The sequence below is a fragment of the Salvelinus alpinus genome, chromosome 27 (genome assembly GCF_045679555.1).
Source record: "Salvelinus alpinus chromosome 27, SLU_Salpinus.1, whole genome shotgun sequence".
Lineage (NCBI taxonomy): Eukaryota > Metazoa > Chordata > Actinopteri > Salmoniformes > Salmonidae > Salvelinus > Salvelinus alpinus.
The window spans coordinates 18,058,742-18,130,830 of record NC_092112.1 but is presented as its reverse complement, the minus strand read 5'-3'; the positions used below and the strand labels follow the sequence as shown (position 1 = coordinate 18,130,830).

The 72,089-nt window shown below is 42.3% G+C and overlaps 3 protein-coding genes across 5 annotated transcripts in view; 2 read left to right on the top strand and 1 right to left on the bottom strand.

The window, feature by feature from the left end:
• The first annotated feature begins 29,716 nt into the window (after positions 1-29,716).
• Positions 29,717-44,154, top strand: LOC139556078 (macoilin). Of its 2 annotated transcripts, XM_071369600.1 has the most exons (11): positions 29,717-29,931; positions 32,615-32,756; positions 33,106-33,232; positions 33,627-33,762; positions 34,039-34,217; positions 34,688-35,183; positions 35,527-35,685; positions 36,760-36,933; positions 39,507-39,633; positions 40,805-40,982; positions 42,413-44,154. In XM_071369600.1, the coding sequence occupies exons 1-11, from the start codon at positions 29,855-29,857 to the stop codon at positions 42,601-42,603; spliced, it is 1,986 nt and encodes a 661-aa protein (XP_071225701.1). In that variant the 5' UTR covers positions 29,717-29,854; the 3' UTR covers positions 42,604-44,154. The 2 variants fall into 2 exon arrangements, 1 of the variants encoding a protein (XP_071225701.1); XR_011671064.1 differs by lacking the exon at positions 39,507-39,633 and having other exon boundaries at positions 42,413-42,543.
• Positions 44,155-45,065: 911 nt separating this feature from the next.
• Positions 45,066-61,458, bottom strand: nrbp1 (nuclear receptor binding protein 1). Of its 2 annotated transcripts, none has more exons than XM_071369601.1 (18): positions 60,885-61,458; positions 60,289-60,531; positions 60,013-60,135; positions 56,657-56,758; positions 56,464-56,553; positions 53,153-53,193; positions 52,904-52,998; positions 52,581-52,664; positions 52,421-52,479; positions 52,114-52,212; positions 51,116-51,248; positions 50,917-51,007; positions 50,631-50,681; positions 50,409-50,544; positions 48,398-48,451; positions 48,130-48,193; positions 47,048-47,103; positions 45,066-46,894 (listed from the first exon to the last, which is right to left on the bottom strand). In XM_071369601.1, the coding sequence occupies exons 2-18, from the start codon at positions 60,508-60,510 to the stop codon at positions 46,799-46,801; spliced, it is 1,596 nt and encodes a 531-aa protein (XP_071225702.1). In that variant the 5' UTR covers positions 60,511-60,531; positions 60,885-61,458; the 3' UTR covers positions 45,066-46,798. The 2 variants fall into 2 exon arrangements, with proteins under 2 accessions (XP_071225702.1, XP_071225703.1); XM_071369602.1 differs by having other exon boundaries at positions 60,289-60,528; positions 60,885-61,449.
• Positions 61,459-64,064: 2,606 nt separating this feature from the next.
• The window catches only part of capn3b (calpain 3b), a 31,531-nt gene continuing 23,506 nt past the window's right edge, over positions 64,065-72,089 (top strand). Inside the window, exon 1 of the mRNA XM_071369596.1 lies at positions 64,065-64,621. Within this exon, the coding sequence (XP_071225697.1) occupies positions 64,328-64,621 (294 nt within the window). The 5' untranslated portion in view covers positions 64,065-64,327. The remainder of the gene's footprint in view (positions 64,622-72,089) is intronic.

Genomic DNA, 72,089 nt, shown 5'->3' with positions numbered 1-72,089 from the left:
TATTCTGTGAACACCTAAACCCCACAGTCTCCCAGGAAATGCATTGCCTTGCTGCTGGAGGGGCCCTCTCCTTTCCTAGAAAGACTATAAAAAGTCATGCATAACCTGTGGAGGATGGGAATGGACAGGGAGGTAGCCTGGCCCCGGCACGTTTTCATGGACATTTCTGTGATGGAATGGCAGAATGGTGTGCCTGGCAGGCAGTGGTTAAAGTACTACTTAAGTAGTTTTTTGGGGTATCTGAACTTTACTTCACTATTGATATTTTTTATTACTTTTACTTTTACTACATTCCTAAAGAAAATAATGAACTTTTTACTCCGTACAATTTCCCTGACACCCAAAAGTACTCTTTACATTTTGAATGCTTAGCAGGACAGGAAAATGGTCAAATTCACGCAGTTATCAAGAGAACATCCCTGGGTATCTCTACCAGTGGTTTCTGGTTTGCTTAATATAAGACATTTGAAAAGATTTGTACTTTTTTAACCCCAATTTCATGGTATCCAATTGTTAGTCTTGTCTCATCGCTACAACTCCCGCACGGACTCAGGAGAGGTAAAACACAACCCAACCAAGCCGCACTGCTTCTTAACACAGCACGCATCCAACCCGGAAGCCAGCCGCACCAATGCGTCAGGGGAAACACCTAGCGACCTGGTCAGCGTGCACTGCACCCAGCCACAGGAGTCACTAGTGCACAATGAGACAAGGATATCCCTGCCGGCCAAACCCTCCCTAACCCAGACGACGCTAGGCCAATTGTGCACCGCCCCATGGGTCTCCCGGTCATAGCTGACAGAGCCTGGCTTGAACCCAGAGTCTCTGGTGGCACAGCTAGCACTGCGATGCAGTGCCTTAGACCACTGCACCACCCGGAAGGCCATGATCTGTACTTTTACCTTTGATATTTAAGTATATTTCTGCAATTACATTTACTTTTTATACTTAAGTATATTTTAAACCAAATATTTTTTACATTTACTCAAGTAGTATTTTACTGGGTAACTTTCACTTTTACTTGAGTCATTTTCTATTAAGGTATCTTTAATTTTACTCAAGTATGACGGTTTGGTACTTTTTCCACCACTGCCGGTGGGAGCAGGTGGTCGGAATGAGGAGGACAAACTGGCGTGCCTCGGAGCATAATAATTCCGCCTGCCGTCCCTTCACTGTCTACACACACATACGACCCCACCCCCCTTAAAAGTCACCCCACCCTTAGTTTCCTGTGGCCCAGGCAGAAGAGAACAGTTGTGCACCCTGATAAGGGGGCTAAGAGGAAGGCCTATGCAGCCGGGCAATCAGCATGTTAGACGTTGGTAATCAAGAACAATCGCAAGCCAGGATCTTGTTTATATAGCGTTGGACCTACATGCTATTTAAGTGAGATACACATACAATGTGTAAGTCGCTCTGGATAAGAGCGTCTGCTAAATGACTTAAATGTAAATGTAAATGTTACTGTATAACATTCTATAGTGCACCATAGAATGTGACTCCATAGCACCTAGTCGACAAGTATACCCCAGGCACATATTAACAGCTGGAGGGAATTGGAGCCCAATCCGACCCGAGTCATTAAACTACTGTCCAAGACAATACTCGAGCAATGGCAGTTCTTATGTGGTAACACAGAACCAGTATATCTCATGTCAGTGAAGCAATTCGTCTGACCCACCATTGGAATCCAGTTGAAGTTAAATGATTGCATTAAATTCCATTATATGATTTATCTGTGTACTCTTTGTATTGATGGTGGTTCTTGCATTCCCTCATTTGTTAGTACCCACAATGCATCCCCATACTGTATCACCTACATCAGTTCCTCTCTATGCACATGTATGGTTGTGCAGATCCGACCTGGGTTATAATAGTATTTGTTCTCTTTCAAATACCTTGAGCAGTAGATTGAACCTGCCTGGAGTGCCAGATGAGCAGTAGATTGAACCTGCCTGGAGTGCCAGATGGGCAGTAGATTGAACCTGCCTGGAGTGCCAGATGAGCAGTAGATTGAACCTGCCTGGAGTGCCAGATGGGCAGTAGATTGAACCTGCCTGGAGTGCCAGATGAGCAGTAGATTGAACCTGCCTGGAGTGCCAGATGGGCAGGAGATTGAACCTGCCTGTAGTGCCAGATGAGCAGTAGATTGAACCTGCCTGGAGTGCCAGATGGGCAGTAGATTGAACCTGCCTGGAGTGCCAGATGGGCAGTAGATTGAACCTGCCTGGAGTGCCAGATGGGCAGTAGAGCAGCCGGTGGGTATGCACTTTTAGGACTATTCCAAGGGTTCCATTATACCAGGAAAGCTCAATGAAATGCAGGTAAAGTATTTGAATGAAAACGAATACTACTTGACCCCCTGGATCTGGTGTAGCTCACCCTGGAAGTCACACGGAGTGTGATATGGGCCGACTGCTTGAAGAAAGCCTGGACTACCTGCATGTTTGACAGGTGAGACTTAGTACCGTGTTTATAGCGTGACCCGCTATGTGTGCAACATACTGGTTATGATGACAGAGCAGAGCGGGGAGCTACGTATGTAACTGTCCCCGTAACACGCACACCAGCATGTGAAATGTTACAGTATGATTTCATGTAATTGGCATTATGTATTTTTTGTTACTCCTTTAAATTATTGTATTTTAACAGCCATAGGATGTTCCCATGATAGGGGAGATAAGGAATTAAGAGTTTGGTTAAGAAACAAAACGAATGCTAGGCCTATGAATACTATACTTCAGCTCTCCAATTTAGGTTTGATGAGTAATGACATGTACTATTTCTATTTTGTTTTAGGTGAATGCTCAGTAGGCAGGTTTCCATTGACCCAGGGTTATTCAACTAAAGCAATGTCGCAAAAAAAATCTTTGCGACATTTGTAATGGAAACGGCAGATATAGGCTAGGAGAAATGTTTATATAGATCGACAACATTTTTGTCCATTCGACAGGGGTGGATTTTTATTTTGTCAAACTTTCTTTATTGTGACAAATGATGATGGAATGCGTGTTTTTTAAAATAAATTATGATTACCGAATCATTTTGAAGGTACGCGGGGCAAGAGATGTCAACGCGTAGCTATAAAGCTCCTCTGCACATCTAATTCTAAATGCCTACTGATTGCAAAATAAAAAAATTCTACTAGAAAAATAAAGTTTCTTTGCTGGACAAGGATTGTCCTGACTTTCAAGAACAACACCCGTGCCAATATATGCTCCAAACACCTGCTTCTTGGGCATTATCACTTAACTATCCATGCTGGCTTTCGCAGGCTACCTGAGACATGAAGCATATATGGGAGGGCATACAGACTGTCGCCAATGTATTATCATTCGCCTAAATGAGTAATGGAAACAGTTCAACCACTTTATTTTTTATTCAACACTAGTTTTTTGCTTTTTTTGTGTGTATTTTTATTGACACAGGATAGTTACATTGAAACACAAACTAGCTGGAAATGATCACATCTATTTTCAATGCGAACTTTATTCAATGTCGAGAAAAAAAATCACTGGACAAGTTTAAGGAACCATAGCTACTGACGTCAGAGGTTTGCGAAATCTCTGAGGAACAAATCTTTGCCATTTGGAACCTAAGTGTAAAGAAAGGGGTTGTGGGAGGTTGGGATAGAAAAAGGAGAGAAAACACTCATTTGGTCATTAGCTGATGACATTTCAAGACTTTGGCTCTGTGAAGACATACTGTACCTCACTGTCATACAGAACCAGCCTCAATGGTTAGAAAGTGACAATATGTGGCCCGAAGACAGCCTGTAGGCTTACATGTAGTTTGACAGTCAGGTGGAGGAGGGGGACTTAGTTCAGTTACACTACGCAGGAGGAGGGGGACTTAGTTCAGTTACACTACGCAGGAGGAGGGGGACTTAGTTCAGTTACACTACGCAGGAGGAGGGGGACTTAGTTCAGTTACACTACGCAGGAGGAGGGGGACTTAGTTCAGTTACACTACGCAGGAGGAGGGGGACTTAGTTCAGTTACACTACGCAGGAGGAGGGGGACTTAGTTCAGTTACACTACGCAGGAGGAGGGGGACTTAGTTCAGTTACACTACGCAGGAGGAGGGGGGCTTAGTTCAGTTACACTACGCAGGAGGAGGGGGACTTAGTTCAGTTACACTATGCAGTGTCTAGGGACCCTTCTAATTGCTCACACACAGAGATAAAGCATATTTTGCTTTCTAGTTTCCTCAATTACAAAGATAACGAAAGCAAAATCTCAGAGTCTCAGTCTGTTGCATGAAATGTAAGCGATAAGCTCCAATTCTCCTTACTTTGAATTGTGGACTAGTGGTAAACTACAGTATTTGGGGGCAGCACATTGTAATACTACTGTGTGTTGAGATGAGTTAAAAGATTAATCCTTGCTTTATCCGTTTTTATTCAAATAGAAATTATCTAATTGCCTTCTTTTTATTCTAATAGTTGACTGTCAGATCCAAAATCCACTCCATCAAATAGGAAAAAATTACATATAATTCTTCGATCAAAGATCACGACTTCCTCTGTTGTGGATGCTGATGCCGAGCTGCCTTTTATATAGAGGGCCTCCCAGCAACAATGCTCTAATTGATTTATCTTACCCAGGCTGCTTTGAAAGAGGGCTAATTGATGGTCCCCCACCCTTTTCTCATGCGGCTCCATGCCGCAATCAACCTGCGACCCGGCTGCCTTATCGGCACATCTTAGTAAAAGCTCAAATGATTGGGCCGCAATCCAGCACTTCCCATAGAAATCGGAAAGCCAAGGATAAAAAAAAAAAACAAGAATGAAAAAAACATCCTGACTAGAAGAACATGGGGAGTGGGCTTTCAATGCACAGGATGTAGAGAGACTGGTTAGAGAATCATGTCGGTAGAACCAGGAGGATAAAAAGGGCAGAGTGAGTTGTCACGCGAGCAGTATGATAATCCGTATATCTAAGGGAGAAAATGCATGTGCGTATATGTTTCAATGTCGTAGTTAATGAGTCGTGTTAGCTAAGCCTCCAACCAGAGTATGTACAACAATGTCGCTTTGGAATGCAGTTTTAACCAATCAGCATTCATGATTAGAACCACCCTTTGTATAATACATCATAATACAGAGTAAGCCCTCTTCACACGGAAATTATAGTAATTCTATCAATTGATTAGTTGAATAATGTAGGTTAATTCCCTGCTGAATGTAGAAATTGCAGAAAACGTGCCTCTTTTTTAGGGGCCAGACATAAACCATTTGTGTAAATGTTTTTCCACATGTAAGGGATTACGGGGTTTGCTAATTGCTAAATGAGGCAGAACCCAGATGTACAGTATACATATGGACCCTTTGTGATTGCATGCATATGGATGGAGGACCATAATGCTCGCTGCTTTGCTTAAAATCTTCTCACCAAAATCTCACGACTGTCAAAATGGCCCTAGCCTTGCATACAAAGCTGCTGAGAAAAACCTTAGCATCAGTCTGAACCACAGGAGGCTGCTGAGGGGAGGACGGCACTTAATAAGGGCCGGAACGGAGCTAATGGAATGGCATCAAATACATGGAAACCATATTTGATACCATTCCACCTATTCCGCTCCAGCCATTACCACAAGTCCGTCCTCCCCAATTAAGGTGCACCAACCTCCTGTGGACTGAACATGGGAAATTAATGGATCATCTCAAACTCAAAGTCCCAAGATAGTTGGGAGGCATTGTTGATTGCCGTGAATTGGTAGATGGCAATTGTTTGTTATGCGGAAACATAAGATAAATTAGCTTTACAGAAAACAATGGGAAGAACTGCCACATTCAAGGTGTCAAATCTCAGCGGTTTACAGTGATGTTGTAATTACTGGATATCTGGTGACAGAACCATAAATTATATAACAATGTAACAGTATCCCACAACAACAACTTGTTTAAACCTGTTTACTGTGATGCAAGGAGCAGCGGAGTGATTTCCCCACAATGCAAGACTCTAAGTGTTATGTAGTTTCAAATCTATTCTAGAAATGACAGAGTAAACATTTGAGTACATGTTTATTGTTTACCACAGTGTGCATACATTCCAAACCTGGTCCTAGAGATCTGTTTGTGTTGTCTTGCCAACTCCAATGGTCATTGTCAGGAGTTGGCAGGACAGCACAAACAGATCTGGCACCAGGCTATCAATTTCTGCTCTAACGTTCAGAGTGATACTCCTTGAGCTAGTCTTCCAGATGGGGCCCCACCCTGCAAACATATCCCCACATCACAGGAGGCTGGTGGCACCTTCATTGGTGAGGACGGGCTCATGGTAATGGCTGGAGGGGAATTGGTGGAACGGTATCAAATACATCAAGCACATGGTTTTCATGTGTTTTGATGCCATTCCATTTGCGCCGTTCCAGCCATTATTATGAGCCGTCCTCCCCTCAGCAGCCTCCATTGCCCCACATCAAACACCACGGTTTCCAGAATGCAGTGTCTGCCGTGCTGTCGAGATACGATGGCATGAGGGATTGACCTGTGCTTGACCAAGCCATTCCTGAGTGAAGCATATGCATTTAGTTCCTAGGCCAGAACGACACAGCGTAATGGCAAACAGATGAAAACAGGAATGTTAGCCCCCTCCTCTTCCTAAAATGTTTTATACGACTGTCAGGCCTGGCGAGCGTCTGTGTCAGATTACCCAGAGAGCCTCAGATAAGCCAATGTAAAGGCAGGGACTATTTATTATTGAGGGGGGGGGCAACAGTCAGAGCTCTGTAGTGAGAGCGCCGGCGCGAGAGAAAAATAACCCCCTCTCATGCGATATTTGGATGGCATTAGGCATCTCTCAGGCCTGACATGTATATTTGTGAATTGGCCCCGTCATGCACTTTCCAGATGTTTTCCGAGCGTAGCGATTTGCACTCATTCGCAGAATCTGAATGTTGATGTAGGAGTTTGCATGAAAAAACAAACGCTGCTGAGAAATGGGCTTTTACAACTTAAGCCATCGATAGGCCTATTCCTGGCATGTAAGGGGAGAAACAGGAGGTTCCAGGCTTTCACTGTATGGTTGAGTAATGAAGCCAATGAAATGATTCTGATCACAAAGATAAAGGACACAGCTTTGAACATGATAATGCGTTGACGAGTGACTTGTTCATCAAATCGACATGCACGCTAAATTGAAAACCCGTATTAAGTCCTGACTCAATACCGGCAATGCACTGTTGAAATGCTGGCAATGCCAACAAAACAACAAATCAAAAAAAGGATAGAGTACGAATACGAATGATATCCAGTTCATCGTTAGTGACAGAAAGACTCTAATGAGAGCTTTCTCCCCCACCAACAATGCCAAGAATTGTTGCTTCACTCGGTTACGCTCAGGGATAGGGGGGAATGCATTGCAATGCATCGTGTTTAGATTCACTCCCTCTGTTTTTGAATTGGGACAAGGGTTACGCCCATCAAGGGGCGTGATAGGCAGTCTTTTTAAAGGGTCCATCTCATCGTGAAATGGAAATATTGTTTTCATGTGAGCCCCTGATGGCGTTAAGGCTTTATTGAGAAACCACTTCCCTAAACCAGAGGCCTTAACTGAAATCTTAGTGAATCTTTGTCCTATTTCTCCTATCTTGGGGCCAAAAGTAAAGCTAAAATTCATTTGTATTTATTATGGCAAAATTAAGGCAGTTATACAATCTCTCTCAACCAAATGTGGGGCCAAAGATCTACCCCCACGTCCACTCTTGGGAAGTACAGGTCAACCACGATGAAACAGGGGCCCCAGATATACTGTACAGGCCAAAGGGTTTGAGATACTCCGGATAGGACAATGTAGGGAAGCGTAGTGGTGACATAGGGCGCCATTGCCTGTGACCCCACCAGATTGGAGAAAGTGCGCCCGTGGCTGTGATGTTTTCACCTCTTCTTCCTCTATCGTTCAGAGTGATCTGCCGCTCCCTGACATAAGGCGTAGGACATTGGCAGGCGGCTGTTATTCGAGAGGCGTAGTTTACGCGAAGCCCAATGTATACCTCTATCACATTTTAGGGAAGACCCAGATGCAGACAGTGTCGAAGTAACAATTATTACTAGAACGGAGGCAGGCAAAACGACAGGTCAAGGGCAGGCAGAGGTCGGTAATCCGGATCAGAGTTCAAAAGGTACAGAACGGCAGGCAGTCTCAGGGTCAGGACAGGCAGAGGTCAATAATCCAGTGTGACGTGACAAGGTACACAACGGCAGGTAGGCTCAGGGTCAGGGCAGGCAGAATGGTCAAAACCGGGAAAACTAGGAAACAGAAACAGACAGGAACAAGGGGAAAACGCTGGTAGTCTTGACGAACAAAACAAACTGGCAACAGACAACACAGGTATAAATACACTGGGCATGATGTGCGACACCTGGAGTGGGGTGGAGACAAGCACAAAGACAGTTGAAACAGATCAGGCTGTTACAACCTCAGTGTGCAATGAGAGCCCAGAGAGGGTGTCAGTTATGATATTTTAACCTTTATTTAACTAGGAAAGTCAGTTAAGAACAAATTCTTATTTACAATGAAGGCCTACCCCGGCCAAACCTGGACAACGCTGGGCCAATTGTGCACCGCCCTATGGGACTCCCAATCACGGCCGGATGTGATACAGCCTGGATTCAAACCAGGGACGGTAGTGATACCTCTTGCGCTGAGAATTAGTGCCTTAGACCACAGTGCAACTCGGGAGCCACACCTACAATCTCAGACCAATGGATGAAAGGAAGCGAGCAGCGCTGTTGCCACTCTATGCTTTAGTTGAAAACTGACTTGGGCTCCATTAACTAATGAGAACCTATGGAATGAGTGTTTGTAAAGTGATCTACTCTGATTTTGATTTTGATTATGGGAAATGGTATATCATTTCTCCTCTGAGAGTCAAATCAAACACTGAGTACAAAATACAATGTTAACAAGTGCTGAAGTATCTAACTGAGTTTGTTTTTATTTTATTTGAAGCTAGGCTCAACCTGTTGGATCGAGTTCAAATCAATTGTCCTGCCTTTTGCATCCTGCATTCTAACTCAATTTCCACCAAGTTAGGAAAACCTGCTTTTAGTTTTTTTTGCGCCTCTCATGTTGAATGATCTCCAAAAGTCCTTAAAGTTGATGGAGTTGGTGCCTCTCGGGTAATTCAGGCAGATGTTAGAGGGCCTTTTTACTGAAGAATGTGTATGTTTCAGATGATTGCGTTTTGCTTTTCATGTTTTGTGTTTGCTTTTAATGTAATTGATGTGTACATAGATATGTATAATGTAATTGATGTGTACATAGATATGTATAATGTAATTGATGTTAATTGATGTGTTCATGCAGGGCTCATCTGCGAAAGAGACTGTGGTCTCTGCTTCCCATTCGTTTTTGCGTCTATTACTTTTGGTTTTGTAGACCAGTTTCAAACAGCTGAAAATACAATATTTTGGGTTATGGAAAAGATATTTCACAGTGGTTTGGCTTGTTTTGTCACAGAAACTGAAATTAAGAAAATAATAGAATTTTAGCAACCAGGAAATGACGGAGTGATTTTTGTATAGTGCACTTTTAAATTAAGATGATATATACAGTACCAGTCAAAAGTTTGGACACACCTACTCATTCCAGGGTTTTTCTTTATTTTTACTATTTTCTACATTGTAGAATAACAGTGAAGACATCAAAACTATGAAATAACACATATGGAACCATGTAGTAACCTAGAAAATGTTAAACAACACTACTGAGTTGTGACTACAGTAGGTAGGGGTGGTATGCAGAAGATAGCCCTGTTTGGTAAAAGACCAAGTCCATATTATGTCAAGAACAGCTCAAATAAGCAAAGCGAAAAGACAGTCCATCATTACTTTAAGACATGAAGTTCAGTCAATGCGGAACATTTCAAGAATTTTGAAAGTTTCTTCAAGTGCAGTCGCAAAAACCATCAAGCGCTATGATGAAACAGGCTCTCATGAGGACCGCCACAGGAAAGGAAGACCCAGAGTTACCTTTGCTGCAGAGGATAAGTTCATTAGAGTTAACTGCCTTGCAGCCCAAATAAATGCTTCACAGAGTTCAAGTAACAGGCACATCTCAACATCAACTGTTCAGAGGAGACTGTGTGAATCAGGCGTTCATGGTCGATTTGCTGCAAAGAAACCACCACTAAAGAACACCAATAATAAGAAAAGACTTGCTTGGGCCAAGAAACACAAGCAATGAACATTTGACTGGTGGAAATCTGTCCTTAAAACTTTTTTGGTTACTAACGTTACATAATTCCATATGTGTTATTTCATAGTTTTGATGTCTTCACTATTATTCTACAATGTAACATGAAACTCAGTGACAGCAATCTCACTCTGACAGAAATTCATGATTTGTGACACATTTCAGCCGTTAGCGGCACTACTAACGGTTTCCTGGGCAGTTTCTAACAGATAATGCCGCCAGTCTGTTTCCTTTAGCTTCCTGTCTTCCTGTCGTAGTGAGATGATGCGTTGTGATAACAACATAGACTAAATGAACTGCCTGACCTGCTAACATAGACTAAATGAACTGCCTGCCTGGACAAACACTCAGATATTTCTCCCACTGTCTAAGATGTATCTTTATCTCACACACATCACATGCCCCTACTGTCCGTCTCTCTCTCTCTCTCTCTCTCTCTCTCTCTCTCTCTCTCTCTCTCTCTCTCTCTCTCTCTCTCTCTCTCTCTCTCTCTCTCTCTCTCTCTCTCTCTCTCTCGTCCGTCTCTCTCTCTCTCTCTCTCTCTCTCTCTCTCTCTCTCTCTCTCTCTCTCTCTCTCTCTCTCTCTCTCTCTCTCTCTCTCTCTCTCTCTCTCTCTCTCTCTCTCTCTGTCCATCTCTCTCTCTCTCTCTCTCTCTGTCCGTCTCTCTCTCTCTCTCTCTCTCTCCCTCTGTCCGTCTCTCTCTCTCTCTCTCCCTCTGTCCCTCTCTCTCCCTCTCTCTCTCTCTCTCTCTCCCTCTGTCCCTCTCTCTCGCTCTCTCCCTCTCTCTCTCTCTCTCTCTCTCTCTCTCTCTCTCTCTCTCTCTCTCTCTCTCTCTCTCTCTCTCTCTCTCTCTCTCTCTCTCTCTCTCTCTCTCTCTCTCTCTCTCTCTCTTTTTCTTTCTGTCTCTCTCTTTCTGTCTGTCTATCTCTCCCTCTCTCTATTTCTTCTCACAATAGTTTTGATTTGCCGTAGGACTAACTGTCGAGGTGCACTGGTACACGTGATAAGGCCCACAGGATGGCATAGCTGGGCTTATCATGTGTGGCCGAGCCCAGTGCCCCCACTCCTATCGCTCGGGCTATTGGCACAGGAAAGACTCATCCCCCTTATCTTCCCCAGCTGAAGAAATAACACTTGACTCCTGCCCTCTCTGTAGCTTCCTGCTCGGATGGGCCATGTTTCTCTCCTACTCAGAATAATTTTTTACTTGACAGGGATTGGGTTCTGAAACATCTCACAGTCTGATATTTGAGTCTCAAAAATTAGCTGTTTGTTAATCTGTAAACATTTGTTCTAAAAGCTCAGCTGTTTTTGGTCATACATTTTAGTCTCTAACAGTCTCCAACATCACTTGGATTGATTTATGATTATTATAGTATTAGTCGGCATAGTCGGCATCTTTCACTTTGTTTTGGCTACCAGATGACTGTGTTCTATGGCTGGGACAATTCTGGGGGAAAGGCCAAAAAAACAATACAGACAATGCCTTCATCAAACAACACTGTTTCACGACGCATCAGTTACATGGCAGGAGATGTTTTGAAACAATTACTGCCTCGCGTACAAGCCAGTGAATACTATGCGTTACAGCTGGATGAGTCAACAGATGAGGCGGGCCTGGCACAGCTCCTGGTATATGTCTGTTACATTTATTGGGGGTCAAATAAGGAAGACATCCTCTTCTGCCTACCACTGGAAACCAGGACAACAGGTTTGCAGAGGATATTTTTTTAAATACTGGACAGCTTTGTGACATCAAATGGACTTTGGTGGTCAAGATGTGTTGGTATCTGTACTGATGGCGCAAAAGCCATGACAGGGAGACATAGGGGAGTGGTAACGTGCGTGCAAGCAGTTGCTCCCGATGCCACTTGGGTACACTGCAGCATCCACCGAGAGACTCTGCTGCCAAGGGAATGCCTGACAGTTTGAAAGATGTTTTGGACACTACAGTGAAAATGGTTAACTTTGTTAAAGCAAGGCCCTTGAACTCTCGTGTATTTTCTGCACTATGCAATGTGGACAGCGACCATATAAGGCTTTTACAACATAAAGAAGTACGCTGGTTATCAAGGCAAAGTATTGACACGTTTTTTGAAAATGAGAGATGAGCTTAAAGTTTTCTTTACTGACCATCATTTTCACTTGTCTGACCGCTTGCATGACGTCAAGTTTCTCACACGACTGGCTTATCTGGGTGATGTTTTTTCTCGCCTGACTGATCTGAATCTAGGATTACAGGGACTCTCTGCAACTATATTCAATGTGCGGGACAAAATTTAAACTATGATTAAGAAGTTGGAGCTCTTCTCTGTCTGCGTTAACAAGGGCACAACACAGGTCTTTCCATCATTGTATGATTTCTTTTGTGTGCAAATGAATTCAAGCTTACGGACCATGTCAAATGTGATATAGCGAAGCACCTGAGTGAGTTGGGTGCGAAATTACAAAGGTATTTTCCCAAAACAGATGACACAAACAACTGGATTCGTAATCCCTTTCATGCCCTGCCTCCAGTCGATTTACCGATATCTGAACAAGGGATCCTCATCGAAATTGCAACAAGCGGTTCTGTCAAAATTTAATTTAATCAGAAGCCACTGACAGATTTCTGGTTTGGGCTGCATTCAGAGTATCCTGCCTTAGCAAATCGCACTGTTAAGACACTGATGCCCTTTGCAACCACGTACCTATGTGAGAGTAGACTCTCGGCCCTCACTAGCATGAAAACTAAATACAGGCATTTAAGACTGAGACTCTCTCCAATATAACCCAACATTGCAGAGTTATGAGCATCCTTTTAAGCACACCCTTCTCATTAACCTGTGGCGAGTTATTCACAATTTTCGATGAACAAAAAAGGTTTTATATGTAAGATGGTTAAATAAAGAGCAAAATGATTGATTATTATATTATTATTATTTGTGCCCTGGTTCTATAAGAATTCTTTGTCACTTCCCATGAGCCAGGTTGTGACAAAAACTCACACTCATTCTTATGTTTAATAAATGTATCGTATAGTGTGTGTGTGGCAGGCTTACAATGATGGCTCAAAACAGCATTTGAGAGTGCGCTGACCCTGGTGCTAGAGGGGGTACGCAGCTGGAGGTTGAATGTTTGAAGGGGTACGGGACTATAAAACGTTTGGGAACCACTGATCTACACTGATTGAATTGGATTTAACAAGTGACATAAATAAGTGATCATAGCTTTCACCTGATCAGTCTATGTCATGGAAAGAGCAGGTGTTCCTAATGTTTTGTACAGTTAGTGTAGATCATAAAAATAATCCTCAAGCGCACAGCAAAGTTGATACTGTGAGATTTCAAATTTTTTAAAACTATGACTAGACCCAACAAATATAGCAAAGAGCTGCTGTTTTTATGAGTAAGTTCATGTTGTGCTCAGAAAAAAAAGGGCACCCCTAAAATCTGTTTCCCGTAACTATGGTTACAGACTCATTGAGTTATTATTACAAGAAGAGGGGAAAAAACACAATCTGATGAGGAATGTATTTTCCAAAAATATTTTGAACTGGAATAAATGCTGCATGAACAGATATGCATCTGTTAGTCACAGATACCTTTAAAAAAGGTAGGGGCATGAATCAGAAAACCAGTCAGTATGTGGTGTGACCACCATTTGCCTCATGCAGCGTGACACATGTCCTTCGCATAGAGTTGATCAGGCTGTTGATTGTGGCCTGTGGAATGTTGTCCCACTCCTCTTCAATGGCTGTGTGAAGTTGCTGGGTATTGGCGGGAACTGGAACACTCTGTCGAACACGTCGATCCAGAGCATATCAAGCATGCTCAATGGGTGACATGTCTGGTGAGTATGCAGGCCATGGATGAACTGGGATATTTTCAGCTTCCAGGAATTGTGTGCAGAGCCTTGCAACATGGGGCCGTGCATTATCATGCTGAAACATGAGGTGATGACGGCAGATTAATGGCACGACTATGGGCCTTAGGATCTCATCACAGTATCTCTGTGCATTAAAATTGCCATCGATAAAATGCAATTGTGTTTGTTGTCAGTAGCTTATGCCTGCCCATACCATAACCTCACCGCCACCATGGGGCACTCTGTTCACAACTTTGACATCAGCAAACTGCTTGCACACACAATGTCATACACATGGTCTACGGTTTTGAGGCCGATTGGACGTACTGCCAAATTCTCTAAAACGATGTTGGAGGCGGCTTATGGTAGAGGAGTGAACACTCTGGCAACAGCTCTGGTGGACATTCCTGCACTCAGCATGCCAATTGCACACTCCCTCAAAACTTGGGACATCTGTGGCATTGTGTTGTGTGACAAAACGGCACATTTTAGATTGACTTTTTATTGTCCCCAGCACAAGGTGAACCTGTGTAATGATCATGCTGTTTAATCAGCTTCTTGATATGCCACACCTGTCAGGTGGATGGATTATCTTGGCAAAGGATAAATGCTCACTAACAAGAATGTAAACAAATTTTTGCACAAAATTTGAGAGAAATAAGCTTTTTGTGCGTATGGAAAACTTCAGGGATCTTTTATTTCAGCTCATGAAACATGGGACCAACACTTTACATGTTGTGTTTATATATTTGTTCAGTGTATATCCAACCCAACACCATTTGTTGCCACTATCATATGTCCCAGTGGTTTTCCACAACCCCCAAAAAATGAGTGGCATAACATTTGCGACCCCCGAGCACGCATATGGACATAGACGTAAACACACGCGAGCATGTTGGAAAGTATACACAAACGCAGTTTATTGGAAAGTATTCAGACCCCTTGACTTTTTCCACATTTTGTTACATTATTCAAAAATGGATGAATTTTTTTCCCCCCTCATCAATCTACACACAATAACCAATAATGACAAAGCAAAAACAGTTTTTTAGACATTTTTGCAAATGTATAATTTTTGTTGTTGTTGAAATAACACATTTACATAAGTATTCCAACCCTTTACTCAGTCTTTGTTGAAGCACCTTTGGCAGCGATTACAGCCTTGCGTCTTCTTGGGTATGACGCTACAAACGTGGCACACCTGTATTTGGGGATTTTTCCCATTCTTCTCTGCAGATCCTCTCAAGCTCTGTCAGGTTGGATGGGGAGTGTCGCTGCACAGCTATCTTCAGATCTCTCCAGAGATATTCGATCAGGTTCAAGTCTGGGCTCTGGCTGGGCCACTCATGGACATTCAGAGACTTGTCCCGAAGCCACTTCTGTGTTGTCTTGGCTGTGTGCTTAGGGTCGTTGTCCTGAAGGAAAGGTGAATCTTCGCCCCCAGTCTGAGGTCCTGAGCACTCTGGAGCAGGTTTTCATCAAGGACCTCTCTGTACTTTGCTCTGTTCATCTTTCCCTCAATCCTGACTAGTCTCCCAGTTCCTGCCACTGAAAAACATCCCCACAGCATGATGCTGCCACAACCATGCTTCACCGTAGGGATGCTGCCAGGTTTCCTCCAGGTGTGACGCTTGGCATTCAGGCCAAAGAGTTCAATCTTGGTTTCATCAGACCAGAGAATCTTGTTTCTCATGGTCTGAGAGTCCTTAAGGTGCCTTTTGGCAAACTCCAAGTGGGCTGTCATGTGCCTTTTACTGAGGAGTGGCTTACGTCTGGCCACTCTACCAAAAAGGCCTGATTGGTGGAGTGCTGCAGAGATGGTTGTCCTTCTGGAAGGTTCTCCCATCTACATAGAGGAACTCTGGAGCTCTGTCAGAGTGACCATCGGGTTCTTGATCTTCTCCCTGACCAAGGCCCTTCTCCCCCGATTACTCAGTTTGGCTGGGCGGCCAGCTCAAGGAAGAGTTTTGGTGGTTTCAAACTTCTTCCATTTAAGAATAATGGAGGCCACTGTGTTCTTGGGGTGCTGCAGAAACTTTTTGGTACCCTTCCCCAGATCTGTGCCTCGAAACAATCCTGTCCCGGAGCTCTACGGACAATTCCTTAGACCTCATGGCTTGATTTTTGCTCTGACATGCGCTGTCAACTGTGGGACATTATATAGACAGGTGTAACAACATGAATTGGTACATGAGGCAGAAGTAATTCAGCGCGACTGGAGTTTCTCCATCAGATGGAAGACTGTGTCCCCTTTTCAAAGCACATGGAGGCAGAGCGGAGGGACGGAGAGTCGGGTGAGAGGCAGCCTTACCTCTGCTCTCTCCATCCCTGACCATCAGAGGCAGGCCATCAATCCAGTAAAATGGCATGTGGGGGGTGAACATGGAGGAGTAAGACACCCATGTAGAGCCTCATTCAAAGGGGATCAGTGAGTCCGGATTCTGTCTACAACTTCAAACATCTGCTGCCAAGCTCCTCACTTGAAGAGTTCTGACCTTGAGGAGTTACGTGAGAGCTCTGAATGCCAAGGTCTCAATTAAGTCCTCACCTCAGCAGACAGGAAGTCCTCTCTCCAGCTTCCTGTGTTACTGAGACACTTCCTATGTTACTCCTCGTATCCTGCACTTCACTGTTAGTTACTGTCATCTAGACTGCTTTGCCTTGTTTTCACTGGGGAGGGAGTCATGTAGTTTTACAAGAAGAGGGTGGAAAGTAAACATTGAAAACCAGATGACGACTAGTAAAAATATTTTTTTCTTCAAAGTGCCACTGACACATTTATACCTAACTAATATACACCTTGTTAGATTTCATCTGACTTTGAGTCAGGGCCACGGTCAGAAGGTAAACATTGTGGAACGTTCCAGATAGACATGTTTGTTCTTTCATTTAGCGGATGCAAAGTCCCTAAACCAAGCGGTTGCTTCCGGTCCTACTGTGTTAAGCACAGACTGATGGGATGACCCAAAGGGTGTGAATAGAGAGGGGTCATCATTTCTGACATTGGGCTCTGTTGGGGGGACTCCATTGTATGTGAAGTTTTACTTTTCCGTGTTGGATCCTACCAAAAGCAGACCTCTATCAGTTGGTTCATCCCTCCCCCTCATCTAACACCTCAGATGTAGTCATCAGTTTTGTCCCTGTGCGTACTGTTTTGCCAAGATCATTGGGTGCCAGGGGAGAATTTACCATAGGTTCTTTGCCCTACCTCACCTGAGAACAGTTTAGAAATTGCTTTCATTATAAGACTGGCAGAGAAGCAGCCACAAACCTGAAAGAGAAAGAGTAAGTGTTGTCCCTTAATTGCATTTTACAACTTAACCAAAGGATGATTATTTATTGTACACCTTAGTCATGACCAGGTTTATCAGGATGATTGTTGTTGTCTATCAGGATGATTGGTCAGAAAATGTCTCTGGCTGATCAGACCATCTGATGAGTCCTGCAGGAGGCAGGACACCAGGAGGTGACATGACTGTTGCTGCAGCCCCGGCTGCTTGGCCGCACAGTTGGTGTACTTATCAGCATAGTGGCAGGGGCTGGCTATGAGAGGGGAGGGACAGAGGATAAGAGAGAGAAACAAATAGATTGTGAGAAACAAAATAAATGGCTTAGATTAACTTTATTGTCTGTCATTAGCAGAAAAAGCAATGAGTTACAAAAAGAAACCAAAAGAGATAAAGTTGCAAAGGGAATTTGAATCATATAATTCTGGCAAAGGTAATTGAGTTCAATAACAAATGTGAGTTTGATTGTGTTGCTTTTAGCCACTTACTGCACAGTCTGCTATCGCAGGCACCAGGACAGTCTCCAGAGGTGCATCCTGACTTGTAGTGGTGGTTGTTGTAGTTTCTGTAATAGGTCTGAGCATAAAACATTAAAACATGGTTAACACACACACACACACACACACACACACACACACACACACACACACACACACACACACACACACACACACACACACACACACACACACACACACACACACACACACACACACACACACACACACACACACATTATCTGAGCCATAACATGCCACGGTATAGCAGGGATAGACGGTACTGGAGAGCCACGAAATGTGTAGAGACTGAGAAGGACAATGCCATGTGAATGGGTGGCTCATGTATACATGAAATATCTTATATGGTATGATCCTGTTGAGAAGAACAGTAGTGATTGACATAGAAGTACTTGTAGTAGGAGCAGGGGACCACAGTACAGCCGATCTGGATGGTCATGAGAGCAGAAACAAGACACAGGCTCATTCAAGAGCGTATCTATAGTATGATCATGACGCTCTGTGAGAAGGTTACAAATTGTTGTGATACCTTGAACAGTATGTTTTGTTTGTAATAGAGTGAAATATGTATACAGAATCAATATGATAAAGGCAAACGTTTTTTCAAATGGTGGGTGGTGGATGATAGGGGAGTTAGCCTTTCAGAATGGAAAGCGTTTTGAGACCTTGGTGAAAAGAGCTACATAAATGCTATTCATTGCTATAATATGTCTATATACAGCACGTAGATGCACCTTCACCTCGTCAGTCCAGGAGTGGATGATATTACTCCGGGAGCTATTGTAGCTGGCCTTACACAGGTTATCTCCACAACTGCTGGCTGGTTGAAAATAGAGAAACGGTAAAGGGGGGAGGATGGTGTCAGTATTAGGTGAGCCATATGGTAAAGCAATAAGATTCTTCCCTCACTTGAGGATTAGGCATCAAGGGAAACACGTCCCCCCTGTGCACAGTGACTGGATCTGTCTTTGTGAAGGCAGGAAATTGAAGAAACCCTCCTACCTTTCCCCTGGGGTCAGATGATTACTTTAACTCAGCCTAATATCTGTAAAGCATCTGAAATATGGTATATTCTCTAAGTCATCCATTTATACCTTCTCTCCGATTTACAAATTAGACCTTACAAGTCTCAGAGTCTGGTCTCCCACAAAACTAACAACCATCCATGACAAGTATTTACGGTTCTGCTCATAAGTTATTCATGTGTCTCTGATCTGATGATCATGTAGACAATGGAATCTGTCTATTCAAATACTTTAGCTACGCTTGACTCAATCAAAATATTAACATATTTGAAAGAAAACAAATACTATTTGAACCTGTCTGTCTGTCTGTCTGTGACTATTATAGGAGTAGAAGGAGCTGTTTTCAGGTGATGTTGCCAGTGCTCCAGATGTGCCATGTCTGTGCAGTATGTGGCTCTGGGAGAGGTGGTGGAGGAGGAGGGAGTGTACTGCTGATCTCTCTTTGGTTCCAGGGGCTGTGGTTCATGGAGCAGGTACTAGCTTGGGCTTCCTTGTTCCTGCTCTGAGGGAGAGAGAAAGACGCCAGAGGAACAGACAGCCAACAACAACCCCAGTAAGTCTATTATGCCATTGCTTTTGATGAAGTTTCCAGATTACCCACTGTTTATTGAAGAACTGCTTATCATGATGTAACTAAGAAAAATAGTTGGGAAAAGCATTAGAAGTGCTTTCCATTTTGTAGGTTTATCTTCGCCACCATATGAAGAAATAATAATCCGCCTGGACCAAGAGGTCAAGAGGGAGCTGGATGTAAGGTAAGGTGGCTGTCTCAAAACCTGGTCACACATGCTGACCTCTCACATTTATGGACACATCAAATCAGGTTCTAGGCCATGTAGCTAGGCCTTAGACCACTAGACAGAACGAGTCAGGTTCCAGACCATGTAGCTAGGCCTTAGACCACTAGACAGAACGAGTCAGGTTCCAGACCATGTAGCTAGGCCTTAGACCACTAGACAGAACGAGTCAGGTTCCAGACCATGTAGCTAGGCCTTAGACCCCTAGACAGAACTAGTCAGGTTCCAGACCATGTAGCTAGGCCTTAGACCCCTAGACAGAACGAGTCAGGTTCCAGACCATGTAGCTAGGCCTTAGACCCCTAGACAGAACTAGTCAGGTTCCAGACCATGTAGCTAGGCCTTAGACCCCTAGACAGAACGAGTCAGGTTCCAGACCATGTAGCTAGGCCTTAGACCAGAAGACAGAACGAGTCAGGTTCCAGACCATGTAGCTAGGCCTTAGACCCCTAGACAGAACTAATCAGGTTCCAGACCATGTAGCTAGGCCTTAGAACCCTTATACAGAACGAGTCAGGTTCCAGACCATGTAGCTAGGCCTTAGACCCTTAGACAGAACTAGTCAGGTTCCAGACCATGTAGCTAGGCCTTAGACCCTTAGACAGAACTAGTCATGTTCCAGACCATGTAGCTAGGCCTTGGAACCCTAGACAGAACGAGTCAGGTTCCAGACCATGTAGCTAGGCCTTAGACCCCTAGACAGAACTAGTCAGGTTCCAGACCATGTAGCTAGGCCTTAGACCTCTAGACAGAACTAGTCAGGTTCCAGACCATGTAGCTAGGCCTTAGAACCCTTATACAGAACGAGTCAGGTTCCAGACCATGTAGCTAGGCCTTAGACCCCTAGACAGAACTAGTCAGGTTCCAGACCATGTAGCTAGGCCTTAGACCCCTAGACAGAACTAGTCAGGTTCCAGACCATGTAGCTAGGCCTTAGACCCCTAGACAGAACGAGTCAGGTTCCAGACCATGTAGCTAGGCCTTAGACCCATAGACAGAACGAGTCAGGTTCCAGACCATGTAGCTAGGCCTTAGACCCCTAGACAGAACGAGTCAGGTTCCAGACCATGTAGCTAGGCCTTAGACCCCTAGACAGAACTAGTCAGGTTCCAGACCATGTAGCTAGGCCTTAGACCCCTAGACAGAACTAGTCAGGTTCCAGACCATGTAGCTAGGCCTTAGAACCCTAGACAGAACGAGTCAGGTTCCAGACCATGTAGCTAGGCCTTAGACCCCTAGACAGAACGAGTCAGGTTCCAGACCATGTAGCTAGGCCTTACACCAGAAGACAGAACGAGTCAGGTTCCAGACCATGTAGCTAGGCCTTAGACCCCTAGACAGAACGAGTCAGGTTCCAGACCATGTAGCTAGGCCTTAGACCCCTAGACAGAACTAGTCAGGTTCCAGACCATGTAGCTAGGCCTTAGACCCCTAGACAGAACTAGTCAGGTTCCAGACCATGTAGCTAGGCCTTAGACCCCTAGACAGAACGAGTCAGGTTCCAGACCATGTAGCTAGGCCTTAGACCCCTAGACAGAACGAGTCAGGTTCCAGACCATGTAGCTAGGCCTTAGACCCCTAGACAGAACGAGTCAGGTTCCAGACCATGTAGCTAGGCCTTAGACCCCTAGACAGAACTAGTCAGGTTCCAGACCATGTAGCTAGGCCTTAGACCCCTAGACAGAACGAGTCAGGTTCCAGACCATGTAGCTAGGCCTTAGACCCCTAGACAGAACTAGTCAGGTTCCAGACCATGTAGCTAGGCCTTAGAACCCTTATACAGAACGAGTCAGGTTCCAGACCATGTAGCTAGGCCTTAGACCCCTAGACAGAACGAGTCAGGTTCCAGACCATGTAGCTAGGCCTTAGACCCCTAGACAGAACTAGTCAGGTTCCAGACCATGTAGCTAGGCCTTAGACCCCTAGACAGAACGAGTCAGGTTCCAGACCATGTAGCTAGGCCTTAGAACCCTTATACAGAACGAGTGCAGCAAAATCAGTAGGCTAGTTACTGGTTTCATAACATTTGCAAGTAAAATCTTGAATCTTATCATTTATGTTTATTATCAAATGTATTACATGATATACAACCAGCTCAATACGATAAAAGTGGTATGAAAATGTAGTAATATTAATATTAAGGCAACTGATTTATTTTCAACATGTTGCTGGTCGTAAGTTGGACTCCTCTCCTCAGGTCGTTATGCTTATTGACTGCTCTGAGGCTCTGATGAGATATAAAATAAACATGAGACCAGTTCGTTTACTAGCTACTAAGACAAAAATAAAGGCTTCTTGGATGACAGAGAAAATTACTAGATATGGTCCTACACTCATCATCCTTCAAGTCAAGATAGACAATATAGAAAAGTCAATAGATTTCATCCAGAAATCAGCAATATAAATGTTTTATACTATTGACTGACCATATAAACTGAGTGTACAAAAAATTAAGAACACCTTCCTAATATTGAGTTGCACCCACTTTTCCCTTAAGACAGCCTCAGTTCGTCAGGGCATGGACTCGACAAGGTGTTGAAAGCATTCCATAGAGATGCTGGCCCATGTCGACTCCAATGCTTTCCACAGTTGTGTCCTGTTGGCTGGATGTCCTTTGGGTGGTGGACCATTCTTGATACACACGGGAAACTGTTGAGCGTGAAAAACCCAACAGTGTTGCAGTTCTTGACACACTCAAAACTGTGCGCCTGGCACCTACTACCATACCCCATTCAAAGGCACTCCAATCTTTTGTTTTGTCCAGTCAATCTCTGAATGGAACACCTACACAATCCATGTCTCAATTGTCTCAAGGCTTAAAAATCCTTTAATAACCGGTCTCCTCCCCTTTATCTACACTGATTGAAGTGGATTTAACAAGTCACATCAATAAGGGATCATAGCTTTCACCTGGATTCACCTGGTCAGTCTGTGTCATGGAAAAAGCAGGTGTCCTTAATGTTTTGTACACTCAGTGTATATTCAGTATATAGTGAACAATTTTTGCTCCATTACTTGATGTAGGCTAAATGTAGTGATGAGATAGATATCGATATACATGTTATACAAAAGATAAATATTGAGGTGATTCAAAAGCACTGCCTGGGCTATAGAATACCCACAGAACAACCCACTTACAATTGATGAGTCCTCTACATTATCCGCCCAGGTAGCGGCCACCTCTAGAACAGCAAGTAGACCCAAACACACAGGAAGGTGAGAGTGGACATGACAGCATTGGGAACAGGCCTCAGTGTGTTGGACATTCTGTTATATACCCCCCAGCTCCCGCTGACATGTGGATTTACCACACAACACAAGTAGATTTAACAGAAATGGAAGAACAGATTTAAGACAGTGTATTTCTAGACGTTGAGCCTGGCACAATTCCCTTCGTTGTCATCACGTCCTTGAAAGGTTTGTGGAAAAGTCCCATAACACATACAATATGTATGGTTTGTGTCTGTGCATGTGTGTGCGCATATAGTGTTGTTTTGGCATACATAGTATGTGGACACCTGCTTGTCGAAAATCTCATTCCAAAATCATGGGCATTAATACGGAGTTGGTCCCGACTTTGTTGCTATAACATCCTCCACTCTTCTGGGAAGGCTTTCCGCCAAGATGTTGGAATATTTCTGCGGGGACTTGCTTCCATTCAGCCACAAGAGCATTAGTGAGGTCGGGTACTGATGTTGGGCGATTAGGCCTGGCTTGCAGTCAGCGTTCCAATTCATCCCAAAGATGTTCAATGGGGTCAGGGGTCTATGCAGCCAGTCAAGTTGTTCCACACCGATCTCGACAAACCATTTCTGTGTGGACCTCGCATTGTGCACGGGGGCATTGTCATGCTGAAACAGTAAAGGGCCTTCCCCAAACTGTTGCCACAAAGTTGGAAGCACAGAATCATCTAGTATGTCATTGTATGCTGTAGCATTAAGATTTCCTTTCACTGAAACTAAGGGGTCTAGCCTGAACCATGAAAAACAGCCCCAGACCATTATTACTCCTCCACCAAAGTTTACAGTTAGTACTATGCATTCAGGCAGGTAGTGTTCTCCTGGCATGCGCCAAACCCAGATTCGTCCGTCATACTGCTAGATGGTGAAGTGTGATTTATCATTCCAGAGAACGCATTTCCACTGCTTCAGAGTCCAATGGCAGCATGATTTACACCACTCCAGCCGACACTTGGCATTGCACATGGTGATCTTAGGCTTCTGTGCAGCTGCTCGACCATGGAAAACTATTTCGTGAAGCTCCAGACAAACAGTTCTTGTGCTGACATTGCTTCCAGAGGCAGTTTGGAACTCAGTAGTGAGTGTTGCAACCGAGGACAGACAATTTTTACTCACTTCAGCACTCAACAGTCCCATACTGTGAGCTTGTGTGGCTTACCACTTTGCAGCTGAGCCATTGTTGCTCCTAGAGGTTTCCACTTCACAATAACAGCATTTACAGTTGACCAGGTTAATTCTAGGGGCAGAAACTTGACATTCTATGACAGTGCCACATTGAAAATCACAGAGCTCTTTTTTAACTAGGCAAGTCAGTTAAGAACAAATTCTTATTTTCAATGACGGCCTAGGAACAGGAACAGTTAACTGCCTTGTTCAGGGGCAGAATGACAGATTTTTACCTTGTCAGCTCGAGGATTCGATCAAGCAAACTTTCGGTTACTAGTCCAACGCTCTAACCACTAGGCTACCTGCTGCCCCAGGATACCTGCAGCCCATAGCTCTTCTGTAAGGCCATTATACTGCCAATGTTTGCCTATGTACATTGCATGGCTGTGTGTTCGATTTTATACTCCTGTCAGCAATGGGTGTGGCTGAAATAGCCGAATCCACTCATTTTAAGGGGTGTCCACATACTTTTGAATATATAGTGTAGCCGGATGATCTTTCAGACTGACCCTGGATAATCCATATATGTGGAATTGTTTCCATTTGGAAGGAAGCGATTGGAAATGTACATATCAAGTACATATCATGTAGTCCCAAGTCCACAGTACTGTTCAGCAAGAGAACCACTCAACCCAGTCACCCAACAGCTACAGTATACTTTAAACTAACCGTCTACACCATTGATGAACACGGTGATTGGCTGGTAGTAGAAAGTGTATAATGTATAGAGGAAGGTCACAACGAACCCCACTATGTAAACGACATATCACTTAATTTGGTTGTCCTTGAATGTTTTTTTATCAAATGTTTTTTCAAACAAGTCATGCTATAACTACTCTAGTTAACTCTATACAATATTGACCTCTCTGGGCCAATGAACAACACTGCACCCTTTTATTTTAAAGGCACAATCTGGGATATGTAATGCTGCTCAACTGTCATTTCAATGAATACCTATCTATTCTTGGAGAATATAACTTTTAAATGTACCATGGGCTTAGAACCCCATCATATTGCGAAGGTTGTATTACTAAATGTTGTATGTTCTGAGTTTTTGTAAACAAACATTGTGTCGCCTCCAAATATGTTTAAAACTATCACGTTGATCAGTTGAAAGTGGTTACATTCCTCCATGCCCTTCCTTCAGCTGTATACCTAACCAAGTTGTTTTATCAACACATAGCTCAGTGTCCTTGTTAAGTGGCTGCACTTGTGTCTTTGCGTAACATTGCAAACTCTTATCATGTCCTTGATACATATTATTATTTTTTAAATCTTGAATGAAGTTGTAAAAATAAAAGTGTATTGTAGTTTGATGCTTGAGTCAAAATGTAAACTACAAGTCATTATGATACACATGGCCGTCCAGCAAACCAGTCCCCCAACAGTCAAACTTTAAATGTTCCTAGTCTAATTTGTTCTGTAGAGAGGATAGAAAGGGCTTAAATACAACCGTACAGCTTACAGCTATATTAAATAAAGTGAAGTTGATGCATTAAGTTGACAGGTGAGCCTATCATCTCATGGTGTCTCAGGTCAGGAGATCATTTGGTGCACTTGGACGCAGGATGTCAGGTGGCAACTTGAGGGTGGTTGCAGCTCCACTTCTTTGCCAGGCTAGAGCAGTACTTGGAGTACTTATTCCTGTAAGTGCAGGAAGTGGCAGAAGTGGCTGTAGAGAGAGGAGATTACACAGGGAAATTGTATTTTTGCTGAGAATGTTTTTGTTGATGGGGGGCCTGAACAAATCTTTTTGCCCGCACTGGCGCTGCAGACAGCTATATCGGTCCACTAATATTTATTATTACAAGTTTTTACTCTGATTTACACCCTCAGCACCCCTACTTCCCGCGGCTATGCATAGCATACACAAAAAGTATAACAAATGGAATGAGTGACTGTAACGTGTCCGCTGGGAGTCGGGAAGCAAGTTCAGGGTGTTACGCTCGTTGAAAGAGGGATTGGACCAAGGTGCAGGGTGGTAGGCGTACATTTCACTTTTATTTTAAATGACACCAAAAAACACAACGAACGTAAAGCTATATGCAGTGCAGAAAGCAACTACACACAAACAAGATCCCACAATCTAAGGTGGGAAAAAGGGCTGCCTAAGTATGATCCCCAATCAGAGACAACGATACACAGCTGCCTATGATTGGGAACCATACCCGGCCAACAAAGAAATAGAAAAACTAGAATGCCCACCCAAATCACACCCCGACCTAACCAAAAAGAGAAATAAAAAGGCTCTCTAAGGTCAGGGCGTGACACAGGGAGTGTATTTAATAAATAAATGAACATAGAACAAAACAAGAGACACAGGTAGTGTACAGACATGAACACTGGAACAGAAACAATAACGCCTAGGGAAAGAACCAAATCATTAAATCTAGAATCGGCTTCCTATTTCGCAACAAAGCATCCTTCACTCATGCTGCCAAACATACCCTCGTAAAACTGACCATCCTACCGATCCTCGACTTCAGTGATGTCATTTACAAAATAGCCTCCAACACTCAACAAATTGGATGCAGTCTATCACAGTGCCATCCGTTTTGTCACCAAAGCCCCATATACTACCCACCACTGCGACCTGTATGCTCTCGTTGGCTGGCCCTCGCTTCATACTCGTCACCAAACCCACTGGCTCCAGGTCATCTACAAGTCTCTGCTAGGTAAAGCCCCGCTTTATCTCAGCTCACTGGTCACCATAGCAGCACCCACCCATAGCACGGGCTCCAGCAGGTATATCTCACTGGTCACCCCCAAAGCCAATTCTTCCTTTGGCCGCCTTTCCTTCCAGTTCTCTGCTGCCAATGACTGGAACGAACTGCAAAAATCACTAAAGCTGGAGACTCTTACCACCCTCACTAGTTTTAAGCACCAGCTGTCAGAGCAGCTCACAGATCACTGCATCTGTACATAGCTCATCTGTAAATAGCCCATCCAATCTACCTCATCCCCATACTGTATTTATTTATTTATCTTGCTCCTTTGCACCCCAGTATCTCAACTTGCACATTCTGCACATCCTACCATTCCAGTGTTTAATTGCTATATTGTAATTACTTTGCCACCATGGCCTATTTATTGCCTTACCTCTCTTATCCTACCTCATTTGCACATGATGTATATAGATTTTTCCACTGTATTATTGATTGTATGTTTTATTCCATGTGTAACTCTGTGTTGTTATATGTGTCGAACTGCTTTGCTTTATCTTGGCCAGGTCGCAGTTGCAAATGAGAACTTGTTCTCAACTAGCCTACCTGGTTAAATAAAGGTGAAATAAATAAAAAAAGAACCAAAGGGAGTGACATCAGGCAGGTGATGTATTCAAGGTGAGTCTGATGAGTGGCTGGTGCGCGTAACGATGTTGATAGGTGTGCGTAATAATGAGCAGCCTGGTGACCTCGAGTGCCAGAGAGGGAGTATATGTGACAGTACCCCCTCCCTGACGCCGGGCTCCAGCCGCAGGACGCCAACCAGAGGTACTGTCCCGGAGACCAGGTGGGTCGCTTCGGCTGAGGCACGGGAACCTGATGAGCCAGCTGTGGCGCGGGAACCTGACGAGCCAGCTGAGACTCGGGAACCTGACGAGCCAGCTGAGACTCGGGAACCAGTCTCAGCTGGCTCGTTGAGCTAATGTGAGCTAATGTTGAGCTAATGTGTTAAAGTTTGTTATCTCAACAAACTCTGCTCGAAAGCGAGCTGAATCTTTAAAAAGCTTGTTGAGTAAATTACAAATGTATGTTTTCTCAAAACAACTCAAAACCACACCATCATTATGATATTTCCCAGCATGCTTTATTGCAGGTTGATTTTCAGAATTGTTTGTTCCAATACCTGTGTTTTTGCATAGAAAAATTTATGGTAAATAATGTATTGTGTCATTTTGGAGTCACTTTTATTGTAAATAATAATATAATATGTTTGTAAACACATTAATGTGGATGCAACTATGATTACGGATAATCCTGAATAAATCATCAATAATGATGAGTGAGAAAGTTACAGAGCCAGAAAGATCCTACCCCCAAGACATGCTAACATACTAAGGCATGCTAAGGGGACGTTAGAATTTTTTTGGGGGTATGGTATTCATTTCTCTGTAACTTTCTCACTCATCATTATTCATGATTCACTAATGATTATCCGTAATCATGGTAGCGTCCACATTAATGCAGAAGTGTGTAGAAACATATTATATTCTTCTTTTCAATACAAATGAATCCAAAATGACACAATACATTATTTACCATACATTTTTCTATGCAAAAACACAGGTATTGGAACAAACAATTCTGAAAATCAACCTGCAATAAAGCATGCTGGGAAATATCATAATGATAGCGTGGTTTTGAGTTGTTTTGAGAAAACATACATTTGTAATTTACTCAACAAGCTTTTTAAAGATTCAGCTCGCTTTCGAGCAGAGTTTGTTGAGATAACAAACTTTAACACAATAGCTCATTAGGTCCCAGTTCACCAGATAACCATGTCTGTGTCTGAATGTGTCTGTGATGACGTTGAATCAACATGGAAAACTAATTGGATTTGCAAAAAGTAATCAACATAAGAGCATTTTGTCTTTTCTTTTTAACCCAACTTTTAACCTAAAGCTAATGGCATGGTGACATTTTTGGTTGATTTCACGTTGAATTCGCCTTAGTTGATAACTCAACCAAATGTAAATCAAAACTAGACGTTGAACTGAGTCTGTGCTGAGTGGGTATGCCCTAGTGCACTATTTTGACCAAAGCCATGGGCCCTGGTCAAAAGCAGTTCACTATATGGAATAGCATGCCATTACGGACACACCAATTATTGGGGAGGGACATAAGAGAATAGTAACTACCTAAAGACTTTATGAATATGTTGAATATATCTTTTGCACGTTTATGATCTATGCACTTACAGCTGAGGCTGACATGTTTGAAGTTAAGCCTAAATGTACTTCCAGAATTGAAATGGAATTGATCCCAACCCTGATGAGCATACCCCTGATAAAGGCTCCAGACCAGGTTTAAGTACCTACTAATGTAAATTGACATTTAGAGCTATTTAGTAGGTCTACATGTGGCCTACACAGCTGTTCTCTACTTTCCTCTATTTAAAAAAAGTATACTCCTTACATGAAAACGAATCATCCGAATAGGGCTCTGACGAGACACATATAGGCCTAGAAGACACCTATGACCTGGAATAATCCCTTTAACTCTAAATGTATCAGTGAGAGAGCTGATAGCAAAATTTCGCACCTGAGCTGAAAGGGGAATATTTTGTCGTCCTTGTCCAGCTCTTCGACTATTGGACCATTTCTCTTTGCTTTCAAACATTTTTCATGGCCTAAGTACTATGATTCTCCCCTCAGCTAGATGTAGCCACTGACTTATAATACAAGGATGTAGCGGGTGGCCACAGCAACGGTCCGTGCTATTCGGAATCCTTGGTACGTCCCTACCCCCATTTGAAGTATACATTTAAAATAGTTAAGGTAAGGGTTAAGGTTAGGGGTAGGGATTAAGGTTAGGGTTTAGGGTAGCGACGTCCCAGTGATCCCATATAGCACTCATGTGAGTCCTGTCTCCATCACGCGCTTGAGACGTCGAAGTATTGAACATGCGCACAGTAGCATCCGAGGTGGAGTTTCATTCATACACAAAGCCTCAAAATATCAGGTTGTTTTCTAACAAGGCCATCCATATTCGTTTTTTCCTACATTGATTGCCGCTTTTTGCGGTTTATTAGGGCACAAGGAATAGAAGCCATACAATGAAGAAACGTTATGTGGATGCAAGCAAGCTACGGAAAATGAAAAAGATAAAAATTACGGAGGAGATATCTGAAAGGTATAGTGAGGTGACGCATCGACCGGATGCCGTTGCTTTTGTTGTTGCTAGGCTTTGTGTAATGCGCATCTTCGTCATTCTCACCTGATGTCTATTTTTATCACAATAATTGCTTCTTCCCTTTAGCCTACTCTTGGACACTGTATGGTATGGAAAAGGGCATTGTGGTTGCTAAATAGGCCTACAAACATTATAGCGGAGTCAACTTGAAAAACAAGCCTTTGCTACTTGATGTGGGTAGTTAATACAGTATATGATTCAGGCTATCTTCTCCCATTTGAAGGCTAACCATTAAATTATGCTACAATAATCAGAATGAAAATCGTGTAGGCTATTATTATTATTATATGCTCTGACCTTAATAGATATAGGCCTACTTAAACCTATTCGTACAATATTAGCTTACGACCAGGTAGCCATTTCAGGCATTTAGTTACAGGCAGCGTGTCTAGACCAATAGAGAATTCGCAATGTCCCCTTTGTGACGAAACAAAGCGCTGAGGTATGTTCAGTGGATTAATGCACTAACTGGAAGTTGCTCTGGAAAAGCGCGTCTGGTAAAAGGACTAGAATATACATTTCAATTGAGATCATCTCCTCTTTTCTTTTTTTTGTGTGTGTGTGTGTGGGGGGGTTGGTACCCAGTATCGCGGATGAAACGTTGTCATGGTTACCAAACAAAAAGGGGGTTGATGTAATAACAGTACGCTATGGAGCTGTCGAGCGCACGAACAAAGGAGTTGTTGAAAACAAGACAAGAGTGTAGTCTATAATGAGAGAATATAGGCATTATCTTATCCAAGTGTCTATTTTCTCGAAGATGATAGTCTATATAAAACTAGGTTATGTTCCCAAATGTAAAATAATGTCATGAATCGTGATATAGTGAGTACAATATTTGCCTAATGAGATGAATCCCTATATGAGTGTATGATCACCTAGCTTTATATGTATAAGTCTGTTTATTATATTTATTGACGCAAGACTTCAAAATGTTTTGCATACCTTTTACATAAAAGTAACAGTATCTTTCACAGTTTGCCAATATTCCTGCCAAATGCATGATAATGACAGGCTTAGGCCTATATCGTGAGAAATAAGCTACATTGAGCTCTTCCACTAGATTGAGATTTTTTTTAACCTTCAATCACAGATCATCAGCATGACATTTTTACCATTATTTCAATAAAATTAGAACACACACATTTTACATCAGAAGAGTTTATTTACAGAAAGCTATATCCACAAATTTTCACACTTGTGTTTTTTAATCAGAAATGAATGCTTATGGGGACCAGTGTGTAAAATATTACTGTCCTCTTTTGTTGCAAAACACTACACTGAGTGTATAACACATTAAGAGCACCTGCTCTTTCCATGACATAGCTTTCACCTGGATTCACCTAGTTAGTCTATGATACCTTATTGATGTCACTTGGTAAATCCACTTCCATCAGTGTAGATGAAGGGGAGGAGACAGGTTATTAATTGATTTTCAAGCTTTGAGACAATTGAGACATGGTTTGTTTGTGTCAGAGAATGACTGGGCAAGACAAAAGATTGAAGTGTCTTTGAACGGGGTACGGTAGCTCACCGGTTTGAGTCAAGAACTGTAACAGTTTCCCGTGTGTATCAAGAATGGTCCACCACCCACCATCTCATATTACTGTACTGATTCATTTTAAAATATATATATTATAATTGTGACATCATAATATGATGTCACAAATGTATCATTTGTACAGCTCGTTACAAAAAATGTCATTATTTGTAACATTAGACGGTGTAAAACCTTGCCAAGCTAACTTTTTGAGGCGGATATATCTGGGGGGTTTTCAACAAAATGTGATTGTTTCATTTCATAGAGATAAACAATCTAGTGATAGGTTTCAAACAAATACATGTCTGTCATTGAACAAACCAATGCCATGATTAGATAGTGAAAAAGTACACCATTCTCTTTCCTAAGTTCTGTGGTGGTTAATTTCTTTACTATCAAATGAGGAGAGATAAACTTATCACACAAGTCAGAGTTATACTTAAACTAAATCTTTAATCACTTATTAATAAGGGAGCAGGTCAATACAACGCACACATATAAAGTGAATCGATTGAGTGCTCTACGATAATGATGGCTGGTCATGGCTGATCGACGATTCACGCTCAGATGATTTGTTGAGAGCCCCGAGACAAAAGTACAAAGGTCTTTTATAGCCAAGATACACCACTTTCAACCTACATGACGAACAACAGATATATAGAATTGGTCACAAGGTTAAGGTTTGTATGAAAGATACCTATAATACATAGCAGACAGTATCTGCTGTGTCAACAGTTTTCATTGTGTAGAGACCAGTGTCTGGCCCCGTATTGAACAGAAATATTAACTCATCCTCTGGAATGCTCTTTAGGTTTTATCACCCAAAAGACATCGTAAATCTCCTGTCAGTGTTATCTCCCAGAGGCCCATCCTCAGTAGAACACACACACAATAGTAACAGAATACTCTATTCTGTTGCATAAAACAACCATTTGATGCAATAAAAGTATTATAACATAATCTTGCAATTTTTCCCCATAGTTCTTGAAACAAAAAATAATAATTTACCAACATTCCTGAAAATGGATATATAGCGTTTTGGAATTAAACTCTTCATATCCTCCTCTTATGCCTGTTTTTCAGCGCTTACACCTTTCTGAAGTTTATGATTGTGTGGACTCTGGTGCTCCTGGCAGATTTTATACTGGAGTTTCGATTGGAATACCTGTGGCCCTGTTGGCTATTCTTCAGGAGCGTCTACACCACTTTCCACTGCCATGGGCTGGTGAGGACTTTATCAGTTAGTGTGTGTCCCAAATGGCACCCTATTCCCTATAATATAGTGCACTACTTTTGACCAGAACCCTACTTTTGAAAGTAGTGCCCTATATTACAGGGAATAGGGTGCCATTTGGGATGCAAGCCCTACCTTAATGGTCTACTAGATGGAAGTCAATAACAGTAAAGTATTGAGATCAAAATATTGTTGAAAATAGTTTTAGGCCTTGCAACCTGTTATATAAATGTTATAAACCTGTTATATACCACAGCCATTGTCTTCTTGTTCGAAACTCAAGCTGACAGAATAAAATAGCTATCCAACACAGCACCAACGTAATGTCTCTCTGTTGCAGGTGATTTGTGTGGTGTTTGTGTGTGCGGCGTTCACCCTGGACATCTTTTGTTTCATTTTTGTTCCCCTCCACTGGTTGTTCTTCGCAGCCAGCACCTATGTCTTATTCAATTACATTTGGCACACAGGTAAGTATATCAAGCCTGTTTTACAGCTTAACAATATGTATTGTATTGCCTAGCTGTGGAATGCCTTAGATAAGGATAATGTGGAATGTTATTTAATTGTTGTCTAACAAGTCACAGGTTTCTGTAAAGAGTTGAAACAAACCATTCCGGTAACAGGTGAAACCTTCCATTATGTAAACTTTTACAATTATGAAATCTGCTATTTATAATAAAAATTATGAAAATTGACGTAATTTAATGTTTCAACCCGTTACAGAGAAATGGAACCACATTATGCTGTTTTGTTTGTAAAAGCACAGTTCTGGTGGTAACTACACTAGCTATGAACATAAGCTTAGTATCTTCTCTTGGTAAGTTGTGATGTTTTTTATAATAATTTATTTATTATTCTCAGAGAAAGGCATCTGTATGTCAACGGTGTCCCTGTGGGTGTCCCTGTGGGTGATGCTGGTGTACACGGATGCTTCGTTGAGGCTCAAAGATCTGAACAACTCCCACGCCAACCTGTCTCATCTCTTCGCCGCGCACTGGTAGGTCGATTGAAACACAAAGCACTTCTCACCAGATATTCACCCTCGAGCAGAATCTTCCAAACAAACCCAGTGTATACGCTGTAGATACTTTCTGAATGCCAAGGATTTTCACAACTGCTTGAATTGAGTGGGTTTAAGCTAACGTCTTAAAATCGCAATGAATCACAAGTGGCGTACTCTGCTCATGCACGTGTTTGTCATCATGACACACAATAATGTAGGCCATTATTTAATATTTATTTTCTCTCTCCCGCCCCCCCACCTTCCCCCCAGCATTGGCTACCCTGTTGTCTATCTGGGGTTCGACGCCACATGTTACTTCACCAGCATCTTCAAACTGAGGACGCAGAAAGCTGTGCAGAGCGAAAACAACTTCCATATGCACCTCCTGGAACAGTCCCTACCTCTGGGCCTGCAGCTTTACCCCAAGAGCATCACAGACGACAGTGGCAGTAAGTACAGCTGCAACGGCAGTAAGTACAGCTGCAACGGCAGTAAGTACAGCTGCAACGGCAGTAAGTACAGCTGCAACGGCAGTAAGTACAGCTGCAACGGCAGTAAGTACAGCGGAGATTGTGCCTACTACTCATTCATTTCTGCACTGTTTTACACTGTTATGAGATGATTCCCCAATGGTAGTACTACTTTGTTTGGTAAGTCAGTTGTTTTCAGGTTAAGCCCTTTGGATGGGCCCTGGTAAGGCAGTTGTTTTCACATTTAAACCCTTTAGTTGGGCCCTGGTAAGGCAGTTCAGTACATAGAGAAAGTGGAGCCATTTGGAACTCATATAATGCCAAAGGAGAACATTTTTAGTTAATGCCCCACTTTAATATCCCTGTGCGTGTAGGAAGCAGAACTCACTGTGAGCTCAATACTCTGTAGCTAGATATTGTCTTTGAAATATAGCTCTTTCGCCCTGCAGACTCAAAGTGGAGGCCTAAACCTGAGTCCAGTCAGTACCAGTGTCAGAACGGTGCTGTGGCGTCTGACGAGAGACTCACCATGGACTGCCTCCAGATACAGAGCGGAGTGGAGCAGGGAGGGACCGAGAGGGGTGTGGAGGCAACAACGCTGGGAGACTCAAATCCCCAGCCACCCCCGTCCTCCAAACCCAGAGACCCCCCCACCGACGGTGGGACAGGAGGAAGGTCGACAGGAGGGTCGACTGAGTCTTCGGCCACCACCGAAAATCTACCTCAGGAGGAGCAAGGCAGCAAAGTCCCCCGTGCTGCCAAAAGCTCATCCTCCTCCCCCAAAGCACGCAGGATGTCCCCTGGCGCCGCTAGCATCCCTTCACCTCCTCCCACTGGCAGGGCTGATAGGAAGCAGAAGAACGGGGCCAAAACAGTCAGCCCCAATCGGCACGCCGCAGACAAGGGCCCCACCACGCCAAATCCTCATGCTGACCAAATCACTAAGTAGGGATACTCCGCCGCCATTCACTTTGATTTCATTGGCTTTGGAGACACACAGAGAGATGTGTCTCTTCTTATTCTCTACCTCTCTCTCTACCTCCCTCTCTCTCCCCCTCAATCTCTACCTCCCCCTATATCTCTTTCCCCCTCCCTCTCCACCTCCCTCTCTCTCCACCTCCCTATCTCTCCACCTCCCTCTCTCCACCTCCCTCTCTATCCACCTCCCTCTCTCCCTCCCTCTCTCTCTACTCCCTCGCTCTCTACCTCCCTTTATCTATTTCCCCCTCTCTCTCTACCTCCTTCTCTCCCCTACCCCTTCTCCCTCCCCCTCTCCCACATTTTCCAGGCTGGAGCAGGAGATGAGGTGGCTGAAGGGCGAGCTGCAGGCCAGCAGACAAGGTGAGCAGGAGCTGCGCAGCCACGTCTGCAACCTGACCAACAGCGAGCACAGCCTGAGGCCCGAGGTGTCTCTGCTCAGGCAGAACAACGAGCTGCTCCAGAGCAAGTGAGTGATAACATTGCATTTTATGGTCTATTTTGTTTTGCCTCGCATCGTGACCCTATTGCCCTGTCTGTCTGCCATACACTGTTTTTGGCTCCCCCTGCTGGTTGACCAGGTAGCCTAGTGGGTAGAGCATTGGGCCAGTAAACGAAAGGTCGTTGTTTGAATACCCGAGCCGACAAGGTGAAACATCTGCAGATGTGCCTTAATTCTACACTGTAAAACAACACATTTCCCTGCACCTCTCTAGTGGATGTGACAATAAAACATTTACTGTTTATAATTATCATATGCACTGACACTCTGTTTGAAATGTTATGTCATGTCCCCCCTCTACCCCACCACCCTCCACATATGGCACTATTACACTGAGTATTGTACTCAAGCCAGGTTAGCACAAGTAAGCTATGTGGTGTAGTACCTTGATGCAATAATGTGATTATACTAAAATGAAATAACTAACTATGTTAAAGATGCAGTCCGGGATCTTAAGCACTTACAAATTCATAACATATTTTACACATTGGAATTCAAAACATTTCCTACAAATTGCCCCAAAAAACAGGACGGAACATGAAATGAATTGCGTAGTACCCAATTGTGCAACATTTTCAGGGACCCGTTTTGGCTTGTGAGCACTTCTTTCAAAAGTACTGGCTGAAATTATACTTCAGCTTTGGAGAATCACATGGAGAATCACATGAAGAATCACATGAAGAATCACATGAAGAATCACATGAAGAATCACATGCTACTGAAATATTTTTCACGTTTCGAACCTTCTAACCAATTTAGTGGGAATGGAATGTATTGATTCACATACACCAATGCTGCATGCGAAATGCACCTTATTGGGCCCATAGGACTCTGGTCAAATGTAGTGCACTATGTAGGGAATAGGGTACCATGTAGGATACAGACCAAATACTCCCTTTAGTCTAGAACAGGGATGGGCATGGGGGCCACCACTAGTGGCTCATGAGTTTGCGTACCCACAGGCCTCAGGCCTTCAAAAGGGGGCATGCGGCAGTTGCCCATCCCTGGTCTAGAACATTGTGGTTTGACTCTGTGTTTCAGGATCTTGTCTCTGACCAAGACCAAGCAGAAAGATAAGCAGATCAGCGCCGTGCTAGAGAAGAAGACCAGAGCAGAGACAGAGGCCAGGCTCTCCATAGAGAAACAGCTGGCCGAACTCCAGTCTCAGAAACTAGAGGAGGCGGCCATCTTAGCTCGTAGTAGTCTACCAAACAGGTATGGCACTCACTCTCTCACCTTCCGCCATTATTTTGTATTCAAATGCATATAAATGTATGACTTGCATGTTACGCAATAACCTTTACCCTCAGATGCTATTGAGGCTGCGTCCCAAATGGCACCCTATTCCCTATGTAGTTCACTATTTTTGACCAGGGCCCATAGGACTATGGTCAAAAGTAGTGCACACTATATACAGTGCCTTCAGAAAGTATTCACACCCCTTGACTTATTCCACATTTTGTTGTTGTTACAACCTGAATTCAAAATGGATTCAATATTTTTTTTCTCACCCGTCTACACACAATACCCCATAATGACAAAGTGAAAACATGTTTTTAGAAATGTTTGCAAATTTATTGAAAAGAAATAGAGAAATCTAATTTACATAAGTATTCACACCCCTGAGTCAATACTTTGTAGAAGCACCTTTGGCAGCGATTACAGCTGTGACTCTTTCTGGGTAAGTCTGTTAGAGCTTTCCACACCTGGATTGTGCAACATTTGCCCATTATTATTAAACAAATTATTTTAGCTCTGTGAAATTGGTTGTTGATTATTGCTAGACAACCATTTTCAAGTCTTGCCATAGATTTTCAAGTATATTTAAATCAAAACTGTAACTCTGCCACTCAGGAACATTCACTGTCCTCTTGGTAAGCAACTCCAGTGTAGATTTGGCCTTGTGTTTTAGGTTATTGTCCTGCTGAAAGGTGAATTCATCTCACAGTGTCTGGTGGAAAGCAGATTGAAACAGGTTTTCCTCTAGGATTTTGCCGTGATCATTGCTCTGTTACGTTTCTTTTTTATCCTGAAAACTCCCCAGCCCTTAACGATTACAAGCATACCCATAACATGATGCAGCTACCACTATACTTGAAAATAGGGAGAGTGGTACTCAGTAATGTGTTATTTTGGATTTTCCCCGAACATAACACTTTGTATTCAGGATAAAAAGTGAATTGCTTTGCCACATTTCTTTGCGGCATTACTTTAGTGCCTTGTTGCTAACAGGATGCATGTTTTGGAATATTTTTGTTCTGTTCAGGCTTCCTTCTTTTCACTCTCTCATTTAGGTTAGTATTGTGGAGTAATTACAATGTTGTTGATCCATCCTAAGTTTTCTTCTATCACAGCCAAACTCTGTAACTGTTTTAAAGTCACCATTGGTTTCATGGTGAAATCCCTGAGCGGTTTCCTTCCTCTCCAGTAACTGAGTTAGGAAGAACGCCTGTATCTTTGTAGTGACTGGGTGTATTGATACCCCATCCAAACTTCACCATGCTCAAAGGGATATTCATTGTCTGTTTTTGAATTTTACCCCTCTACCAATAGGCGTCGTTCTTTGCAAAGCATTGGAAAACCTACCTGGTCTTTGTGGTTGAATCTGTGTTTGAAATTCACTGCTTGACTGAGGGACCTTACAGATAATTGTATGTGTGGGGTACAGAGATGAGGTAGTCATTCAAAAATCATGTTCAACACTATTATTGCACATAGAGGGAATGAAACTTATTATGTGACTTGTTAAGCCCATTTTTACTCCTGGAATGATTTAGACTTGACATAACAAAGGAGTTGAATACTTATTGAGTCAAGACATTTCAGCTTTTCATTTTGTATTAATTTGTAAACATTAAATCTCAATTTAATCCATTTTAAATTCAGGCTGTAACACAACACATTTTGAAAAAAGCGTGAACACTCTGAAGGCAGTGTAAGAGTCAATGTACCAGATCAGTGGTTCTCAAACTTTTTGGGGTCGGAGAAAATTCATCAGGGACCCTCATAATCAAAACACAAAAAATATCATACAAAGTGTTTTACTATGACTTTGGTAGTGCATGGACGGACTAACCAAGTTTCAGGCCGTAGGAAGGTACATTTAAAGGCCTGCCTCTTGGCATCAGAGAGAAAATGTTGCAGTTTTCAAGTTGAAATTACAGTGCATTTATGTATTGAGAAGTATTCAATACAAGACCTATTGAGTTGAAAAAATATAATTGGTGGAATACTGTGTATACCAATAAACCTGTGACCCTCCCAGGCCCATGTTGCCCAGGGTTAAGAACATACATTGTAGATTAATAACATTGCATTGTATAGCACCCTCTAAAGTTATTTGGATCGCTTGGGCAAAATTAATTTAATCTGTTGTTGTTAGTAATATTCATGAGAAAAAAAAGTGAGATCTGACAGCGGACCCCTGCAGTACCTCCGCGGGTCCCTGAGAACCCCTGCTCCAGATCATTCCAAATTTCACCAACACTTGCTTTTCTTTCTTTTATTTGCTGTACTATTAACTTTATTTTCATTGCAGCCGGTAACAACAATCATAGTAAAAAAACATAATGATTAGTGAAGTATAATATTTGTTTAAAGCAAACAAAAGTACAGATGGATTTCAAAATGTCCCCCCCCCCCCCAAATCCCAAGATCGCTTGCTGTCGATGATGTCATGTTTCTTTGTGTTTGGACTACCCCACCTCCCCAATCCCACAAATAAGCAGCACCTCTCTGACCGCCTGAAACAAAGCATGTACTATTCTCTCTATCTTCCACCACACTAGGCAGGAACACTCTGTGACCCTAATGTTAAGGAAAAAAGAAAAAGATCTAGAGACAGAGTACAAACAACTACAGCTGGAGAGTCAAGGGAAAGAGGGCCGTCTAATAGCTCTAGTGAATGAAGTGGAGGTAAAAATAAATAAAAGTACTACTCTTTCACATGAGTGGGTTCCGTACGAATGTACGTGTCGAGTTTGTGAGTTTTCACGTCTTGCTCGTTGTTGAAGTGATACTCCGTTGTCTTGTGTTTTTGGATATGCCGTTTTGTGGACTTGTGGCTTGTTGCGTGTGACTATCTGTGTCATTATTTGTGTTTGTGGATTTGAGTAGCAGGAAATGGTGTTTGGGCCAGTGCTTTGAGGACTTTCAGATCATCAGTTTTTTTTGTGTTGGCCTGAACTCAACGTACTGTAATGTGGGCACTTTGTATTTGCATTCATCGATACCGTATGCTAACTGTATTCATTTCACATATATTTAATATCTTGTCATTTGTGATTATTGTTTTCTTGTGGTGACATATACTTCATGAAGCATGCAGACATTGCAGAGGCAGAAGCCAAGCCTTTCATAAAACATTGTACATCTTAAAGTGAATTCATCATAGGTTACTAGTTAGTTATTTAGTAATACAACACAATACAACTGTTACTACCTCAACTTAACTTGTGAATATTTAAAAACCTCTTTTACAAAAAACAAAGAAAGAATCAGGTCCTTAGAGCGTTTAAACAAATATTCAGCTCACATTGTTTTTTGAATGGCTGGCCATCAACCAATCCACCATCACTGTTGGAAATAGATATTGTGGTCATGTGGTGCATTGGTTCCCGAACTGGGGAAATTGGCTTTCGAATGAGGGCGTTGCAATTCTTCAGCATACAAAAACGAGTATAAAAAAAAAAGCATTCAACAAGTTTGGGGAACCAAAGCACATCCTGTTAAAAGCACCTCAGAATGACTGCTCAACCACCAGGGTCATGTTCAGTAGGACAGACGGTTTAAAACGTTTTGAAACGGAAAACGAAACCAATCGTTTCTTATTGGACAACTCCAGGCAGAACCACCACGTTACACTCAATTCCAAACCGTGTTCTCCTGTATCGTACCTACTGAACACAGCCCTGTTAGTCCACGCTCCTGTGTTAGCCTGGCATCCAAACTGATTTCGCTACATTTCACCATCGCTTCGATTTACAACAACAGTGAAACGTAGGTTAATCCATTTGGGTGCCAACCAGTCTGCTTCTATGTAGCCCTGGGGCTATTGCGAGTGTCTCTCTCCCTGATCCCATCCCAGGCCCTGGGGAAGTATCGTTGTGTGGAACAGGAGGAGCAGGATGTGCTGCTCTCTGCCCTGTCAGCCCTGCAGGACAAGGCTCAGCACCTGGAGTACAACCTGAGCGCCGAGACGCGTATCAAACTGGACCTGTTCTCAGCCCTGGGAGACACCCGCAGGCAGCTGGAGATAACACAAGGTCCCCCTCCCCATTTATGTTAAAGCGCTATATAATCATTTATAGCTTTATAGAATTATGTTATAGCTCTAGAATTATGTTATAGCTTTATAGAATTATATTATAGGTCTATAGAATTATGTTATAGCTTTATAGAATTATATTATAGGTCTATAGAATTATGTTATAGCTTTATAGAATTATGTTATAGCTCTAGAATTATGTTATAGCTTAATAGAATTATGTTATAGCGTTATAGAATTATGTTATAGCTTTAGAATTATGTTATAGCTCTATATAATTATGTCATAGCTTTATAGAATTATTGTTATAGCGTCATAGAATTATGTTGTAGCTTTATAGAATTATGTTATAGCTCTATAGAATCATTTCATAGATTTATAGAATTATTTTAAAGCTTTATAGAATTATGTTATAGCTTTATAGAATTATGTCATAGCTTTATAGAATTATGTTATAGGTCTATAGAATTATGTCATAGCTTTGTAGAATTATGTCATAGCTTTATAGAATTATGTCATAGCTTTATAGAATTATGTTATAGCTTTATAGAATTATGTTATAGCTTTATAGAATTATGTTATAGCGTTATATAATTATGTTATAGCTTTATAGAATTATGTTATAGCTCTATAGAATGTAATAGATTTATAGAATTGTGTCATAGCTTTGTAGAATTATGTCATAGCTTTATAGAATTATGTTATAGCTTTATAGAATTATGTTATAGCGTTATATAATTATGTTATAGCTTTATAGAATTATGTTATAGCTCTATAGAATGTAATAGATTTATAGAATTGTGTCATAGCTTTATAGAATAATGTCATAGCTTTATAGAATTATGTTATAGCTCTTTAGAATTATATTATTTCTTTATAGAATTGTGTTATAGCTCTTTAGAATTATATTATTTCTTTATAGAATTATGTTATAGCTCTTTAGAATTATATTATTTCTTTATAGAATTGTGTTATAGCTCTTTAGAATTATATTATTTCTTTATAGAATTATGTTATAGCTCTTTAGAATTATATTATTTCTTTATAGAATTGTGTTATAGCTCTTTAGAATTATATTATTTCTTTATAGAATTATGTTATAGCTCTTTAGAATTATATTATTTCTTTATAGAATTGTGTTATAGCTCTGTAGAATTATGTTATAGTTCTATATAGCATTGATTTAGCTGATTGCCAACTTGAGATATGCACGTGTAGCTTGAACTTTCGCTTAAATCTTGCATTGATATCAGTGGAAGATTTGCGTGAATATTTCAGTTATACTGTATGCCGATTATTATGTGAAGATTTGACACTAAGGAGAGTTTAGCTACAGTAATTCAGTGACTTCATAAATCTTTTTTATTTATTTTTAATCTATAACTCCTCCATCGCTTATCGTGACTCTACTGTACCTCTGTCCCACAGGAAAAGTGCTCAAGCAGGATAAGGAGATTGGCGAGATGAAACGGAAGATCGCCGAGGTCATGGCCGTCAGTCCTGGCATGTCCTTCATGACGCCGCGGCCCGCCGTACCGCAGTACCTCACCAAGTTCCTCAACTCAGAGCGCTATGTGCTCAACCCACGGGCGCTGATGTACCAGTGTCTTAAGAAATAAGAATCCATCACGACCTGTTGAAAACATGCGGTAGACCATCTTAAGCCTTCTCTTGAGCAGGGCTCCGTCTGTGCAGTCACTTGTAACACGTCTATCTCGTAGAGACGGAGAGCACCCAAGAGACTTCCTGGATGTGGCGACGATGTCACAGTGCTCAACAACATTCTCAGTCTCAAGGATTTGTATACTGTAGTTCTCACAAAACATAAACTGTCTGAGATGATTACCTTCTCAGTAACCCTCCATAAATCATTGGCGAGGTGGGAAACAAAAAGCCTTTGGCTGCTTCACAGGTGCTTAATTCACAAAGCAAATATTCCTCAGTCTTTCCTCTGAAGAAGTATTTGAGTTCAGAAGACTTGTGAGATTACTGACGCCTACGGTGATGTGTTAATGTAACATTGAGCTCCCTTGGCTACAGTAAATGACATTTCATAGATGCTCGTCCGTTAGGACACTATTGGCTTTTTAATTCAGAATCCTGGCACAATGTACCGTGTAATGTGATTTGGGTTGAGCAAGATTAGGTTGGAAGAGATTGGGCTGTCTGAGCTCACTCTTAGCAACTCTGTCCTTATGTCGTTGTTTTCGGTTTCTCTCTCCTATTCATTTGCCTTATATTGATGGGCAACGTTTATTCAATGCATGTATTGCCAGTGGACAAACCCCTGGCCTTGATTATCAACCTTTTGGGACCTTTGGACAGTGTCACTTCGAGTTAAAGGATGATCAGGTCGTACCAGACCTGGGTTCAAATACTATTTGAAATCAATACTTCCTTGAGCTTGTCTGGAACAGTGGAACCAATAGCTTAGTTGCAAGAGTTCAAACCAAGACCATCTGGGTTTGAACTCTTCGAGACAGACTAAAGCAAACGCTAAAGGAGTTGAAAGATTTCAAATAGTATTTGAACCCAGATGTGGTTGACACCACTGTACCGTTTACCAGTCATGTTAAGTAATCTGAAAATTGATATTGTCTATAAAAGTTGGGCAGCGTTGTGAATAACATGGAATTTTGTGGACCAAAAATTGTGTAGCGATGTGCAAAATTATCCGTAAATTGAATGTGCCTATACACATTACTTTCAAAATAGGAGGTAAAACACTATTTAATGTAAGACAGTAATGTGTTTGAAATGAAGTGATATGTAATGTTTTTGTAATCTTTTTTTACACACACACACACACACACACAATAGAAAGAATTTGAAAACACACCCCGAATTGATTTTCAAATTGATGAATACTAATGAAGTTGTTCTTACCCTTTTTTGGTCTCTTTTTGTTAGAATTCATGTTTACAGTTTTCTATCAAAACAATAATTTTTAGGCTTGATGTACTTTTCACGTGGAAGTTTACTGCTTTAATTTAGTAAATCAATGTTTTTGTCAGCATGACACTGGTGTGTGTAATACAGTACTAGTTGTTTGGGCACAATGTCATTGGTGACTAAAGATTGTGCAGTACATACATATTATAGTTCAAGGGCTCCAGCTATTCTTACAATTCTGATGAAACAGTTGATAATAAAACAAATGTACAAATTAACCAGTTACCACAGAACTTGCTTTTTCTTGCATTTGAAATTCACTGCTTGACTGAGGGACCTTACATATATATGTGTGGGGTACAGAGATGAGGTAGTCATTCAAAAATCATGTTCAACACTATTATTGCACATAGAGGGAATGAAACTTATTATGTGACTTGTTAAGCCCATTTTTACTCCTGGAATGATTTAGACTTGACATAACAAAGGGGTTGAATACTTACTGAGTCATGACATTTCAGCTTTTCATTTTGTATTAATTTGTAAACATTAAATCTCAATTTAATCCATTTTAAATTCAGGCTGTAACAACAAATTTTTAAAAGAGCGTGAACACTCTGAAGGCAGTGTAAGAGTCAATGTACCAGATCAGTGGTTCTCAAACTTTTTGGGGTCAGAGAAAATTAATCAGGGACCCTCATAATCAAAACACAAAAAATATCATACAAAGAGTTTTACTATGACTTCGGTAGTGCATGGCCGGACTAACCAAGTTTCAGGCCCGAACTTGCTTTTTCTTAAGTTTGAAATGAGCTTTGTAGAAAAATACCTTCATTCAGGTTATTGAGACCAAAACGTTGGTTATAAGATCCATTCCATCAGTGGAGCATCACCAGTTACCTGGAGTTTTTATTATTTGAGCATACCGTTTTTCTGCATGCACCTGGTAATATGATAGGTATGTGAGCAGGGCTGGGGTCAATTACATTCCAGAAGTAAACTGAAATTCCAATACCAAATTCTATGAAAAAAATGTGAAATTGGAATTTCAGTTTACTGACTGAACTGACCCTAACCCTAAGTGCAAGTCATCAGTTTATCTATTCTTCAGCAGACAAACATTCAAAGGAAACCACTATTACATAACAGACAATCTAGGTCAACAGAAACCAGAAGGGAGTCAAACAAGTTATTGAAGTGCTAGGTGTCGTGTTTATTTCAGGAAGTGGAATAAAAGAAGAGAAAGGTGTTGCAGAGCCAGATACAGCAGAGGCAACCCTGTTCCTGGAGTGCATTTACATTTTGTTCCAACTAGGCACCACACCTGACCAACGGAGCTAATTGATCAGTTCAGTGATTGCATATATTCAACACACCTGGCCCTCCAGGACCAGGGTTGCCTACCCGAGACACAGCATTATGTCCAGCATGACATACACTATAGAAGACCAATACCAACCCATGTATCCCGCTTACCAGACCAACACCCCTCCCTCCCCTAATACATGCAAATCGTTACGTTGCTGGTTAAAACCATACCTAAGCAGTAGTAGTTATTGTATTTGAAAAGACGGGTTAAAACAACCAAAACAGTACATTAGTGCAAACTAGCAGCAAGTGGACTCGACAGATACTAGGAACAGTGGGTGCTTTCGTGACTTCTTAGCATATTCTGTGCTGCATCTGATTTCAAGCAGAACGTGTGCTTTCAGAGAATCAGCGAGACAGTCCTGTAACTCCCACACTGATACTGTATGTCCGTTATGACAATACGTTATTCTCAGTTTAACATACAGGCCTTCGCCCACACCACATTCCTCACTTTAGTTTCTGTAAAGAAAAAAGATCTTCCCTTCACAATGGTTGATTGAATAGGAATGTAGTGTTGTCAATTAGGGAGTGATAATTGTTGACTTGCAGCCAGTTTAGTTTAAGGTATAAAGAGTGCATGCATGTATTCACTACACGTTATGAGTCAATTTATTTGTTAAGGAATGTGACTATTGAGGTAAGCCAATAGTCTTAAAGTGTAAACCAGAGGTCCTTACATGAATACTGTTTCACTGTGTCTGAAATGGCACCAAAACATAAAATTGGAGAAAATGCATGACCACTTTCTAACATTTGCAAAATAAAACGTTAAAGAGTAAGAAACAGTCGAGTGACAAAGTTCCTTCTCATAGAATAATTAAAATTGACACATTTGTATGTGGACCCCAGGTAAGAGTAGCTGCTGCATGGGCAACAACTACTGGGGATCCTAATGAACTAAACATTCACTAAAAGAACCAACCGGCTCCGTGCTGAAAGTTCATGACAGACCGTATTGATAAATAACTTATTAATCATCCCAACATTTGGACTGCAATCAGCTCTCCCACTCCCCAAAGGAGCTCAGGTAAAGGTGTCGTCATAACTACAGCTACATCTCATTCTGATAATACAAAAGGAAGTTGGGGGGGGGGGGGGGGGGGGCATCACACTCACATCAAAGGAAGACGCCTCATTTGCTGGGAGAAAGTAGAGAAGAGGACCAATCACAACCAGACTCCGCCCACACACAGCACCATGCATAAGTACATCGGAATACGTGAGACCGAAGATATTGTCGCTCACAGAAAATTCTGATAGTTGTGTAAAAACTCCTTAATTTTCAAAATATAGCTCATAATACTGACTAAAGTGACAACGAGTCGTTTTTTCTTTTAAAACAGAAGCAAATGGCTACACAAAATATACTAGAAGCATAAGTACAAAAATACTAAAACACCTAGTGGGGGGTGGGACAGGGACAGGCCAAGGCTTCCCCATGTCCCTGCAAAGCTTTCCCACAATAATTTTTTTGTGAGCGACAGCAAAGTCCTGTGTGAGAGGATGATGACGGGGGGAGGGGTTGAGGAGAGAGGGGGTGAGGCTCCTCTGCTATGAGGAGACGGTGACCGGATTCAAGAATCCGTTCCGGCTGTAGAACTTAGAGAAAGCCTCTTCCAGAACCGAAGCGAGTCGTGGCTGGTCGCCCTGGACGAGAGAAGAGAGAATTCAGGACCCCATTTGAAAGGCAAATTGTCAGAATGCCTCATCCTCAGCCCTCTGTATCCTGCTGGACTGTTTTGAGCCTGGGATTGTGGGATTTAATTTCTGGGATTCAGGGATTGTGACCCTTTGTCTTACCTCGCTGATGAATCCCAGCTGAACGAGCTCCACGGCCAGCTCCTGCACATTCTCATCTGTACACAAAACACACAGGTCAACAACCCTGTGACCTGGCTGGTCTAGTGATAATGTTACACCCTCCGGCACACATCTACAGTGTCGGTAAAGGTTTGAATCTGGCCTTCTGCCCTCTGAAACTAAATCCATCTTTCCCCACAGTCATTCGCTCTTTCTACCTGTTCAATAAAAATCTGAAAATACATTTAAAGGTAAAGTACAACACTCTTGATGTGTCCATTTGTTTTGTATTTAACCTTTATTTTGACAGGGAAGACAGAGACCTAGGTCTCTATTCAAAATGCACCCTGTATAATAACATACACACAATCATGGTATGCACAAATATAACATCACAAATCACCCTGAAAAACAGTTATATTTATCCACAAATAAATCCCCAATCAATACTTTAAACTGCCCAAACGGCCCCAGAACATCAAGATGAAATGTATTTTGTTCCAGCAATACGGTGCATTAAAACTAAAAGCAGATTTACCTAGTTCAGTGGAGACCCTAGGAACCTCAAGAGTTTACCAACCCTGTGAACGTGTTAGGCAACTCAGATGTCTATACTTTAACAGCAAAAGACGGAAGTTTCTGAAATACGGCCTTGTAAACAAAAAGGGAGTAATGTAGAGATCTACATGTCTTTAGTGAAGTCCAGCCAACCTTTTGATACAGGATACAGTGATGGGTATCAAACTGTTGTCTGTAACAAAACGAAGGGCACTATGGGAGATGGCATCTAAAGGTTTAACAGTAGTAGCAGCTGCACTTTGATAAATAATATCACCATAATCAACAACAGACAAAAAGGTTGATTGAATAATCTGCTTCCTACTGCTTAGAGAAATACAAGATTTGTTTTAGAAAAAGCCAACTTTAAATCTCAGCTTCTTAAGCAGCTCATGTATACGTTTAAAAAAAAAAATCCATGTCAATCCAAATGCCTAAGTATTTATAAATACAGCATGCAAAAATATAGCTCTGTACACCCCCAAATCAACCCTAGCATGGACTAAAGACGTGTGGATACTTACTTGGTAACAAATCACAACTTAAGTGCCTGTTCAACTTGTCCTCAAGTTTCAGCAACAGCGTAAGCTGGAAAAAGAAGTAAGATAGATAATCTATATACACACACATCTCTATTTTTTTTTTAGGTTTGAAATCTGGACAGGACTTACCCCGGGCTGTATTTACAAAGCGTCTCAGAGTTGGAGGGCTTTTAAATCATAATGAATAAGATTACATGGACGGATGGGACCTGATCCTAGATCAGCATTGATGAATAGTCATGAGACTTACGTGATGTTTGGCGCCCTCATCAACAGGCTCGATGTTGCACTGCATCTGTAGGACCTGGGCAGAAAGATTTTTGTAGTCCAAAGCCAATTCAAACCAGTAGACAACACATATTTGGACAAAAAAAGAAATATATATACAGTGGGGAGAACAAGTATTTGATACACTGCCAATTTTGCAGGTTTTCCTACTTACAAAGCATGTAGAGGTCTGTAATTTTTTATCATAGGTACACTTCAACTGTGAGAGGCGGAATCTTAAACAAAAATCCAGAAAATCACATTGTATGATTTTTAAGTAATTAATTTGCATTTTATTGCATGACATAAGTATTTGATACATCCGAAAAGCAGAACCTAATATTTGGTACAGAAGCCTTTGTTTGCAATTACAGAGATCATACGTTTCCTGTAGTTCTTGACCAGGTTTGCACACACTGCAGCAGGGATTTTGGCCCACTCCTCCATACAGATCTTCTCCAGATCCTTCAGGTTTCGGGGCTGTCGCTGGGCAATACGGACTTTCAGCTCCCTCCAAAGATTTTCTATTGGGTTCAGGTCTGGAGACTGGCTAGGCCACTCCAGGACCTTGAGATGCTTCTTACGGAGCCACTCCTTAGTTGCCCTGGCTGTGTGTTTCGGGTTGTTGTCATGCTGGAAGACCCAGCCACGACCCATCTTCAATGCTTTTACTGAGGGAAGGAGGTTGTTGGCCAAGATCTCGCGATACATGGCCCCATCCATCCTCCCCTCAATACGGTGCAGTCGTCCTGTCCCCTTTGCAGAAAAGCATCCCCAAAGAATGATGTTTCCACGTCCAGGCTTCACGGTTGGGATGGTGTTCTTGGGGTTGTACTCATCCTTCTTCTTCCTCCAAACACGGCGAGTGGAGTTTAGACCAAAAAGCTCTATTTTTGTCTCATCAGACCACATGACCTTCTCCCATTCCTCCTCTGGATCATCCAGATGGTCATTGGCAATTTTCAGACGGGCCTGGACATGCGCTGGCTTGAGCAGGGGGACCTTGCGTGCACTGCAGGATTTTAATCCATGACGGCGTAGTGTGTTACTAATGGTTTACTTTGAGACTGTGGTCCCAGCTCTCTTCAGGTCATTGACCAGGTCCTGCCGTGTAGTTCTGGGCTAATCCCTCACCTTCCTCATGATCATTGATGCCCCACGAGGTGAGATCTTGCATGAAGCCCCAGACCGAGGGTGATTGACCGTCATCTTGAACTTCTTCCATTTTCTAATAATTGCGCCAACAGTTGTTGCCTTCTCACCAAGCTGCTTGCCTATTGTCCTGTAGCCCATCCCAGCCTTGTGCAGGTCTACAATTTTATCCCTGATGTCCTTACACAGCTCTCTGGTCTTGGCCATTGTGGAGAGGTTGGAGTCTGTTTGATTGAGTGTGTGGACAGGTGTCTTTTTTACAGGTAACGAGTTCAAACAGGTGCAGTTAATACAGGTAATGAGTGGAGAACAGGAGGGCTTCTTAAAGAAAAACTAACAGGTCTGTGAGAGCCGGAATTCTTACTGGTTGGTAGGTGATCAAATACTTATGTCATGCAATAAAATGCAAATTAATTACTTAAAAATCATACAATGTGATTTTCTGGATTTTTGTTTTAGATTCCGTCTCTCACAGTTGAAGTGTACCTATGATAAAAATTACAGACCTCTACATGTTTTGTAAGTAGGAAAACCTGCAAAATTGGCAGTGTATCAAATACTTGTTCTCCCCACTGTATATATATATATATATATATATCTCTCCCTTTGAAAACACTCACACATTGATCTATTTCATTTATATGTACTACATTTTGTCTCTTGTATCTACTACCTACACTTGTTGATTTTCTATACTATGCCTATGGAGTTCAGCCTGTATTGACTGCAATGTGGGTCTCAACAATACTTGAACTACTCAATTCCCCAATCAATCCCCTTTTCCCTGTCCAGTGTCCCTTTCAATCCATCTCTGTACTTCTCCCTCCTCCTTTAGGACTTACCTTCCTGGTCTCCAGCTCTGCAGGCTCAGGGGTGGGGCTTTTGACTGATGGGGGCACGATGGGGGACTTCACTGCTTCCTGCTCGGGCTGCTTGGGGCCGGGCACCCCAAAAGCTGTCAGCGGGTAGATCCCATTCCTGATACACCAGAGGGGGGGGGGGGTTAGACGTCTCATACAAACACACACACACACCTCTAGAGAAACACACACACATTCCCCTACCTCACATCTTCCAGGAACTTGTCCAGCTCAAGAGCAGGGAACTGGGAAAGCCTGTGGACATCAACAGATTGTTCCTGGTTAGTCTGCTGTTCACACACTGTCCAAGGCACAACAACATCAAGCGTGTCTCAATAGGAGACTAAACAGCAGTTGGGGACCATAAGTTCCTTCCCTTCTCAGTTATGTGTTAGTGGAAATGGCTACAAATCTGAACGTCATTGAAGATTTTAACAGAGTCATTTCAATCTTTTTGGGATTCCAAGAGATAGTTGGATCTAAGACTCACTTCATCTGAACTCCGTCCTTGACCTCCACGATCACCAGGTTGAGGTCCATGTTCTTCGTCATGTCCTCAAGAGCATTTTCTGGAATCATGTCTACATGACAAGACAGGGATAGTCCAATGACATTTTGTGTGTGTCAGTGTCAATTTGTGTGTGTCGCAGTGTGTTTCAGTGTCTGTATGCGTGTGTCTTGTTACTCACGCTGGTGGCTGACGATGCAGTGCGCTGCCAGCAGCTTCAGTAAGGGCACCTCGAACAGGGCCTGGTGGAACAGCAGCTCTTTGGCCGTGGGCCGCTTGCTGGGGTCCTGTTCCAGACACTTCTGGATGAACTCCTACCACAAGAAAACACCGGTATTAACAAGACAAGGTTCAGTCCTGGACAACACCGGCATTAACAAGACAATGTTCAGTCCTGGACAACACCGGCATTAACAAGACAAGGTTCAGTCCTGGACAACACCGGCATTAAAGAGAAATGTCATGTCTGGATGAACTCCTGCCACAAGCAAACACACATACAGGCAATAAAGAGAAATGTAAATAATAAAATCAAAGTTTGTCAAATGTTTTCAGAGCTCAAAAATGGTCTGGTGACATGTTGATTTTGGAGTGAACTATCCCTTTAAGAACACTATGGACTATAGTGGGTTGTTTAGCAACAAAACCAATGCATGCGCAACTTTGGGGCAAAACAGACGGGATGGCTTAAATTCAAAGGATTACGGACAACAAGTCAACTCTATTTAGTCTCCAAATGTTTATTGAAAAAAGAAATACAGTTGCACAATAAGCACTTGTCTCTCAAATACCTTGTTGGTTAGGTAGCTAGTGAATGTTTGCCATATAAGCATAGACAGTCAAAACACTTCAAAAGCAAGACATGGTGTAAAGAACAAGAGACGAGCTGGAATGAGCAACCTACGATTCCCTACATGGCTGCTACTTGTCATTGTTGCTAGCCATCTGTCCGCCATCTGTCCGTTCAGAATCATAACACAGCCTTTTACCCCTGCGATGAGAGCGCATCATTTTCGTGACGTTGTCAGGCAACCTGTCTATGTAGACTATAGTTATGTTATGGCTGGACTGGGTAATACCCTTCAGGACAAATCCATTCTGTATTTCAATGCAACACTCTCTTAAGGAATCAGCAACAAGCAGCGGGTGTTAGCTGCTAGGCCAGGGTCCCCGACTCACCCTCTGCAGTGGATCCTCCAGGAACTGAATGGCACTGTTGATGGCTTCTTGGGACACATACGACGACTCGCCGTTGCTCTGGATCTCCAGTACAGCCATCTGAAGAGACGAGGAAGTGTAGAAGATTAGAAACAGGACAAGTACAACACTACAAAACTGTTGGACTACAAAACTTCCCGTGTCCATGGAGCAAAGCTAGTCATCGACATCATGATTAAGTTAATTTGCATTTCAATTCTTTCAGTTGTCCGTCATACGAGAGTGAGAATAACAAAACATCAGAAACAAGTCACCACTCTTCACTCACCTCTAAGGCACACATTCCAAAGGAATAAATGTCCACTGCAGTGGTGACGTCTGCAACAGCTAGAAAAAGACCAATGTCAGTAGAAAATGTCAGTAGAAAAACAGCTCCACTACATGGTTTATCAAAAGTGACCATTTGTCTAAGGTTAAAGGTTATCTACCTCCATACTCAGGAGCAAAGAAGTGCAGGCTCTTCTGCTCCTCCCGACACGTCTTGACGTGGTTGTTGATGGTGTCTGGGGCCACTAACAGACGAGTCACAAATTAGTCCAAAGAGAATGGGGAACGTTAGGTTGCAAGGGCCACCTGGGGTATGTTCAGTAGGGCGCAAAACATTTCTGCAATGGATAATGAAATCTGTGTTCAGCTACTCCATTTCAAAATGTTTCCTCCCTACTGAACAAGGCCCCGGTATTAAAAACCCTTCAGACCAACACTTCTGAAAAGGTTGACATTTAGCGTGATTGACGGATCTGAGACCCACCTGAGCCAATCTTAATGAGGCCATTATGCTGGATGAAGATGGTGTCACAGGTCAGGTTGCCGTGGATGATGGGAGGGTCACAGGAGTGCAGGTAGCTGGGGAGAGGAGAGAAAGGTTACAGGAAGCTTCAAGAGAAGTGTGAATGTGTAGAATTTAGAGTTTGGAAAAAACAAAACTGACTCCAAGGGCCTCAAAGTAGAGCTTAGTCCAATATGGATATATGTAATGCTGTGTAGGTGAGAGACTGACCTGAGAGCAGACAGTATCTGTGTACACCAGCGCTTCCAGGCCTGATAGACAACAGACAGACAGCATAGAGATGACATTCAAACCTAATTGAAATGTGATTACCATGTGGTTCTTGAAGTGTTACTTCTGTCAAATGACCAGAATAGGCTGCAATTAATTGCAAAAAATGTATAAATTGCAACAGCGGGAAAGTTCTGCATTAACAGTGGGCTTTGTAGGTTCAGTTAAAAATAGGGCTGTCACAAGATAATAAAATGGGACACTGCCCCGCCTGCAGCCAAGAGGGTGATTTTTACTGAGCTACTGGGAAACCAGGAAGAGCATACAGGTGACATACATTCTGCATACAGCTTTCTCTGTGTCAGTCTTGTTTCCTGATTTCATTCTTGTTTGTTAATTTCAATTTAACATCAGTTCTTTAAAAGGGGAAGGCTCAAACAATAGTAAAGCGGCCACCCGCCACTTTTTCCGTAAACAGCTGAGGGAAAAATCTGTGTACGCGACCAATAAACTTTGAATGATTTGGGTGGAGCTGGAGAAATGGAACCACTCAGTCATATACAAAGCTATGGATGCAAGGACTGCCCATCCATGACATCAACATTTTACACCATGTCTAGAGGCTATACAGTGTTAACAATTACATTCCTTACAAACAATATTGTAAAAACAAAATCACATTTTATTTGTCACATACACATGATTAGCAGATGTTAATGCGAGTGTAGCGAAATGCTTGTGCTTCTAGTTCCGACCATGCAATAATATCTAACAAGTAATCTAACAACTTCACAACAACTACCTTATACACACACAAGTGTAAAGGAATGAATAAGAATATGTACATAAAAATATATGGATGAGCAATGGCCGAACGGCATAGGCAAGATGCAGTAGATGGTATAGAGTACAGTATATACATATGAGATGAGTAATGTAGGGTATGTAAATATGATATAAAGTGGCATTGTTTAAAGTGGCTAGTGATACATTTATTATATCCCCCAAAAAATATTATTCAAGTGCCTAGAGATTTGAATCCGTATGTTGGCAGCAACCACTCAATGTTACCTTATATATTTTGGGTTCTGATGGGGAACGACAGTTATACTAAGCCTATGAGGAATTTCTATTATATTCTTGAAATAAGTTATATTCTTAAAGAATCAATGGGTAATATACAGTGCATTCTGAAAATATTCAGACCACTTGACTTTCTCCACATTTTGTTATGTTATAGCCTTGTTCTAAAAAATGTATTAAATAAAAAAGTCTCAATCTACACACAATACCCCATAATGAAAAAGGAAAAACAGGATTTTAGAAATATTGTATTAAAATGTCAGCAAAAACCAAGCCATGAGGTCAAAGGAATTGCCCGTAGAGCTCTGAGATAGGATTGTGTTGAGGCATAGATCTGGGGAAGGTTACCAAAACATTTCTGCAGCATTGAAGGTCCAAGAACACAGTGGCCTCCATCATTCTTAAATGGAAGTTTGGACCCACCGAGACTCTTCCTAGAGCTGGCCGCCTGGCCAAACTAAGCAATCGGGGGAGAAGAATGGGAAAAACTCCCCAAATACAGGTGTGCCAAGCTTGTAGCATCATACCCTGTATGATGTAATCGCTGCCAAAAGGTCCTTCAACAAAGTACTGAGTAGAGGGTCTGAATACTTATTTCATTTTTTAGTATTTAATAAATATGCAAAAATGACTAAAAACCTTGTTTTCGCTTTGTCATTATGGGGTATTGTGTGTAGATTGATGAGGAACATTTATTTAATAAATTTTAGAATAGGTCGGTAATGTAACAAAATGTGGAAAAGGGGAAGGGGTCTGAATAACATTCCAAATGCAGTTTAAGTATTCAAACCCTTTGCTATGAGACTCAAAATTGAGCTCAGGTGCATCCTGTTTCCGTTGATCATCCTTGAGATGTTTCTACCACTTGATTGGAGTCCAGCTGTGGAAAATTAAATTGATTGGACATTATTTGTAAAGGCACACCTGTCTATATAAAGGTCCCACAGTTGACAGTGCATGTCAGAGCAAAAACCAGAAGGAAGCCAATCCTCAGTAAAAGGAACATGAAAGCCTGCTTTGTGTTTGCCAAAAGGCACCTAAAAGACTCTCAGACCATGAGAAACAAGATTATCTGGTCTGATGAAACCAAGACTGAACTCTCTGCCAAGCGTCACGTCTGGAGAAAACCAGGCACCTGGCCAATACCATCTCTACGGTGAAGGATGGTGGTGGCAGCATCATGCTGTTGGGAAGTTTTTCAGCAGCAGGGACTTGAACCTGATCGAACATCACTGGCGAGACCTGAAAATAGCTGTGCAGCAACGCTCCCCATCCAACCTGATAGAGCTTGAGGGGATCTGCAGAGAGGAATGGGAGAAACTCCCCAAATACAGGTGTGCCAAGCTTGTAGCTTTATACCCAAGAAGACTTGAGGCTAATCGCTGGCAAAGGTGCTTCAACAAAGTACTGAGTAAAGGGTCTGAATACTTAGAGTACCAGTCAGTTTAATCATAGAGCTTGATGGTTTTTGCGACTACACTTAAAGATGCTTTCAAAGTTCTTGAAATGTTCCAGACTGGCTTTCATGTCTTACTGTAATGATGGACTGTTGTTTCTCTTCACTTATTTGAGCTGTTCTTGACATAATATGGACTTGGTCTTTTACCAAATAGGGCTATCTTCTGTATACCACCTCTACCTTGTCACAACACAACTGATTGGCTCAAACGCATTAAGGAAAGACATTCCACAAATTAACTTTTAACAAGCCACACCTGTTAATTGAAATGCATTCCAGGTGACTACCTCATGTAGCTGGTTGAGAGAATGCCAAGAGTGTGCAAAGTTGGCTACTTTGGAGAATCAAAAATATTAATTTGTTTAACACTTTTGGTTACTACATGATTCCATATGTGTTCATAGTTTGTCTTCACTATTATTCTACAATGTAGAAAATAGTAAAAATAAAGAGAAAACCTGGAATGAGTAGGTGTCCAAACATTTGACTTTTACTGTATATAAATATTGTTTTAGATTTTTTTTAAATATATTAGCAGAAATTTATAAACCTGTTTTTGCTTTGTCATTATGGATGAAGGTTTTTAACCTAGATGAAGGTTAAAAACAATCAATTTTAGAATAAGGCTGTAACGTGATGAAATGTGGAAAGAGTGAAAGGGTCTGAATACTTCCCGAATGCACTGTATCATGAATTTAAAAGTTTTTTTAAATGATGTAGCAATAACAGCCCTTTTAAGATCCAAACAGACTAAAAATCCACCACGTACCTTCTCATTCATTGTCTTGTGGTTTTTCTTGGTCTTTTTCAGAAACTGCTTCAGGCTTCCTGAAGACATGTATTCTGTGATGAAAATGACCTGCAAGTGGAAAAAAGTTGTTAATTTCCTGTGTAATACATTCCATTTATATTTCTTACTATTAAAAAGGTAGTTATTTTACTGCATTTGAAATCTCTCTTACCCTGGCCCTATTTTCCTTCACATCAGCCCAGTATTTGTGAAACTTGACAATGTTCAGATGCTCCAACTGGATCAAGTTGTCAAACACCGCTTTGACTTTCTCCTGGACAGTGATAAAAAGGAGAAGGGAAAATATAAATATTTGCAATCAAACATACCACAACCTTCAACTAATAAACATGATTGATGTCAATGAGCTCAACCCTTCAGTCCAAATTGACATTTTCTCATCATCCACTAAGTTAAGGCCAATTAAGACAAACTCAATATATCTATCAAAACCCCTTAACCTGGGTTAATGTCTGTTTCTGCTTTTTTTCCCCCATGGGGATGTATTTTTTATTTAAAAATTGTCTAACCCGATCTACATTTGTTTGATTGTGGGCGATGTGGCCACAGGATATTTTTACTAACTAGGGCTTATATGTCTCATAACAATCCTGACTTGTAAGAAATGCCAAGAATGTTCTTGCACATATTACATTGGAGGGTATTGCAACTCAGAATATGATCTGGTCTTGCCAAGCAAGAGGTAAAGCAAAGGTTAGTTCAGGATCTCTGCAAGTCATACTTTCCCCACAGAGTCAAACAAATATATTTTTTAAGTTGTCACATACACCGGATAGGTGTTGTAGTACTTAGTATGTACTACGGAGCAAATTAGGGTTAAGTGCCTTGCTCAAGGGCACATCGACAGATTTAGCTTGTCGGCTCGGGTATTCGAACCACTAGGCTACCTGCCACCTAAACTCAGAAACGCAACATCGGGAGAATTCTGGGAACTATTAAAAACGATCAACAAAAACTACTCAAACTAAGGGCCTCCCGGGTGGCGCAGTGGTCTAAGGCACAGCATCGCACTGTGCCACCAGAGACTCTGGGTTCGCGCCCAGGCTCTGTCGCAGCCGGCCGCGACCGGGAGGTCCGTGGGGCGACACACAATTGACCTAGCGTCGTCCGGGTTAGGGAGGGTTTGGCCGGTAGGGATGTCCTTGTTTCATCGCGCACCAGCGACCCCTGTGGCGGGCTGGGGGCAGTGCGCGCTAACCGAGGTGGCCAGGTGTTTCCTCCGAGACATTGGTGCGGCTGTCTTCCGGGTTGGAGGCGCGCTGTGTTAAGAAGCAGTGCGGCTTGGTTGCGTTGTGTTTCGGAGGACGCATGGCTTTCGACCTTCGTCTCTCCCGAGCCTGTACGGGAGTTGTAGCGATGAAACAAGATAGTAACTACTAACAATTGGATACGACGAACTTGGGGAGAAAAGGGGGTAAAAAAAAAATAAAACTACTCAAACTAAAGGGAGCTCATTCTACTCAATGCTCAGCCTGTTTTCAACAGACACCAACACAGCATGTTGACATGCAGAACAGAAGGCAGACTACACTGTCTGAGAGCACACTGACAAGCTCCAAACAGACAGTCAGAGAGGAACACAGCCAAGAACAGGGTCTTGTTTATTCAGCACCAAACATAAGACGGACCACCACCTGGACTTGTCTAATAAGAAATGCTCATTTTTGTTTTGCGTACAAAACATTTTTAACGTTCTGCGCCCTTATGAACATGACCCAGCACACAGACAAAGATTTAAAAACAATGTGCGAGAGGATTGTGCCTGAGGATTATGCAACAACCTTTGTGTCAGTCTCTATGAACAGTTTTCATAACACTTTGTAAAGAGAGTACTTTGCTTTGCTATATGTTTGGCAGCAACGGGTTGGAACCCGGCTCGCTCATGTCGCACCAAATGTGGATCTTTAGGGACCATATGCTGTAGACGTCTGACTGCAGACATTTTGACGTGAATCTACATGCAAAAATAGGTGCTCAGTCAGTTCACAAATTACAGCCTGCACTCTGTTCAGGAGGTGCTAAGTACTCTGGGCCAGCAAACGCCATTGGTGTGTCTGAGCACTAAGGAGCTTAGGCAAATCTTACCATAACTCTATCCTCCTGATTCCGGCTTACAAGCAAAAACTCAAGCAGGAAAACCAGTGACACGATCAACACCAATGATTACAGGCAACATCCACACTGAGCTAAAGGCTAGAGCTGCCACTTTCAAGGAGCGGGACACTAATCCAGACGCTTAGAAGAAATCCCGCTACACACTGACGAACCATCAAAAAGGAAAAGCATCAATACAGGGCCATGCATGGGTGCATACTTAGTCCCCTCCTGTACTCCCTGTTCACCCATTACTGCGTGGCCGCTCACGACTCCAACACCAATGTTAAGTTTGCCAACGACACAATGGTGGTAGGCCTGATCACAGACAACAATGAGACAGCCTACAGTACCAGGACAACAAGCTCTCCCTCAATGCCAGCAAGACAAAGGAGCTGATCGTGAATTACGGGAAATGGAGGGCCGAGCATGCCCCCTTTCACATCGACAGGGCTGTAATGGAGCGGGTCGAGAGCTTCAAGTTCCTCTGTGTCAACTTCACTTATTATGGTCCAAACACACCAACACAGTCGTGAAGAGGGCATGACAATGCCTCATCCCCCCTCAGGAGGCTAACAAGATTTGGCATGGGTCCTCAAATCCTCAAAGTTCTACAGTTGCACCATTGAGAGCATCTTGACTGGCTGCATCTCCGCTTGGTATGGCAAATGCTTGGCATCCAACCGTAAGGCGCTAGAGAAGGTAGTGCCAACTGTCCAGTGCATCACTGGGGCCGAGCTCTCTGCTATCCAGGCCCTCTACCAGGCAGTGTCAGAGGAAGGCCCTAAAAATAGTCTAAGACTCTTAGACTACTCTGTTCAGCATTCTTATGGCTTCTACCCCTAAGCCATAAGAATGCTGAACAGTTCATCACACATCTGAAGGGGGCACTGACTCTATGCACACTCACTGGACTCTACACATACGCTCACAACACACACACACCAGCTGCTGCTACTCTGTTTTATCATCCATCCTGATTGCCTTGCCACTTTTAGCCCTACCTGCATGAACATATTACCTCAATTATCTCTTACCCCTGCACATTTCGGTACTGGTACTCCTTGTATATAACATCGTTATTTTGTGTACCTATTTTTTTTTTTTTTTTACAAAATGTTCTTACTTTCTAACTCTGTCTGTAATGAACAATGCAATCTCAAAGTGCATGTTAACCAAATAAACATCAGGTAATTTAAAAAATAAATAGATGCTACAGTAGCTAGATCAGCTTGATAAAGTCTGTTTGAGTGCTTCTTGAAGCAGATGGGCAGCCGCAGTCATGAGAGGATCTGGAAGCTCATCGCTAGACGGTCAGCGGAGGTGGTGATGAATGGGTGATAACTGATCATTATGACATCACATAGAGCATGGTTCTGTTGCAGCTGAGCCCTGGTTGAGAACCCAACCCACCTCCTGCAGCTTGAAGTTCTTCCGCTCTGAGAACATGACCTCATTCCACACCACCTCCACACCCTCCTCTGTGTCCATGGCCAGGTAGGCATTGTCAATCCCAGGGACATTGCGCTGGTTCACCTAAAACGAGGAACAGTGTTGGATTACACCAATAATTCTCCATCCGATTCAAAGTAGTTGTGTAAAAAAACAAGTTCAATATTTGTGGGGCCAAAAGTCTAACAACACAAACAGTAACCCTTTTCCTTTCTCCAGCACATGCTCATTGAATACCTCCTCTCTGCGTTTCTGCCAGCGTCCACACGGGCTCTCCTCCAGAATCTCTGACTCGTCCTCGCTCTCCTCTTCCTCGTCCTCTGTCGCAGGGGGCTGTGTCACAGTGGACACTGGGGGGGACACGGATGACACACTCTGACCGGTGGGTGCAGCGACAATAGACTCTGGTTTCCCCTCCTGGACAGAGTCCAACACCTGCTTCCCTTCTCCCTCTGACATCTTGTCAAGCTCGGCCACCTACTGCAAAACCCGACAAATTGTAGACTCAAAGGCTTCATGCATCATTGCCAGAAGAGTAAATGTATTGTGTACACACACACACACAGTATTGCCACCCCGGATATTATATTTATGTCAAAGACTGAGGCACTCTTAAATTCAGTTGAATTTAGCTACGTTGCTTCAACAGGGCTGAACCTGATATTGTCCACGCACCTGATACGACGTGCTTGACTATCTGACAGCTTATTTCAGACATTGATTCAGTCAGAATAAACTAGCTAGGTAACGTTAGTTCTCCTCTCCAGCGTAACATGAAAGAGGGCTCCTCTAAAAATGGCTAACATGAAGTTAGCATAGTTAACGTTAACTACCTTGCAAACCTGAATGATGTTGTCAGCTCCGTATCAGTAGACTCCAACTACAAACTTCTTTCAAATCCTTGTGGAAATACGATTGGCTAACAAGCTACTGTAGCTAGTTATATCCGCTAGTCAGCTAGCTATGTAGCCACCGCCGGTTAACGTAACTATAATGTCGTGATCTGCCGTCTTGAGGATATTAGCTAACCAAAAGGCAAGATGACAGTTAGTTAACTAACCTCACCAACTACTTAACACGCCGAATTGCTGTTAAAATAAAAATGACAGATTATGCTAGATTTTTGCAAGCCTTGTCCCTAGCTGGATGGCCAGTCCGTCAGTCAGCCAAGCTAGAGAGAAACAGTTCACGTTAGCTAGCTAGATACTATAGTACTGTAGTTGTTGCAAAAATATCAAAGTCCTATGTTGGAGGGAAAAAAACAATCGAAATGAAATCATTTTTTTATATCACAATTATAAAGCAATAGGTTACTATGAACCGAGGTCTACACGGTTGATAAAATAATGGCGACATACACACACCGACTCAAATCACTACAAAAGTAATCAAAACGGAGACGGCAGTGGGCGTGGATTGCCTTCCACGTTGGTTTATTACTCGATGATAGTCTAGATTGACATTTCATAGGCCGAATCATAGTACCAATTATTAAAATATGCTTTTTGATTGGTCAAAGATACTGTTGTCGTTCTAATAGGCCACTCCTACAGTAGGGGAGAAAACTAATTATTGCGCCAGACATGCATTATTTTTTTCAGTGCCACTAGAGGTCAGTATAGTGCTCACTGTGGGTTAGGCCCTATCAATGGGCCCAAGATAAATCTATGGTGAGGCCTAGCTACCTTTTCACAGAGGTATTACGTTTTTTGTAGGTCCCAAAGGGAAAACACGCGGTGTAACTACTTCGTTACACAACAAGATATCAGCTATCAAGTGCATCTCAAACCGAGATTGCGATATACAACACACTGTCCTGCAACTCTCTGCTATGAACTGACAGGTTGCAACCAGGGTAGATGAGTCAGGACTTCTGAAAACATAAAGATCTGCTGCTTGAAGTGGAATTAGTAAGCCAGTAGAGGACACTCATCCCCTTTAGCATGCCCCACGCAGAAACATTCTTATTCCACAGAATCAAAATAAGATTCTAGTAATTAATCCTTCAAATAAGACATTCTGAGAGCCTGAAGAGAAAGTGTGTGTGTGTGTGTGTGTGTGAGAGAGAGAGAGAGAGAGAGAGAGAGAGAGAGAGAGAGAGAGAGAGAGAGAGCAGGAGTTGCCATATGACATTGGCCCTATCATAGAGTGTATTCTGAAAGTATTCAGACCCCTTGACTTTTTCCACATTTTGTTATGTTACAGCCTTATTCTAAAATGTATTAAATTGTTTTGTTTTTTTCCCTCATCAATCTACACACAATACCCCATAATGACAAAGCAAAAACACGTTTTTATAAATGTTTGCAAATTTATGAAATGAAAAACCCTGGAAAAATAACATTTACATAAGTATTCATACTCAGTACTTTGTTGAAGCACCTTTGGCAGTGATTACAGCCTTGAGTCTTCTTGGGTACGACGCTACAAGCTTGGCACGGCTGTATTTGGGGAGTTTCTCCCATTCTCTCTGCAGATCCTCTCAAGCTCTGTCAGGTTGGATGGGGAGCGTCACTGCACAGCAATTTTCAGGTGTCTCCAGTGATGTTCGATCAGGTTCAAGTACGGGCTCTGGCCGGGCCACTCAGAGACTTGTCCTGAAACCACTCCTGTGTTGTCTTGGCTGTGTGCTTAGGGTCGTTGTCCTGTTGGAAGGTGAACCTTCGCCCCCAGTCTCTGGAGCAGGTTTTCATCAAGGATCTCTCTGTACTTTGCTCCGTTCATCTTTCCCTCGATTCTGACTCGTCTCCCAGTCCCTGCTGCTGAAGAACATCCCCACAGCATGATGCTGCCCCACCATGCGTCACCGTAGGAATGGTGCCAGGTTTCCTCCAGACGTGATGCTTGGCATTCAGGCCAAAGAGTTCAATCTTGGTTTCATCAGACCAGAGAATCTTGTTTCTCATGGTCTGAGAGTCCTTTAGGTGCCTTTTGGCAAACTCCAAGCGGACTGTCATGTGCCTTGTACTGAGGAGTGGCTTACGTCTAGCCACTACCATAAAGGCCTTATTGATGGAGTGCTGCAGAGATGGTTGTCCTTCTGGAAGGTTCTCCCATCTCCACAGAGGAACTCTGGAGCGCTGTCAGAGAGACCATCGGGTTCTTGGTCACCTCCCTGACCGAGGCCCTTCTCCCCCGATTGCTCAGTTTGGCCCAGGCAGCCAGCTCTAGGAAGAGTCTGGCTGCCCGGTTCCAAACTTCTTCCATTTATGAATGATGGAGGCCACTGTGTTCTTGGGGACCTTCAATGCTGCAGACATTTTTTTGGTACCCTTTCCCAGATCTGTGCCTCGACACAATCCTGTATCGGAGCTCTATGGACATTTTATTCGACCTCATGGCTTGGTTTTTGCTGTGACATGCTCTGTCAACTGTGGGACCTTATAAAGACAGGTGTGTGCCTTTCCAAATGATGAGGAAAATGTTTTATTTAATCCATTTTAGAATAAAGCTGTAATGTAACAATGTGGAAAAAGGGAAGGGGTCTGAATACTTTCTGAATGCACTATATATCCTATGGTTATTGTTTCCCTCAGATAAACCTGGTTCATGTTTATCAATGCTCTGCCTGGTGCATACCGGTAAAGGCTACAGTGCACACCACCCAGATGTACGCAGAGAACGACAGAGAGTCATGTAAAATGCTTTCGCAATCCACAGGTTCAATTGATCATCCTCATCAGCTACACTACAGGGCCACCACAAATCCATTTCACAACCCAACAACTCAAATTCAATCAGCAAAGTTGTTCTTGACTGTAGCTGATATCAGGGAGAGACATGGTAAAGTTAGCGTAGGTATGATTACACGGTATGTATAATATGGGGCATTGGTATGTGGGGCCTGCTTGCCCACGCTCAAGCCTGCTTTCCCAATCTGCCATCTCCCACCTAGTGAATTGTAGACCTACACTGTAGACTTAGAAATGTTTGGAGCGGTAGTCCTTTTCAGAGCGGCCTCCTCCCCACTTTTCAAGGGGCCTATTTATAGACCTGCAAAGGCAAAAGTGTCAGTGTGTGTTTATGAGTGTGTGTTGGAGTGCGTTTGGTATTGTGAGTGCCCCCAGCATATAAAGGAACTGAGAGTGAGAGGAAAGCACGAGGAAGGACGAAGGGAAGTTTATCAGGGATGTTTTGCAAGTTCATGCTCTTGCATTGAAATCTGAAAAGAATCCTCACTTTCATTCATTTGGACTGACTAACATACATACTAAAGGGGGCAGCTCACACTGATAGGGGGAACGAGGACACGCATAAGGGGAAAAACAAAGCCAAGATGGCCCTTATTGAGGAAACTTCAGTGAAGGTGGCGTTGGAAACTGAAGCATCACCTGATGTGCCTGAGGGTAAGACTGACTACCCCTTCACGGCCAGTAACAGTATCTACACTGCCATTTTGAGCAGAAACGAGGCCGTCAAAGATGCCAAGCGCCTGAAGAACTTCTTGGAGTTGCGAGACAAATACGTACACAAGAAAGTCCTGTTTGAAGACCCTCTGTTCCCACCCAATGATTCCTCTCTTTGGTACAGCAGCAAATTTCCCATTGAATTTGAGTGGAAGCGCCCAACGGTGAGTGCCATCTGTTTTCCCACTAGCAGGGGTGAAGTACGCCTTGCCTCAAGGTTGGAACTGTACCTGTATCTTGGGGTAGGATATGTTTAAATTTACATAGTCAATTGAAGATGCTATCAGAGCATATCTATCAGGGCTAGAAAAACATATACAAATTGTAAAGCTGTTAAGATGGAACTTATATTGCAATGAAGACTGCACCACTCTATCACAAAAGGAAAATAAATAGATAGTTAGGTTCTACTAGAGAACATCTCTGTCCTTTTTGAGTAAGAAATGCTTTTGGTCAATGGGTCCCTGGTTTGAGCCCAAGTCGGGCCAGGGATGGGACCTATTCTGTTACACCTACCACCCCAGCTCTTGATGAAGTGTGTCAAAGTAAAATAACATATTAGGGCTGAAGGCTGCAGACAAGTAGATTAACAAAAACAGCAACCCACTTGTGGTAAGGTATTATCACTCAGCCTAAGATCAAATCTCTCTTCATTAGCTGCAAAAACATTGTTATGACATCACTTCTGGTAAATAACCTGGGGGAAAGCGAGAGCAATTCTGCTGAATATTTGTGTGCTCATAGCTGCGGATCATCAGGTTCTAGAATCACAGACAGCTGAGACTCTGCAACAGGCAGGCCTCACCACTGTGCCACCAGTCACGTCACTAGGCTTACAGCGAGAGAGCAGAGGGAGATTTGGGATATCATAGTCAACCAATAATCAGTCTTGTTAGGCAGTGTGCTGTTACAAGACTCTCCGACTGGCAAAACCAGTGTATTTTTGACTTTGCAGTCTTAGCATTGATGTAAGTCAACAGTATGTGAATCTTATGTTGTAGTTGTTGGCGGATTCTCATTCCAAGATGAAAAGAATGATAGGGTAACACGTTACCTCAAAGCCTGCAAGTGTAATGCAGTTATAATGCATTATAATGCTGTTATAATGCATTATAATGCAGTTATATTGCGTAACACTTGTCGTAAGCATGCATGATCCCTTACAATGTCTTATTACCATCTCTTGATGATCCTGACTAAATACAATAACAGCCATTTTGAGTCAGTTGAACATTTTACTTCATAGAGAGATAACATATTATAAACCTCACAAGAATCCTTGTAATAAGACATTGTGAAGGCTCATACATGGGTGTGTTTGCATTTCTATGGAACACTTTAGTCATTTAGCAAAAGCTCTAATCTGGAGTGACTCATGTTAGTGCATAAAATTGCTTAAGCCCACAGTTGGTGTTACTCAGATGTTTTCCAGTCATGGAATGTCATAGGACTAATGGAGTCTTACTGACTTGCAGTCATGATAGCTTGACATCGATGTGACCAAGTTTCACTTAAAGCCAAAGGGTCAACATTATCCAAGGTCTAAATCAGGGGTATGAGGTTAGCCTTCCTGTGAACCCATGGGGCACCTCATGTGATGAGGTAGGAGCCAAAGAGGGGTTTACTGCTGGAGTGGACAGGCTGACCTGACATTCTATCCACCATAACTCAGATCTTTACTAACTTCATATTGAAAACTTGGTTGAAGGCCCAGATTTACTAAGCCTTTGCATCAGACGCAAACGTTGCACCTGCCTCATTCAGGGATTTAACACCTAAAACAATGCTAAAACTCATTCTGGGATAGTCACCTCGTGAAGTGTCCTGAGGTAAGGATGCTTATTTTTTTTTATTATCAAGGCCGTCATTTGAACACTTGATTCCCTTTTTTGTTCAAGCTGGTCTGAATTGTGTTTTGGTACGCTTTCGTCCCATGTGTAAAAAACTATACCACACCATGTCAACCATACATACCCATCCATTACCATGCCTTGAGATGTTAAAAGACATGCCTTCAAAATGTTTCTTAAAAAGGGGCAATCTGCAGTTGCTACATCAAAAAAAAAGTACTTATAAATTAATGATTTGTACCCACTGATTCTTGAAGAATATAACTTATAAATGCCTCAAGAGCTTAGTTAAACGTTCGTACCCCATAAGAACCTAAAATATAAGCTTGTGTAAACAATGTATAACCTCAGAATATGGTTAAAGCTATCATTTTGATCTCTTGGCTGGTCAGTCTTAGCTCTGTCTATGTTGATTGGTTACATTTCTCCAGGCCCATCCCTCAGCTTTATACCAAAACAGAGGCGGGGTGGCCCACTTTTTTTATTGTTTTCTAATGCGGATTGCACCTTTAAATGTATTTAGATGTCTTGAAAATTTGCAATGTCTCAAACTGTCTCAATACATCTTAATTTTATGTCTCAAGATGTCTTAAGACATCTTAAGACAAAGATGATGGCTTGGTGTGTACCAACAGTATATCCAACCCTATTTTTCCAGATGGTGGATATAATTAGAACGACTGTACTGTATGTTATATATAACCACCCCGGGGAGCTCCGTAATTTGGCCCTGATCAGGTTGCAGAAAAAAATTGATAAATTTGCCTTTGGGTCAAAACTATACATTTATAAATCCACCAGGAGTGATGAAGTTCAACCATTTTAAGCCCATGCGAGTTCAACTCTCTCACAAGGTCAGCAGTAAGACTGGTCTAAGTTGGCGGTGAAGCAATCGTTCTTGGCACACTTAAAGGTGTGGAGAAATCATGTTGGTGCATGTGGATCCGATCCAAGTATTTGTCAATTTGCTGACTCGTTCCCTTGAGTCATGACTGAGTCATGACTGAGTCGTGAAACTCAAGCCCTGTTTATAATGACCTCCTCCAATACTGCTTTAACATATGCTTCCATAAAACAAGATGTGACCACTACACACTCCTACAAACACCAAAATATATCCACACCAATGACAGAACCTCACATTTCATTCAGGCATTATTATGTACTGTAGATGGACTTTCACTTTCTCTATCGTCAATACTGAGATCAAGACCTGGGTTCAAATAATATTATAACAATATTTCAGCTGTGCTTGATTGAGCTTTCCTGGTGCAATGGAACCAACGGAATAGTCCCTAAAGCACAAAGCCCACCCTTCTTGCACTACAGGCAGGCCAAACTATTTGAACATGGTTGTAGTTCAACTCATTCCCCTCAACGTAGATCCTTTGGCATTCAATCTTTGTCCAGGTTAAGTGAGATGTCCAGAGGTATTACCAAATACATTAACCCTTGGTAGGAAAACTCTAGAGGTTGTGACCTGTGACAGCTGCTTTTATGGCAGAGGTCATAATTCACTAGGTTGTCTCATTCATGGTTGTAACTAGTATTCTTCAACCCAACCAGAGAATAAGAGCAACCAACCAGACTCTGAAACAACCCCAGGGGTCCAGTCCTCTCCCCAGAGGTCAAGTCCTCTTCTCTTCTATATAATTTCCTGTCGCCAGACTGCTTCGGTGCAAATTCTTCCTATTTTTATCATTTCGTTTGTAAGGAAAACCTGCACACTGTGTTTGCCAGGCGGTATCATTTGTTTATGTGCATGGTCTTCCTACTTTTAATCCTGTCTTGAAATGACTGTGCAAGCAAACCTACAGTATTTTTATACTGTTAGGCCTTTACATGACAGAGTTTACATCCGGTCACCAGCTACGTTGTACTGTAAAACTGGATGTAAAGTTAAACACAATACCTATTTGTACCAGCCCTTCCCAGCTCTGTTGGCATCCTAGAAATACAGTAGAACAACTATTTCTATGTTTGGTATGAGGACCCCACTTTAAGGCCGCTATTGCATTTAGCTGTATCACTTAAAATAGCTGTGAGCAGATGACTTGGTCTACTGTTACTATGTTTTCCCTATGGATCTATCACTTATCACTTACGTTGTGCAAAGAGTTTTTTGGCAGGGCCTTGCATCCCTCCTTCATTTTCCACTCATGAAGACATGATTGAAAAGTGAAGTTGACTCCAGTTTTGTATGCATGTGTTTTGACCAACGTTTTATGCCTGGGCAACACCTGTTAATCACTATAGGAGATTATATCAAATAAACTTCTCTTAGTTGCTTAGTTGGGTCGGAAACTTTCCCGGAACTTCCAGAAATTTTCAGGACAGTTTTCATGGTAAATTAAGCCCGGGAATTTTGGGCATTTTGCTTAAATTCATCAAAAAAGATAGCTTATAACAGTGAACCTTTTTTGTGGGATACACATAAGGCAATTCTAGGTCTTGTGGCATATTTTGGTTAAACTATCCCCAATTCAATGGAATTGCAACCCTCTGCATGCACAGTGCATTCTTCCATCACGTGTACAGCTGATTCTCAAGATCTTGCACACTAATGAGATGCTACTGAGCCCACACTACTACACTGTCTTAGCCAAGGACTACATGCTTTCTGGTAAGTTTTGATTACAATACTGGCTGGGGTGAATATATTTTATATGACATAAATTATTTTTTGTTAACTAGTAAATAGTAGCCTACAGCAAAGTGTGTCTAAATCATTTCTAACTTGTGAACAATTTCTGCTAGTTAGTTTTTGCTACCATGTGGGTTTTAACTTGCTTGAGCCTGTTAACTGAGGAGTGTTAATTCACCTGTTCCATACATGTTTCATTTCAAAACATTTATCTTACAAAGGAGTTGTTTAACTGCTTAACTATTTACCTGTACATGGAATTGTATTTGTTTAAAAAAAAAAAAAATCTAATCTTTACAGGAAAATGCCACGTACGCTATCTGATCTGTGGAGACATTTCACTCCAGCTAATGTAGAATGAAAAGCTGTGTACATTTGCAAATACTGTGCCAAATCCTATATGAAGAACACAACAAAGATGCAGAATCATCTGGCCAAGTGCATAAAGTTCCCTCAGCGCTCACAACAAGCAACCTCTGACAAAAGTCCCTTTACTTTTATTTGAGGTGACAATGATGAATCAGACACCTTATTGATAGAAACAGCTCATGGTCCTCCTCAAATCAGAAGTTTTTTTTACTCAATGGAGCAACGTAGTCAGAGAAATGCTGATGAATGTCTTGCTCGAGCTGTGTATGCAACTGGTTCACCTCTGATGCTCACAGGCAATGTGTATTGGAAGAGATTTCTGAATATTCTTCGCCCAGCATACACCCCTCCAACCAGACATGCTTTATATACTAATTTGCTGGATGCAGAGTTCAACAGAGTTCAAGTGAAGGTCAAGCAAATCATAGAGAAAGCAGACTGTATTGCAATCATCTCTGATGGGTGGTCAACTGTTCGTGGGCAAGGAATAATCATCTCCACCCCTCAACCAGTATTCTACAAGAGCACAGACACAAGGGACAACAGATACACCGGTCTCTACATTGCAGATGAGCTGAAGGGAGTTATCAATGACCTTGGACCACGGAAGGTATCTACTGGTGACAGACAATGCTGCGAACATGAAGGCTGCTTGGTCTAAAGTGGAGGAGTCCTATCCTCACATCACACCCATTGGCTGTGCTGCTCATGCATTGAATCTGCTCCTTAAGGACATCATGGCACTGAAAACAATGGATACACTCTACAAGAGAGCCAAGGAAATGGTTAGGTATGTGAAGGGTCATCAAGTTATAGCAACAATCTATCTCACCAAGCAAAGTGAGAAGAATAAGAGCACCACATTGAAGCTGCCCAGCAACACCCGTTGGGGTGGTGTTGTCATCATGTTTGACAGTCTCCTGGAGGGGAAGGAGTCTCTCCAAGAAATGGCCATATCACAGTCTGCCGATATGGACAGCCCCATCAAGAGGATCCTCCTGGATGATGTATTTTGGGAGAGAGTGGTAAGCAGCCTGAAACTCCTGAAACCTATAGCAGTAGCCATTGCACGGATTGAGGGAGACAATGCCATCCTGTCTGATGTTCAGACTGCTTGCAGATGTAAGAGAAGAAATCTGTACTGCCCTGCCCACTTCACTGTTGCTCCAAGCAGAGGAAACTGCAGTTTTGAAATACATCAACAAGCGTGAAGACTTCTGCCTGAAGCCCATACACGCCGCAGTGTACATGTTGGACCCCAAGTATGCTGGCAAGAGCATCCTGTCTGGTGCAGAGATCAACAAGGCCTATGGTGTCATCACTACCGTGTCTCGCCACCTTGGCCTGGATGAAGGCAAGGTTCTTGGCAGTCTGGCGAAGTACACTTCCAAGCAAGGGCTTTGGGATGGAGATCCAATATGGCAGTCGTGCCAACATATCTCATCAGCCACCTGGTGGAAGGGACTTTGTGGATCTGAGGCTCTTTCCCCTGTTGCCTCCATCATCCTCCAAATCCCACCAACATCTGCCGCCTCAGAGCACAACTGGTCCTTGTTCGGGAACACACACACCAAAGCACGCAACAGGCTGACCAATACAAGGATTTTAAAAATGGTGGCCATCTGGGCAAATTTGAGGCTTTTTGAGCCTGACAACAAGCCATCCTCAACAAGGTTGGAAAGTGACAGTGAAGATGAGGCCTCAGAGTCTGATGTTCAAGAAGTGGACATTGAGGAGGTCCAGGGAGAAGACATGGATGCCTGACAGGAAGACAACCACAGCATTAGTTTCTGGACTATCATTTTACAGATGTATGTTGAAAACGTTTTTGGGAGATCATTGGTGATCATTCAATATTCCCCTTCTTTTGTTGTTCGGTGAAATCATCCCATGTGAAGAGTCAACTCATTTAATGAAAGTTCAATTTGTAAAAAAATAATAATAATAATAATATTGGAAGGATTTAATCATTTGCAATTATGTATACTTATGATAAGGTAAAAGGTTTATGCTTCTGTCTCCATATATGGTACATATATCCAATGCAAAAAACATCTACATTTAAATAGTATTAATATTAATTTGCATATATTTCAGTTAATTCCCACGGAAAGTTTCCACCTCTGAATATTCCCCAAAATGTGCAACCCTAGTTTCTGCCAAAGTACACCAGCCTATGTTAGGCCTTCAATCTGTGCATAAGACAATAATTTATCCATCTAGTAATGTAGCTTGATATCTTTTTAAGTCATGTTATTATCATGGTACAGTCAAGATATTCCTCACAAGACATAGTACTATCTGATAATAGATTGACCCTCTCACAAGACATAGTACTATCTGATAATAGATTGACCCTCTCACAAGACATAGTACTATCTGATAATAGATTGACCCTCTCACAAGACAAAGTACTATCTGATAATAGATTGACCCTCTCACAAGACATAGTACTATCTGATAATAGATTGACCCTCTCACAAGACATAGTACTATCTGATAATAGATTGACCCTCTCACAACACAAGACATAGTACTATCTGATAATAGATTGACCCTCTCACAACACAAGACATAGTACTATCTGATAATAGATTGACCCTCTCACAAGACATAGTACTATCTGATAATAGATTGACCCTCTCACAAGACATAGTACTATCTGATAATAGATTGACCCTCTCACAAGACATAGTACTATCTGATAATAGATTGACCCTCTCACAAGACATAGTACTATCTGATAATAGATTGACCCTCTCACAAGAT

Coding starts and splice junctions, on each gene's coding strand:
- LOC139556078 (XM_071369600.1), top strand. CDS start 29,855: ATGAAGAAACGTTATGTGGATGCAAGCAAGCTACGGAAAATGAAAAAG. Junction 33,233..33,626: donor CAATTACATTTGGCACACAG/GTAAGTATATCA, acceptor TATTATTCTCAG/AGAAAGGCATCTGTATGTCA. Junction 36,934..39,506: donor CGTAGTAGTCTACCAAACAG/GTATGGCACTCA, acceptor CCACCACACTAG/GCAGGAACACTCTGTGACCC.
- nrbp1 (XM_071369601.1), bottom strand. CDS start 60,510: ATGTCAGAGGGAGAAGGGAAGCAGGTGTTGGACTCTGTCCAGGAGGGG. Junction 52,480..52,580: donor CTTTGCTCCTGAGTATGGAG/GTAGATAACCTT, acceptor GTCTTTTTCTAG/CTGTTGCAGACGTCACCACT. Junction 46,895..47,047: donor AGCTGGGATTCATCAGCGAG/GTAAGACAAAGG, acceptor TCTCTCGTCCAG/GGCGACCAGCCACGACTCGC.